Source organism: Trichomycterus rosablanca, chromosome 3 (assembly GCF_030014385.1).
Source record: "Trichomycterus rosablanca isolate fTriRos1 chromosome 3, fTriRos1.hap1, whole genome shotgun sequence".
In the NCBI taxonomy this organism is placed as follows: Eukaryota; Metazoa; Chordata; class Actinopteri; order Siluriformes; family Trichomycteridae; genus Trichomycterus; species Trichomycterus rosablanca.
The window spans coordinates 40,533,825-40,605,913 of record NC_085990.1 but is presented as its reverse complement, the minus strand read 5'-3'; the positions used below and the strand labels follow the sequence as shown (position 1 = coordinate 40,605,913).

At 38.8% G+C, this 72,089-nt stretch overlaps 3 protein-coding genes across 4 annotated transcripts; 2 read left to right on the top strand and 1 right to left on the bottom strand.

Annotated features, from left to right (window-relative positions):
• Nucleotides 1-10,721: 10,721 nt before the first annotated feature.
• tpbgb (trophoblast glycoprotein b) lies at nt 10,722-12,439 on the bottom strand. The gene has a single exon (XM_062992113.1). The coding sequence runs from the start codon at nt 12,317-12,319 to the stop codon at nt 11,183-11,185; it is 1,137 nt and encodes a 378-aa protein (XP_062848183.1). The 5' UTR covers nt 12,320-12,439; the 3' UTR covers nt 10,722-11,182.
• A 7,235-nt stretch (nt 12,440-19,674) lies between these two features.
• Nucleotides 19,675-49,334, top strand: ibtk (inhibitor of Bruton agammaglobulinemia tyrosine kinase). Of its 2 annotated transcripts, XM_062991307.1 has the most exons (29): nt 19,675-19,886; nt 22,350-23,204; nt 23,354-23,450; nt 24,072-24,196; nt 28,017-28,127; nt 28,923-29,090; nt 29,408-29,525; nt 33,282-33,462; nt 34,053-34,176; nt 34,453-34,630; nt 34,735-34,876; nt 35,749-36,369; nt 37,370-37,456; nt 37,563-37,645; nt 39,065-39,102; nt 39,218-39,314; nt 39,405-39,506; nt 40,379-40,496; nt 40,916-40,976; nt 41,074-41,201; nt 41,279-41,415; nt 42,175-42,296; nt 42,394-42,509; nt 42,673-42,786; nt 44,152-44,304; nt 44,413-44,598; nt 47,358-47,490; nt 47,585-47,616; nt 48,608-48,734. In XM_062991307.1, the coding sequence occupies exons 2-29, from the start codon at nt 22,881-22,883 to the stop codon at nt 48,636-48,638; spliced, it is 3,927 nt and encodes a 1,308-aa protein (XP_062847377.1). In that variant the 5' UTR covers nt 19,675-19,886; nt 22,350-22,880; the 3' UTR covers nt 48,639-48,734. The 2 variants fall into 2 exon arrangements, with proteins under 2 accessions (XP_062847377.1, XP_062847375.1); XM_062991305.1 differs by lacking the exon at nt 47,585-47,616 and having other exon boundaries at nt 48,608-49,334.
• Nucleotides 49,335-62,081: 12,747 nt separating this feature from the next.
• On the top strand, nt 62,082-65,054 carry tent5aa (terminal nucleotidyltransferase 5Aa). The gene is made up of 2 exons (XM_062992112.1): nt 62,082-62,511; nt 63,989-65,054. The coding sequence occupies exons 1-2, from the start codon at nt 62,083-62,085 to the stop codon at nt 64,766-64,768; spliced, it is 1,209 nt and encodes a 402-aa protein (XP_062848182.1). The 5' UTR covers nt 62,082; the 3' UTR covers nt 64,769-65,054.
• Nucleotides 65,055-72,089: the final 7,035 nt, after the last annotated feature.

Below are 72,089 nucleotides of genomic sequence, written 5' to 3'. Positions count from 1 at the left end.
GACAATCGCTCATCTGTTGCTGCTGTTTGAGTTGGTCATCTTCTAGACCTTCAACAGTGGTCACAGGACACTGTCCACGGGGCGCTGTTGGCTGGATATATTTGGTTGGTGGACTATTCTCAGTCCAGCAGTGACAGTGAGGTGTTTAAAAACTCCATCAGTGCCGCTGTGTCTGATCCACTCATACCAGCACAACACACACTAACACACCACCACCATGTCAGTGTCACTGCAGTGCTGAGAATGATCCACCACCCAAATAATACCTATTCTGTAGTGGTCCTGTGGGGGTCCTGACCATTAAAGAACAGGGTGAAAGCAGGCTAAAAAAATGTATGTAGAGAAACTGATGAACTACAGTCAGTCATAATGTTATGCCTGATCGGTGTATATGCGACCTCTCCTGTAGTAATATACAATGGGGTCTAAAAGTCTGAGACCACTAATACCACTAAATACTAACTTTGTTTTGCATTTTTCTTAAACATATTTAATGTGTTTCATTACAGGTCATTTACCAAGCATAACAATTAAGGTGAAAAGTCATTTTTGTATTGAATTAAATGAATTTCAGACTTTTATGGCCATTTTTATGATAGATAGAAATGGCTGCAAAATGATTAATTGAAGTGGATCAAGTGCTGTAATGAAAACGCATTAGGGGCTTTAGGGTGCAGTGGTTTACTAATTAATATTTAATCAAGTAATGAAGTTCTTGTGAATTAATGGGTTAACTGGAGTTGACTGTGTGTGATGTCATATGATTTGATCACTGTTTGTGTCAGTTCCAGAAATTTGTTGATAGACAAGCTGCCATTATAACAAATCCATAATCGTAAACTTTCATAGTAGAGTAGCACCCTAATGTGCAAACCAACCACCATAAGGACTTAAGTTTAATTGACCATGTCTGAGAGAGAAATGTCCGTTTGGGAATTTATTTTCTTGCTGCTGCATCATCGTCTCAGTCTGTCAAATGCAATAAAAACAAGTATCTGTAATTTTGTTTTTATTGCATCTTAAACATTTTAGTACAAATAAATTACTTTTGATGTTTTGGCTGACTAAACCGAGTGTATTTTTATATATAAACTAATAAACTAAGTTGGGACAGGGACAAAATAAGAGTGTGAAGTGCTCAGCAGATAAACTGAGAACAGGTGAGGGTATCATGATTGGGTAAAGATTCAGGTAATCATGAAAAATCTCAGTCTGCAAAGACAAGGCAGGAAATCACTGTTGAAGGTGCATGACCGTCAAGCCCTCTGACAGCAATGAATGAAAAACTGTCATGCCACTGTGGTAAATATAGCCACTTGGGCTCAGGAGTATTTCAGAAAACCATTGTCACTTAATACAGTCCGCTGCATGTATGAGGTTACCACTGACACAAAGGCATATGGTTGGATATTTAAGAAATACATTGTAAAAGTGGTGGGGAAAGGCTGTATGCCAACTCAACTCCAAGCTGGTTCTAAACCCAAGTGCAGCGGCTGAATAGAATCAAACAAAGAGAGCCAACATAGAATCACAAAGGGACTGTAAACAATCACCCGGGATGGGATTTAATGCAATGCTGAATCGAACATGCTACAGATAGACTAAAGCAGGGAGTAGATCGAGTGCAGTCAGGATACTGTCACACCAATTGGTTCACGACAACAACAAAAAAGATAACCTAACTGGATACTACACAAACGGCACGGCAGCTACTTGATCCACCAATGTGTTGCAGCAAGATTACAGACAATACTTCTCCCTTTGCCCTAACTATGTAATGGGAAATTTTAATCTAATGTACTAACCCATCAGTGCTGAGATCTCAAGCTTCCTAATTCAAATTCCAGGTAGTGCTATTGATCTAGCTGGGTACCCTAACAGGTACAGTTGGCTGTGTCTAAGGAAGAGAGGTTAACATGCTAAATTGCTATGGACGAATTGGCAAAAACTTGATTGGGAGAAAAATAGGAGGCGTTTGCACTTTTGTTAGTTAAATAAAGGATTAAGAATAATAAATTCCCAACTTTACTGAAAGGTGGTTTGTAAAATAAAAAAATTGTGTCTATAAAGGATTTACATGGACAGCTACAATATTCAGTGTTCAATTAAATCCATGAGAGAGTGCTCACTGTAGCTTTGGTTAACGGTTAATGGATGACAGGAATTGTTTCCAGTGTTGTTGTAGCACATCTGTTTTAGGGACTGACATGTCGTGCATTTTTGAATGCAGTTGTGAAAATTACCTACTTGAAATATCATAGTTGGCACCCAGTTGGCGCAGCAGGATATTCCGCTAGCACTCCAGCGCCGAGATCCTGAACTCCTCGGTTCGAAACTCGGAAGCAGAAGACTATTTGACTATGCTAAATTGGGGAGAAAATGGAAGAAAATGCATGAATAAAATAGAAAATATCATAGTTGTTCTGTCAGAACCAGTCTTGTCATTTTTCTTAGACTTCTTCAGCGTGGCGTTTCCACCTGCAGACCTGCCACTCAGTGAATTTCTGAAACTGTTCATGAAAATCCCAGATTAGCATTTTTGACATACTAAGACCAGCACATCTAGAACTAACAACCATGCTTTGATGAAATGCACTGCATTTTTACCCATTCTAATGTTTGTGAAGTAAACAGAAACTAAAGCTCCTCACCACTGGCTGACAATTTTATGCAATGTGCCACACGACGGACTGATTGGATAAATACTGTATATAAATGAGCAGATGTACAGATGTTCGTAATAAGAAGGGCAGTGGGACTAGAAATGTTGTCTGTAAATGTTCTGTTCTCTCTTGTCATCAACATATGCACTTAATGAACAAACCACTAAATAGAAAAGGAATATTGTGGACAACCAATCCATTGCATTTCTGTGGTTCTTGAACCTCCTCCAGTTAGTCTTTTTCCTTTTTCTGTCACTTCTATAAAACAATTTTCCCATTGTGGCTGTTTTTGCAGTGTTGCTTTTCAGATTATTCTAATAATAACTCTTGTATGTGGAATTGAGCCCTCTCTCACAATTTCCGCTGCCAATAATTTGTGATGCATGTGCCCTCGCCAGTCTACACAGGCTACACAATGTGCAGTTCTGTCAAATCCAATCCAACTATTCTAATCACGTTCATATATGAGGGCATTGGTAGCTCAGCAGTTAGTGGTACTGGACTAGTGATCAGAAGGTTATTTGTTCAAGCCCCACCACTGCCTATTTGCCCAGTTGGGTCCCTGAGCAGAACCTTTAATCCTCAGTTGGTCACAATTGTAAAATGCTTGGGATATGAAGGTAGGCTCAATGCTGTAAATGTAAATGTAAACTAATTAGGAGATCTGACATACATCATGTGATTAGTATATGAAGAATGGACCCCGGGTAGAGATATTAATGAACCGGTTAAGTGATAACCTATAAAAAAGACTAATTAATTGAAAATGTTGTTCAGATTCATTTCCAACAGCTGATGATTGATTTGAACTGAGACGTGAAGAGACAGACAGAGAGAAATGAACATCATGGTCTAATAGCACACCAGTTCATGCTCTAATCCCTTGACACCAGAAACGATTGAAGTTGAAAAATTAAGACCAAAAAACATGTACAGTATGTATTTGAGATACTTACTGTATAGGTTCTGAAAAAATTCAATAGTCTCAGTGTTGCAATAAATTTTCTGGATATCATCCTGGTTATGAGTATTGGTGAAAGAAAATGAAAATGAGGTTAATAAGGAAGGAGGCTATGAGAATATTATAAGATAAGATGGATATCCTTTATTTGTCATATATACATATACATGTGTACAGTACAATGAAATTCTTTCTTCGCATATCCCAGCTTGTTTGAAAGCTGGGGTCAGAGCGCAGGGTCAGCCATCGTATGGCGCCCCTGGAGCAGAGAGGGTTAAGGCCTTGTTAAAGGACCCAACAGTGGCTGCATAGCAGAACCTGGATTTGAACCCCCAATCTTCCGGTTGATAGCCCAAATCTCTACCCACTAGGCTACCACTGTCTCACATAGCTTAAGTTCCCTGACCGGGAATCGAACCTGGGCCGTGGCGGTGAGAGCGCCGAATCCCAGCCACTAGACCACCAGGGAGATTAAATATTGACTGCATTATTAAAATTGAAGGGAAATATACATTAATTAACTTAATTTCAACTGAAAGATGAGTGTCTATATGCAAACACAATTGGCTGTGCCTTCGCGGTATGGATTGGTGTCCTCTCTGGGGTGCATTACTGTATTGTGCTCAGTTATTCTGAGGAAAACCGGATCCACTGTGACCCTAAAAATGTAAAAAATAAATAATTATCTTAACAAAACCATTCGTGCCACAATTTTGTATAACGTTGTATAACCTTCCTCTACCAGTAAAACAGCTATTAGTCTTCTCTTATAACATCTTGCATGGAGAATACAGACCAAATTGTCCAAATTAATTTCAAATAGTTTAATCATGTTGTAACTCAACTTAAGGTCATACAGACTATCAGTAGGTTTTAAGTTAAGAAATATTATCTAATATGTAGATGAACAAGAACTTTTTTTTTTAATTGCTGCGTCATTCAACTGATAAAGACTTAATATTAAAATCTAGCTCTGCAGAAGTTTAGAGTTATACATTCTTATTTTTTTGTGGGTTGTTTGTTTATTAGGATTTTAACGCCATGTTTTACACTTTGGTTACATTTATAGTTATTCATTACACAAGGTTCATCAGTTCACAAGGTTAAATCAAACAGTCATGGACAATTTATTGTCTCCAGTTCACCTCAATTGCATGTCTTTGGACTGTGGGTGGAAACCGGAGCACCCGGAGGAAACCCACACAGACAAGAGGAGAACATGCAAACCACACAGAAAGGACACAGACCGCCCCACCTGGGGATCGAACCCAGGATCTTCTTGCTGTGAGGTGACAGTGCTACCCACTTAGCCACCATGTCACCCTTTTGTGGTTTGAATTTTTCTGATTGCAGCTGTACACTTTTTTATGTGAATATTAAAAAGACAAGTGCAATGTGCCACAAGGGGTGGCTCAGTGGGTAGCACTGTCGCCTCACAGCAAGGAGGTACTGGGTTTGATTCCCGTGTCCTTTCTGTGTGGAGTTTGCATGTGCTCCCTGTGTCAGCGTGGGTTTCCTTTGGGAGCTACGATTTCCTCCCACAGTCCAAAGACATGCAAGTGAGGAGAATTGGAGATACAAAATTGTCCATCACTGTGTTTGACATTGAACTTGTGAACTGATGAGTCTTGTGTAATGAGTAACTACCTCTCCTGTCAGTGATGTAACCAAAAGTGTTAAACATGATGTTAAAATCCTAATACATAAATAAATAAGCCACAAATTTGTCAATTTAATTAATCATTTAAAACTGTTTTCACTAGAAAGAGCGTAAAGTCTCTAGTGCATCTATCTTCCTTTATCCACAGCTCTCCTTACTCTCCCGTACAAAGCTTTAATGTTCACCCTCTAATTACACCTGCTTAAGCAGGCATGGCTGAGGTATGCTGCTCCGACTCATTATTAAAACTCTACTGTGGGCCTCCTTCTGTGCTGAGTGCAGCAAGGTTCAAATGGTCGCGGTGGAAACGAGAGATAGTGAGTGCGTGTAGGGCCCCAAGAGAGGGAAGCCCATGTTCTTACCTCTGGGGAATGAGCAATCCGTCCTCGAGAGGTCATCAATCGCTCTGTTACACTCAACACAATGAGCCATTGTTTAATAGTAGCTTCAGCCTCTCTGCTTGGCTACCTGCCTTTGATTTCACTTGGCAAATCAGACAGAAATATAGATTAAAAAAATATAGAGATCAAAATAGAAGGGGAATCAAAGTTAGCGTTAGAAACGAAACAATTTTGTATTGTATTTTAATGTATTTATAGAGTAATTTCTTTATAACCCTTAAAACCCTTTTAACATCCATGTTTTCCCTCCACATTAAAAATTGACAGCTTCGATAACAGAATGTAAATTTTGGGGACAAAATACAAGACATACAAGCCCTAAAAACTGTCAAATGTTTATAAAATGATAAACATGCATTAAGGCATGTCTGATTCCACCAAGTCTGACATGCCTATTGCTAGCTGATGACTGCCATTTCTTAGTTAATATGGCCCATGGGACAAGCTTAAGCAGTGTTTGTCTAAGGCACAAGCATTAGTCTAGATTTTTAGCAAAGAGCCAGGGCTTCACAACAGCATGTTTGGCTGAGGAAAGAAAACTTGGGCAGAGCAGACTGCATTACTTCATCCAATCTTCCTAGTTCTCAAGCCTGACAGGAGTAGGGGAATTACCTGGCAACCACTTAGAACATAAACATGAATAAGAGATCTGACTCCTTGCAAGCAATACCTGAAGAGCAGATCAGGTAAACATCATTACACAGCAGGCTGACGGTAAATCCCAGTGAACAATGTTCAGACAATCCAGTGGACAAGAAGTGGAAAAGGACTCATCAAGAATGAATGATCACTGAACAGAATCAAAGAATGGATAATCCTTAGTTAAACCACATCACTGAACAGATGGCATTGTTTGAACTTCACAGTACGCAGAAAGAGCAATTTAGATTTAAGATCTCTGTGTTACTACCTTTGGGCGGTTTGAACTTTTAAAATAACACTTATTAACAATATACATTACATTTGACCCAGTTTTAATGTTAACATTATTTAATTCTACTGTAGTCAGATTTAATTCAATACATGTATTATTGGCAAACACATGATAGTTATTGAAATTAATAATGCACAGAAACATAATTTATTGATTCATTGATAACAGAAACTTCATTGCCACTAACTGAAATAAAAATTAGAAAAATATTGACTGTATGAATCTAGCATCCATTCCAGTGGTCATACAATGCGCATCAGAGTGTTCATACATTTTTAAAAAACGAATATTAAAAAATCCCCAAAAACCTTAATCTGTCCCCACACCTAAAATTATTAAAACTAAATCTAAAATAATTATAAACTAAATAAAAGTTTATTAGAAAGAACAAATAGAAGAAAACTGCCACAATACAATAAAACTAAATGTATCTATAAAAACAGGATAATACAAGTAACATTAAAACTGTAATAACATATTTTATTTGTACAAATGTACTTAACAGGTAGTGGTAGCTCAGCAGTACTGGTCAGAACTCAGAAGGGCTGCTGGTTCAAGCCCCACCAGGGCCATGTTACCACTATAAGCAAGGCCATTAACTCTTAATAGCTTGGATTCTATTGTTTGCATCCAAATGCTGTAAATTTAAACACATATTAAAATGGTAAAATGCCCTAAACTTTATAACAATTACCAAAAAATATTGCTTCAGAAGCTGGAGCTTTACCAAGTTGTTTAGGATATCTACTCTGTACATGACACACAGAGCATTTCACTTCAGAACAATTCACTGCATCAAAATTCCAGTGGGTCAGAAGTTTATATACACAAATTTAACAGTGCACCATTAAATTGCTTGGAACATTTCAGGAAAAAGATAGCATGGCTTTAGAAGCTTATGATAAGCTAACTGACGTCATTTGAGTAAATTGGAGGTGTACCTGTGTCAGTATTTTATGACCTACTTGCCTCTTTTCATCAAGAGAAAAATCTAAAGAAATCAGGCAAGACATCAAAAAAAAAAAAACTGTGGACCTCCACATTTCTGGTACATCTTTGGGAAGCAATTTATCAGTTCAATCAATATTATTCGAGTTTAAACACCATGGGGCCACGCAGTCATAATATTGTTCTTTCCCTTAGAGATGAACATAATTTGGTGCAAAAAAGAAAATCCAAGAACAGCAGCAAACAACCTTGTGAAGATGCTGAAAGAAAGGCCAGGATACAATTTGCATCTACACATCTTCTGGGCTGATAAAACAAAAATGGAACTTATTGACCATAATGCATCATGTTGTGGGAGTGCTTTGCTGCATGAGAGACTGGAACACTAAATAGATTGCAATATGGGAAAGAAAAAATATGTAGAGACATTAAAGAAACATCCTAAGCCATCAGCCAGGAAGTTAAAGCTTGAGCACAAATGAGTCTTCCAAATGGACACTGACCACAAGCATACTTCCAAAGTTGTGGCAAAGTAGCTTAAGGACAGCAAGCTGAGGGCTATAGAGTGCCCATCACAAAGCGCTGACCTCAATCCATTAGAAAATGTATGGGCAGAACTGATAAAGCATGTGCGAGCAAGAAGGCCCACAAACCTGACTCACTTACACCAGTTCTGTCAGGAGGAATGGGCCAGAAATGTATGACCCAAGTTAAACAGTTTAAAGGCAATACTACCAAATACCAACCACATGTATTTAAACTTCTGAGCCACTGGGAATGTGATGAAGGAAATAAATGCTAAAATAATTTATTGTCTCTAGTATTATTCTGACATTTTACATTTTCGAAATGCAGTAGTGATCCTAACTGATCCATGAGAAGGAATGTGTACTAGGATTCAATGTCAGGAATTGTGATAAAATGTGGCTAAGGTGTATGTAAGCTTGATGTAAGTAACTGGTTAAGCACAATTTGTAAAACATTAATACTTTGACCATTTCACTGGTGCAGTGTTTACGTTTTTCGCTATAAAGATCAGACAGAAAAATTTATCTAAAACTAAAACTGACTGTCAAACAATCCACATTATTTATTTTAATGGTTAAACAATGGACAAAAAATACAGAATAAATATATATATATTTGATTCAATGTGTTATCACTTTGTAAGTAGTCAACAACAACAAAAATGATGCAAAGATTTGGATAAGTACATTATAAATTCAACGAGTGGCTGAAACATGAGGACTGCACAAGTGCATTCTACATCCTCTTCTATTGCATAAACAAAAACTTGGAAATAAGATGAAAATGTCTTGCTTTCCTTACTAAATCAGTCAAAATAGGACTGTTCTTTAAACACTTTACATTGACCCAAAAGCTGTTAAAAAGACAAAATGCTTTAAATTACTGCTGAAAATACATACTGTAATGCACATAAAATGCTAAAAGCCATTAAGTCTACTTTAGAAGGTGTTTCCATTTTCATTGTAACTCTTACCATAATGTTTTATCAGCTCCACTTACAATATAGAAGCACTTTATAGTCCTACAATTACTGACTGTAGTCCATCTGTTTCTCTGCATGCTTTGTTAGCCCCCTTTCATGCTGTTCTTCAATGGTCAGGACTCTCCCAGGACCACCACAGAGCAGGTATTATTTAGGTGGTGGATCATTCTCAGCACTGCAGTGACAATTACACTCCTACCTAGTTGGTCCACCTTGTAGACGTAAAGTCAGAGATGATCGCTCATCTATTGCTGCTGTTTGAGTTGGTCATCTTCTAGACCTTCATCAGTGGTCATAGGACGCTGCCCACGGGATGCTGTTGGCTGGATGTTTTTGGTTGGTGGACTATTCTCAGTCCAGCAGTGACAGTGAGGTGTTTAAAAACTCCATCAGCATTGCTGTGTCTTATCCAATCATACCAGCACAACACACACTAACATACCACCACCATGTCAGTGTCACTGCAGTGCTGAAAATGATCCACCACCTAAATAATACCTGCTCTGTGGTGGTCCTGGGAGAGTCCTGACCATTGAAGAACAGCATGAAAGGGGGCTAACAAAGCATGCAGAGAAACAGATGGACTACAGTCAGTGATTGTAGAACTACAAAGTGCGTCTATATGGTAAGTGGAGCTGATAACATGGACAGTGTGTGTAGAAACAAGTAGTTTTAATGTTATGGCAGATCAGTGTAAATGCCTGTAAGAAGGCATCTCCAAGGCTCTCTAAGTAGAATAAAAATATGGTTGAGTGCAATTACTTACTATTTAAATTGTAATATTAATAACACAACAATTATTTATTGGCTACAGTGTGTAAAATCAACTAATAATAAAAACATATTAATGTTAATATATTACTATAACAACCATTGTATAAAATATTATGATTATGGTCTTCTTTGTTCTCACCTCCGTTATTTCCTTATAATAAAATTGGTTAATGAGCTATTATCTTTTACATAAAACACATTTGGTATGACGCAAAAAAGCCAAAACTTGGTTAACAATAACTGAATGAAATACATCATATTGCTGTACAGTCTCAGTATCTATTTATTGGCTTTTATATTTAAATGCAAAGCATTTCATAGACTTGTAATCACTCACTTAGTTTCGCCCAAAATGAGGTTTAGGCAGTGTAGTATTAACACTGTCCTTATTTTATTAATCATGTCAAAAACCTAAGCTATGACCACTGTAAAATGAACAACACTGTGAGCTTACATTTAATAACCACAGGGATGCAGAATTAACTATCTTTATGTCTATTTGACATACTGCATTGTGTGGCTAAGTACATTTGTGCATATATTACTTCACATTTTAATTTAAAAACAAATATAATGTTCATTCACCCTTAAGAGGCTCAACCTACAGTTTGAACACCACTGACCTAGTTTATGCCTAATACCCTAATAACTAGTGTAGAACCCATAATTGTAGTAAGTAACATGGTTAAAAGGTACAGTTGTCTGTAATGTAATAACATGTCAGAATCCAATTGGCTGTATGTGACTATGCCTAATCCTTGTGTCTGTTCCAGCAGCTTCGGATATCTCTTTGGAGTTCAAAGCACTGGGGTAGAGACGAGGGATCAACACAAGACCTTTTTATTCAGGAGAACATATTCAGAAGAAATGTCATGGAAGCAGTGTGACTATAAAAATGAACTTAGATCATCAATTGCATTACACTAAAACAGACATTAAAAACAATAGAGATGCATGCAAGCTCCTTCTTGAAAAGACAAGCATTAAAACAAGCATTAAATATGGATTATTGTTTTTCGTCATGTTGCAAGAAAGAAATTTTGCATCCAATACAATTTGAAAGGTATTTGCATTATTCTCCACACTGTTCAGACTTAAAAAAAAAAAAAAAAGAAGCTAATAAACCTCTATAATGATTTATTGTTTCATGCAGCATTGCACAACATCGAAACATTACACAACACATCAGCAGACAATGTAGCAGGTGGCATGCACTTCAGAGGGGGCCAATTAATGTATCTAGCATGGCAAACTGCTTGTAAAATATGTGCAAACATAGAGCTGAGTCATAACTGTCTGACAGACTTTTCCCCTCTTTAACAAAAACCCCATTACACATCCGAATTTAGACTGAGGTTTGCCAGCCGTGGATCCGAGTTGATCTCGTACCTGTAATGGTAGCCTTCCATGTGGTCCCTGCATGCATCACGTATATTATACATCCATCTTTTGATGCCTTTTCTGTTCAGATAAAGTACTAACAGGAAAATAACTCCAATAAGAGCCAACACTATACCCAGAAAGACGTAAGAAGTCTCCAGAACACCTTTCATGTTTCCAGATAAGGTACACTGCAATTTAGAGAGATCCAGCAGCAAAAGTTTGGTGTTTCTCAGTTTTAGTGGGTCGGCGCAGGTCATGTTAAGCTTGTCCACGACATCTGACGTCTTTAACCACGTAACCATGTCCTCAATGTTACAGTCACAAACCCAGCCGTTTCCCCCCAGTTGCAAGCGAAGTCCAGAAATCTGGTTTAACTCTAACAATGTTTCATTAGAAAGATTTTTTAAAGAATTTTCCCGTAGGTCCAAGCTATGAAGTGCTTGATATCTGAAAGTACCATTATTAATCAAAACTATTGAATTGTGACTTAGGTCTAAAGTGGTAAGGTCAGACAAGTTGGTAAACATGTCATCTGGTAGGACCACAAGGCCGTTGTTGGCCAAGCCGAGATAGGAAAGTTTAGGAACACTGTGCTTTAAAAGATTAGATACAACATCGACATATGTGAAGTTATACAAAGATCTATTCATGTTCAAGACCTGAAGGTTGTTGTTCTGTGAAAAAGCTTCAGGGCTGAAGTTTATGATTTTGTTGTTGCTCAGGTCAAGCAAGCGCAGCCCTGGCAAATTGTAAAACACCCCTGGGGCCACTTGCTCTATTCGGTTTCCAGAAAGATACAGCTCTTCCAGAAGGTCCAAACGAACTGGGAATGATTCCTTTGTTAGGCTGGATATATCGTTTCCAGTTAGGATAAGGGTGGTTATATTGGCTGGAAGGGGTTGTGGGATGAATGTTAAGTTCTGATTGGTGCATTCTACCGTTGTGCCAGTACAAATGCATTTGTGAGGGCATTCCAAAGAGGTTCCAGTGCCAAAGCACATGAGGAAAAGGAGCACACAATGTGTAGAGACGTACCTCCAGCCCTGTTTCTCTGTCTGCATTTGCAGCGAGGCTCCTGCACGCATTTCTGCACGCGGTTCCAGCAAGATTCAGATCACTCAAGGTAACCAAAAGTGTTAGTGCAGCAGAATAAACGTTTCCAAACCAAAAAGTCTAAAATGCAGAGCTTTCTGTGTTCACTTGGATTTGTGGTAGACACATATCTTCATTTTTTCCACATCTCTGTACACTTTTGTTTTACGTACACAGAGTGAAGCAAAACAAAGGCAACATGCAAATGCCGGTCCACTGACCTGTTTAAACGCGCTCACATTCACATTGCTACACTGACTCCAGTTCTCTCTTCACTTTAACCACTGATTCTGCTCCTTCAGTCCAACCCAAAGTTAAAATGTCCTCCAGCCTTCTTATCTTACACCCAGTTCCTCTTAAATTTCACATCCAGTCTGCAAGCTCAGCTTTTAAACACTGATTATGTATCCAGAAAGTTTGGAACTGTTCATCTCTTTGCTGTAGTCTGCATTCTGTTCGGATTTTCATATCCGCGCGTGGGACGCACAACATCGCGCGCTCGTTCCTTCTGTTTGGATTTCTGTTCGCTCCCTGTGCGCGCGCTCACTAGCTCCAAACCACCCGTTGGACTGTACTACTCCGGCAGCGCGGGGGAGCACGAGGGCAACACCACAACATTCATAAAGCATGCAAACCAGCTAGTGTCCAAGTCAGGTGTACGATTACAGTCTGTGGTTACACCGGTTATGATCCTGTTGACTCGTTTTATTCTTTTCTACAGCTTACTAGCGAGGGGCTTATAAACCAAAAAGCAAATAGTTCAACCCGTCTCTTATACACTGCAAATAGTTCAACCCGTCTCTTATATACAGTACTGCTATTATAGGTTCTGGGAATCACACGTCATGGCACAAACTTTCCTGCTTCTGTTATTATATTATCTTCATTCCATTTAAATGTTACATACAGCGAAGGGAGACTGGGATTTAACATCTATAACATCTATAGTTTTGACATTTAATATGGCAGCTGTATAGCCTATATATTCACTTCAGATTTACACAGTCACAAGCTGGGTCAAGTTGGTCGAGGGAAATATGAGCTAATGGTCCACACAACAAAGTTTTGAATTAGTTGGTGGCAAATTTTACCACAGACAGTCCATAACAATATTAACAGATTCTCTCAGAAATCTCTGTGCATATAAGGTGTCATGGAAAAATGTTTTACCATTAAAAACCAGACCAGTTCATCGTATGCTAGGATTGCCAACTTTCAGAACTGGAAATAAGGAACACCCTGGGCTGGCGGGTTGGCGGAAGGCATGGGGGGGTGTTATGGCGGGTATTTACCTGAGCGGGGTAGGCGGTTATAAAAAATATAATGAGTCTTACACCGTCATAGGAACATTATCAAAATGTGTTATTTAGGCTGTTTAACATATATTATTTTCATTCTTTATAATAATAAATCCATATTTTAGGCAAAACAACATGCATAAAGAACATCATCGTGTTTTTTCTCAATAGTGCAAACAACATTTTTACATAATCCATCTTCACACTGACATGCATCCCCGGTTCTGGACTGCGTTGGTTAGGTGGGCAGTGGGAAAATTTAGGTGGGGACAATGCCCAGTTTTGCCCTAAGCTGTATTCGAACCTAGGGCGGAAAAATAAGCACGATGCGCTCTGCCCACTGTGCTACTCAAACAGCAGAGTAATAAACAGGTTGTTATGCTGATATGCCTGCGCACACACGGCGTTACCAAGACTAAAAATGAATACTACTTAAAATAATAACCAAATGCTTTCTAATTCCCGTGGTAGCAGCAGTTTCCTTCTGTTTCATACATATCGCCCTCTCTCAGTCTAATCTGCAGCATTTCTCTCCCACTGATAAAAATATGGAACAAAGCGCGTCCCGTATCAGGTCAATACGGAACACCACGTTTAGTTTACAAATAAGGAACGATTCCGTATATTACAAGACGGTTGGCGACCCTACCGTATGCCTAGTTCACACTACACGATTTTTGCCCTGATTTTCGCTTGCCGGCTGGGGAGCAACTCAGCGTTTGCTTGGCGATCGAAACTCGGCTCTCAATCACTATGTGTGAACCACTCAACAACCGAGTAGCTCGCCGACCGAAGAGAGATATCTAGCATGTCAAATATCTGGATCTGAGTCGCCCAACTGGCAATGAGTGCTATGTCAAACAGCCACTGAGAACGCAAGATACGGTGTGAGGGGAAACGCAGGGGAGGAGTTGTAAAAAAGGTGGGACAGGGGCATATTATACAGTTTATATCAGAATACATCAGCACACACACAAGTTTTACAGTATTTCTGACCTTATCGTTCTCTACAAAACATAACATTTATTAATATCTGTTAATTAATAACAAATATTTATTAACCTCCAACTCACTATAGAGCAATCCATGCTGTTCGCGTAGCCCAATCCTCTCAGATTCATTTATTTTTTCTTGATTTTACGCTGCACATCAGCGCACAAACTTTGATTGCTCGCTTCTTGTTGACGTGCATTTTTGGACGTGGTATCATTAAACCTTTCGTCACTTCTCATGTGTGTTTTCGTGACAAAACGTAGTTTGGGAGACCAGAGAAGCTCTCTTGCGATTCCAGTTGGTGATAAATCGTGTAGTGTGAAACCCCCTATCGCTGATCAGTCGTGTAGTGTGAAAGCCACACCGACTTGAAAGACTCCCGATTACAAGAGATCCAGTTTGTAGTGTGAACTGTACAGCGACCTGACGACTTGAAAAGTCGTGTAGTGTGAACTTGGTGTGAGGAATGAAGAATACTTTATTCTTAAGAATGTTACACCAGCGGAAAGGCTTTCGAACCGCATCTGACCAAACCTTCCCCAAAATGTTAACACTGTCTCATTTTTTACTCCCAAAAGCCCGTTTCCACATGACTTGCCCCATGGTGTAGTCTCATTGTCCAACCCCAAATATTCATGCGTTGACCATGCAGTGTTAACGTGATTCACGGGACCCCTAGGGTAGGGTGAGTCCTGCTGTAAATTGCCCCCACCTATACACATCACAAAAATACAAAAATAAAATAGTGGATGTTGTGTTCTTTGGGTCAAGGAAGAAAGGACCGCCCCAACTGTTAAGCGCAAAGTTCAAAAACTTTCATCTGTCATGGTACTAGGCTGTATTTGTGCCAATGGCATGGGTAACTTGCACATCTGTGAAGGCACCTCCAGGGTTTAGGTGTATAATTCTAAGCAACAAACACTGACCTTTAGACTATGCTGTTGAGCAACTGAAGTGTTCTATAAAGCCAAAACAGGGACAATTTTACTTAAACATCTTTGACTATTGGTGTTTTTAGTTCCCAAATGATTAGGTGTTGATCAATGAGTTTTGATTAGCTGAAACATTAAATCTCTTTTAATTAAATATACGTCAAAAGGATTTGCAAATTCTAATATTTCTATCCCAACAATTTGACAATTGGGCTTGACTGTGTGTGTGTGTGTTTGCAGTAATACATGAGAAATACATATATTTTAGTAAGTTTTTAAACATGATTAGGTAACAGTAACATAGTTTTTCACAAAAGTAATGAGGTGTATGTGGTTTTAACTATTGATTTATCACTCCCACCCTGCATTTATACTGTTACTAACTCTGGCTCAGCTGACCTAGCCTGATTACCACCCTCATGGCAATAGATTTGCTCTTGCCCTAACGATTGTTTATATTGATTTTATAACTGTGGAATATCACCATCAACACAGAGCACAACTGGCTTAAAGCCTCACTCATATAAGGCTCCAGTAATCCACTGCATATGCAGTAAATGATACAAAAGCAACTATTAATACAACAACTATTGTGTCCTATTAGGGCACAACACAGAATTTATTGGACACAATCTAGGCTGATACATTAACTTATCTTTAGTAACCACTTTACATTGGTCAGGTATTTTCAGGCACACATCCTGAAAAGATGCCTACACATTAGATGATTCACACTCAGCTAGAGGCAATTTAGAGCCATTTTCTTTCAGGATGTAGGAAAAATGTAAGCTTCACAAAGACAACAGTAACTGCAAACCCAATTTGCAGAAGCTGTAATGATATATATGCATATCCTGTCTCATTTGGCTGCATCCTGTCTTGCTTTCACCAATTTTATTATTTACTTGGTATTACTTATGGTATGGTGCCTGTTGAGGTGAGAAGGCTTGCATGCTTCAGCTCCAAGAAAATCCTCCTTAATTTATATGGTGTACAGACCTTTTGTCATCAGCTGTTTAAAGAACTGCTGGTTTTGTAGTGTTTCTACAATTGTAGGTTATTGTTTTGTGTATCATTAATGTCTCCAGGTCCATTATGGCCCATTTTAATTTACAATCATTTTTTGAGTGATCACTTTTTGGGAAGATAAGATCAAATTAGGCAGGATTTGAAATAGGGGCCCATGTAAATGTACAGGTCTCAAGACAGCTTGTTAAAAAGAAAATCAAAACTTGTTGTAGAGCAGCTTATTGAGCTGCAGATTTTTGTTGCGCCAGTGGCCACAATTACTGAGCAGACTGGTAACTGCTTACTCCTTCATTGGGGAAGAACCTGCTGCATTGAATTTCTCAAAGTAAAAAGCCACTATGCCATGGTATGATTTGCTCTCCCTGTCATTATTTGGGTCTAGAGATAAGGCTTGGCTAAGACTGCACATAGAGGACTTGGTTATGGACTAATGCCGTGGGCACTGATGAACCCCCATACTGTCAGCCTTTTGCTGACAACTGGATGATCCTTTTTGTTTTGGCAAAGAAAAATCCAGACCAATATCAGACCAAAGCACTCAGAAGACCACAGAATGTTTCCACTGTGTATTGGTCTATCTGAGATGTGCTTGGTCTTGGACTTGATGTTTGACTTTTTAAAATAGTTTGAGGTTTTATTTCCTGATGCAGTGGTAGACTATGTTAGGTGACAACAGTTTTCTGAAGTAGTCCCCAGCCCATGTGGCTGTATTTATCACAGGGGCATGACAGTTTCTCATGCAATGCCGGCTGACAGCTCAAAGATCATTCACATTCAGCAGTGGTTTCCAGCCTTGTGCTGCATGGACTGAGATTTCTCTGGAATCCCTGAATTTTCAATGTGTGCAACATTGCATTGAGAAATTTTATTTTGGAACTGAAATTGTGAAATTCTCTCACAAGGTTTGGCACAAACTGGTGAGCCACAACCTAGACAACTCCTGAGGTTTAATGCCGGGCACAAGTATACCGTCTGTGTTGAGTTAGGCATGATTTCTAATATCAGTGGGTTTCCTGATTCATTCAAATCATACCAGTAATTGGATTTGCCACTCTAAATTGTGTCTAGGTGTGAATGTAAATTGATGTGAAGCATTGCCCTGCAGATCACAAATTGGGCATGCTGTTTATTTATTTATTATTTATTAGGATTTCAACATCATGTTTTACATTAATTACAGGACAGGTAATTATTGGTTACATAAGGTTCATCTTTCAAACACAGTCATGGACAATTTTGTATCCCCAATTCACCTCACTTGCATGTCTTTGGACTGTGGGCAGAAAGGGTGGCACGGTGGCTAAGTGGGTAGCACTGTTGCCTCACAGCAAGAAGGTCCTGGGTTCGATCCCCAGTTGGGGCGGTCCGGGTCCTTTCTGTGTGGAGTTTGCATGGGTTTACTCCGGGTGCTCCGGGTTCCTCCCACAGTCCAAAGACATGCAAGTGAGGTAAATTGAAGATACTAAATTGTCCATGACTGTGTTCAATCTAACCTTGTGTGAACTAATGAATCTGGTGTAATGAGTAACTACCGTTCCTGTCATGCATGTGGCTGTTAAAATCCTAATAAACTAACAAACTGTGGGAGGAAACCGGAGCTCCCGGAGGAAACCCATGCAGACACGGGGAGAACATGCAAACTCCACACAGAAAGGACCCGGACCGCTTCACCTAGGAATGGAACCCAGGACCTTCTTGCAATGAGGTGACAGTGCTACCCACCGAGCCACCGTGCCGCCCCTGAGAATGTTGAATTCCTACCTTGCATTTATTTATTTATTTATTTATTTTTTATTAACCTTTATTTAACCAGGAAGTTCTCATTGAGATTTAAAATCTCTTTTTAAAGAGAGACCTGGACAAGAATGGCAGCAACACACATCCGTTTCAATACATAAAACAAACAATTTTTAAAATCGGACTTTAGGTATTTTTAATAAAAATAAATCTTCCGAGCGCAGAGAATAGCCCCCTGTGGATTTATTTACAATATAAAACAGGAGATAAGATGGTAGCAAACCCAAAACTGCCTTATACACAAGTGTATACCAATGATAAAGTCTGCGGGAGGACAACGCAGTCTACCCAACGCAGGCATACAGAAAACAATGATGGGTACGAGCTTCAAGATTGGTGATAAAACGTAAGGCCCCATGATAGACAGAATCTAATAAATGCAACACCTGTGAAGATGCATGCATATAAATTACATCCCCAAAATCTAGGATGGACAAAAATGAAGCAGCAACAAGGCGTTTTCTAGCCTCAAAAGACAGACATGATTTAATTCTAAAATAAAAACCCAACTTTAGTTTTAATTTCTTCATCAGCTGATGGATATGGGGAGCAAAGGTCAGCGCATCATCTATTATAAAACCTAAGTATTTATACTGGGACACTACCTCAATCTGAGTGCCGTGAAAAGTAACAATGGACGGAAGGACCTGCGATTTAGACTTAGCATTATAAAATAACATTAGTTTTGATTTCTCAGCATTCAATACAAGTCTTAAGTCACACAGATTGGACTGAACCACATCAAAAGCTGCTTGAAGCTTTTCAAGAGCATTGTGCACTGTCGGAGCAGCACAATATAATACGGTGTCATCAGCATAAAAATGAAATTTAGCATGTGGTACATTCTTATCCAAATTATTTATATATATTATGAATAATTTGGATAAGAATGTACCACATGCTAAATTTCATTTTTATGCTGATGACACTATCCTCTATCTATTGATTTATTATTTTACATATTCAAGATATAAACAGTTACATTGAGGTCAAATATCTGTAAAACAATAAATACGAAGATTTGAAAAACATAGCAGCTGGTGAGCTCTGATCTAAATGTTGTTTAACTGTCTAGTGGTAGAACCCACTCGAGGTTCTTGACGTAATCGAGAGGACACGGGGGCATTATCAGTGACTTACATATGGAAGGAGAGGTCGTTACAGAGAGCATATCAACTTAATGCAACCTAGTCATTCGATTTTGAAAAAAATTCAAGTTTCCCGACTCAGCATATTTCGTAACACGCTCTTAAGCTCTTCGCTGTCAAACAGCCTGCAGTCGTAGCTGTCAATGCGGGATCTGACCAATAGAAATCGGCGTAGCAGAACTCTGACTGCCAATCCGCTCGTTTCATGCTGCTGTGCCCGCTAAGGTCTTTGCCGACTAGCTTACACTAGCTTTAGCTGTGCAGAAAATTGATAAAAACAGAAATATATCTAGTAAAATGTGTCTTTTGAGTTGTTGTGCGGTGTCTAACGCAAAGCATGCTTTCTCATTCGTCTAGCAGCAGGTAAGAAAAAGAAATGTTTGTCTTGTGGGTGTGTTTCGGACAGAAAGTTTACCTGTATGCTATGTTGTGTTGTATACTTTATAAGTCTGACTAAATAGTATGACAAGTGCACTCAGCTATTCATTATATTGTCACTGTTTTGCGTACTATTTAGTTCAGGAATATGCTGTTTGAGACACAGCCTGTTCATACTGGAAAAATAAGAATTAGCTGGTTACTTTGCATAATTTTAGCTGTTAACAGCCGTTTAGATTAAATAGATTTACAAAACCGATTTTAACTTGAAAACCTAATGTTTAAAATACAAAGGCATTAGTCACTTATATGTCCGTTTTAACAAATTAGGCTTAAACCTAGTGTAGCTAATGTCAAGCTAAAAAGAGGCAACACGCCAGGTTAGCGTCAACATATGCAAGAAAGACTGCATATTATTTTACATTCAAACTATGTAATTATGCCAGATTTAAGTGTAATTTGTTCATATTACATATTCCCATTTGCCAGTTTTATCAGGTATACATATTATGATGTGTACTTAAGTCATTGGCCATACAGCAAGGACTTCTGCAGCCAAAGCAGTGTAAATCTTTATGCATTTGTCAGTTTTACATTTTCAGCATTTAGCAGACGCCTTTATCCAAAGCGACTTACAGTAGTGTGACAGTATACAGTCTGAGCAATTGAGGGTTAAGGGCCTTGCTCAAGGGCCCAACAGCAGCAACCTGGCAGTGGTGGGGCTTGAACCAGAGATCTTCTGATTACTAGTCCAGTACCTTAACCTCTAGGCTACAACCTGCCCTGTCAGTTGAATAAAGGTTCAAGAGAATTAATACATCATATTTTTAGCGTTTTACAAAATGTCACAATCTTTTTTGGAAATAAGGTTTGTACAGATATAAAAAGCATGCAGCACATTTAGCTGTAAGTAAAGGGTTACACCGTTGTATGGTGCTAAAGGGTTAAGCTGAAATACCAGTCTGTCCTCTGTCTCAGGCTTTTTGCTTATTTTTACATAAGGTTTTAAATAACCTTGGTAATATACCAGTACTGACTACAAGCTGCTAGTGACACTGGTATGTAACTGTTGGGTTAGTACATCTGGACAGAACAGCTCATTGCAAATTGGAATGTGTTTTCTTTGTAATTTTGTTTGAATTTGTAATCTTGCTTTGGGAACTTTTAGTCTGATCAGAGATGTGTAAGTAACTGCTTGAGGAAATTAAATACTCAAATAAGAAAATAAATGAACAGTGACGTGTAACTTTTTTGTGTTTTTACAGCCAGGAGAGTAAAAAGCAGGTAGCAAACTGTCGCTTGCACTAGTTTAATGTCAATTTTAGAGACATTTTAGAGAAAGTCACTGATTAATAACTAATAGCTGTTTTATAGCTGTTTTGCAGCAATGGCAGTAGATTGAGGTAAACCAAACAATTCCTAGATGAGTCCAACATTTTGTTACTTATAAAATTTGTTTGTTTCTCACTTTGTCTTTTACATGGGCAGTTGTAGTTTAGTGGTTAAGGTATATGCTATACACCTGTAAGTGTATAAACCGCGTCTGTAAAGCAGTGTTAGACCAGGTTGACATAAGTACTTTTTTACACATAAATGCAATATTGCACTGGTGGATATAGAAGATTGAAAGTGGTATATTGGTACTGCAATGGTAAAAAAAAAAAAGGCCGTTTAAAAGTGTAGGTCATTCCTATAGAAAAATTGCACAGAAAGCCAAGGTGTCAGTGAGACATAGTATGAATGAAAATTCATATGGAAACTTTATTTGTTTGTTTGTTTGTTAGGATTTTAACGTCATGTTTTTTTACACTCTTTGGTTACATTCATGACAGGAATGATAGTTACTCACTACACAAGATTCATCAGTTCACAAGGTTATATCGAACACAGTCATGGACAATTTAGTATCTCCAATTCACCTCACTTGCATGTCTTTGGACTGTGGGAGGAACCCGGAGAACCCGGAGCACCCGGAGTAAACCCACACAGACATGGGGAGAACATGCAAACTCCACACAGAAAGGACCCGGACCGCCCCACCTAAGGATCAAACCCAGGACCTTCTTGCTGTGAGGCGACAGTGCTACCCACTTAGCCACCGTGCCGCCCCTGGAAACTTTAGTTAATGGCATTTAGAGTGATGCTTTTATTCAAAGTGACTTACAGTTGTGACTAAATGCAATATATTATCTTCTGATATAAAAAGGTCTGGTAGATAATCAATGTTATTTACTTTACTGATGTTGTGGCTGATTCATTGGGTGTATTCATTTTTATTTTATTTTTATAAGTAGCGTTATTTTGGTTGGGGATGCGGCACATCAGAAACACTGGGTGCAGACCAGGTGTAGCCTGGACAGGGCACCAGTCCAACATAGAGGATTGAAAAGTTAAAACTTGTTATCAGATTAATTTATTTGTATGTTAATTGATTGTTTCTTTTTGCAGGTAACATTTACAATTATGGAGGCTTAAGAGATCACACGTTTCTGGGGGGAAGGGGTGTTTCCCCTCAAACTGGATGGACTGTTTGAATGGATTGTATTTTGGAGGTTGCCAAATTTGTTATATTTTGCACAATAAGACACTAAACTACACCACAAAAGTATTTTTGATAAACGTAATATATTTGTAAAATATTGTACAGAAAAGAAAGAGATAAATTTTTATTATTTTTTGATGGAATTAATAGTTCTTCCAACACTGTGTAGCATGTGTCACATTGTTGAGATGGTGGACTGAGGCTAGGTTTTCATTCACCTTGGGGATGCTAGGGTGCTGTGGAACATCAACACATGCACAATTCTAGCACCCCATAATTCAGACAGAGGGTACTTTTTATTTTACATAACACTTTTTTGGCGATTTCAAGCTTTCATTCAGGGCTTGTGGCTTGACTCATAATTTTGGAATTTATTTAAGGTTGGGGTAAAGCAGTTGCTTGGGGCTGTGCTTAGGATTTGTGTTAAAGGGTGTACGATGAGTGTGATGATCCCAGAATGTACTCCAAAATGCCGCTCGTCACGCCACGCGGAGGAGATTGTGGCTGCTCTCACGGGTGGCTCCGAAAGACAACTGAAGGCCTTCCTATCTGTTTACTGCCACAATGCTGCCTCTTTGAGGGACGAGTTCGGTCGTACAGCACTCCATCTTGCTGCTTCGCTGGGGAAACGAGCCCTGCTTGAGTGGCTTTTGGACAGCAAGAGTGCAGACCTGCTTTTGAAAGACAAGGAGTCAGGCTGGACAGCTCTACACCGTAGTGCTTTTTATGGGCAAATTCATTGTCTCATTGCCCTCATCAAGGTAAGTTTAGATTGGTGTCCTAAGACACTAAGACAAATGGAACATAAATCTGTTGAAGACTGATTTTATCTTACATTTTAACAAATTGGGATGGCATCAACTTGGTGCACTAAATATATTCAATGCCTATTGTGTTGTTGCTGTTTTAGCATGGTGGTTCACTAGCTGTTCCTGACAAAGAGGGCCTGTCTGTTCTGGATCTTACTATGAAGGACCGTCCAGCTCATGTTGCCTTTCGAAACAGTGGTAAGAGAAATGTATACCATAATTTGTTAGTTGTATTTTTTGTCTTAGTAGATACACCATACACCATAGCATCCCAGAGAGCCCCAACGTCATATTCAGGGTTATGCTATGCCCTGACAGTAAAAGTTACTGTTTCATCCAGTTGTCTGTTGAGTGCCCAACCAGACTGGTGGCACAGCAGAGACTCCAACTTAATTGTCAGGAGTGAGAGGCTAACGTATTAGACTGCTGCATCACCTAAGCACCACAATTAGATGTTCCAAAGTTAATACTGCAAAAACATAACTTACAAAAATACACTTGCTGCAGTGCAGTAACACACTCCAAACTGGACACCAATCCATCGCAGTGCCTCGCGACATAGCCAGTCATGTCTGTATGTAGGTGCCCGTCTGGCCAGTAGTACCACTGGAGATTTAAACCCTGAATCCCAGTGGTAGTGAACTAGCATAATTCACCCCTCTGCCACCCAAGTGACCACTTATGGAATACAATTTCTGCATTTATGCACAATTATGTTTATTGATTAATATTAATTGACTTTATTAACTTTAACTTTATTATATTTAACTTTTAATATTTGGTGGTGTTGTTTAATCTTTTTTTGCTCTCATTTATCAGACCCTACTGAAGTATACACCTGGGGTAACAATACAAACTTTAGTCTTGGACATGGAAATCAGGAGAGTAGACACCATCCTGAGATTGTGGATTTGTTTGCCAGAACTGGGGTCTATATTAAACAGGTAATATTTTTTGCTGCTTTTTTTTTTTTTACCCTCTTGCCCCATCTGTCTGCTGCATAACACCCACGCTGGGCAAGCATGAGTCCAATACTGACATATGCCTCCTTCAACATGTGTAAAGACAGATTCATACACATAGACTGAGCACACTATTTTCTGTCACTTCGCTCAGTTAGTAAGAGTTGCTGAAGTACTGGCAAGGAGATGAATCCCCATCCGGTCTCAGGTCCCGGTCAGGCCAGTGACACTTCTGAGAATCAAACTTGGATGTCAAGTCTTGACAGGCTTGACATTTTTAAGAAACTAGGAGCATGCAAATAAATTCATGAGCGCATACAAAAAACTGGTTAAGCCTTCAATTATCAAATATAAACTTCAACTAGCAAACTTGATCAATGTTTAACAGTATCAGTCTTTGCTTGTTTATTAACTATTCATCCCTTAGGTTAATAGCACAGCTGAGATTCAAATTCAAGAGCTCAAGATCTCTGCAGTGGTGGTGCAGTGGTGTAGCACATTACACCACTGCACCACCTAATTGCCCAATACCCTGCTTTCTTAAAAGGCATCCAATATTGTGCGTATTATATGAGCTTAGGCCTTTAAATTGTAGTTAAAACATTTTAAATAGCTATAAACTGGCTTTTTCAGCTGTGTGGAGACATTTGCTTTGGCTATAGATATGTGCGTTTATATGCAATGTGTTATAGTAATACAGAAATTGTTCATAACCATTGATTTTTAACACACATCTGTAATCTCATTTAGATTAGAAGCCTCATTCTTTTCTAAATCCCTTAAAGCTAGCTATCCAGGGCAGTTGTAGCCTAGTGGTTAATGTACAGAACTAGTAATTGAAAAGTTGCTGGTTCAAGCCCCACCACTACCAGTTTGCCATTGTTGGGCCCTTAAGCAAGGCCCTTAACCCTCAATTGCTTGGACTGTATAGTGTAAGTTACTTTGGATAAAAGCATCTGCTAAATGTCGAAAATGTAAATGTAAATTCAGTAATGTATTGCTTGCATTAATTCTAGAGATGTGCCGATCGGGGTTTTTGGCACCGATTCCGATTTGCGATCTCCTTTCAGGGACATCGGCCGATAGCCGATTGCGATCGGGGGTTGGGGGGGTTTAGCAGTAAATAAAATAAATAAACTTAAAAAGAGCCTCACAGTGAAGATAAACCGGAGCAGCGCGCGTGTGTGTGTGTGTGTTTGTGTGTGTGTTTGTGTGTGTGTGCCCTTAGAAGATACGCTTTGTTCACAGTATCGCTATAAGTGATTCATGAGTCGATTCATTTTTCGCGAAGCGTAAGTTTCTCTTCTCAGTTATCTCTCCGTGTTTACTGTTATTAATTAAATGTCGTGGTTTTAAATAAACACCAACTACTACAGAACATTCTGTGTGACTCTCTTACATTAAAAAGCTTAATTAAAAAGCTTAATTAAACTGCTATTACCACAGATCTGTAACCGACCGTCAGACTCGTTCCGTCTAAGGAGCTAAAAGTTCAGCAGATGATCCTGAACTAACGAATTTGCTAATGAATAAACTTTTGCCTCTGATTGGCTCTAACATTTTCTGTTCTCATCTACATCACAAGTAAGAACCGCATACGATTTACCAAAGTGAACCAGGAGTTTATATAACGTGCTGATAGAATCGACTCAGATGTGACCGGGTTGAATTATCTTTTTAAAGTAAATATTACAATCAGCAAAATTACATCGTATGTATGATGCACAAAGTTAATGATGTTATTTTAGGTCATGAAGAGCTTTCACTGTGGTTTCTGTACGATGGTTGATGAATGGTGATGTGATGGTTGGCGTCTGGATCAATGCACTGAGCTGTTAACTTAACATGATCTTTATATATCACACGATCGGATCGGCTACTTTAGGAGATATCGGCCGATCGCCGATAGCATATTTTGATTAAAAATCGGCCGATACCGATTCATAGCCGATCGATCGTCCCATCTCTAATTAATTCTAATAAGTGCTTACAAATATTTCACTGCCACTTGTTTTCCAACTTTCAAATCTTCTATTTACTTATTACCTTCTAAAAGTCAATGACCCAGTGTTTTGTGAGCATTCATTTTCCAATACTAAGTGTGTAGGAGATCACGTTCCCCAAACTTTTATCAGACCTCAGATGCCCCATACATGGCAAGACCGGTCACTGTGACCAAGCTTTCTGTTCTGCAGGTGCGTAGAGTTAAATATTAATTCATGATTAACATGCCTAAATTCAATAAACCCAGCGTGTGTGACGAGAGCCTGTACGTGCGTATGGAGCACTTTTACCCTGTGCATGGGTTGCTTTACGGAACATCTCTTTGCTTGTTTTGCTTTTGAAGAGCGTCTTGCATTAATTATGAGGTTGGCATTGGTTCCTTTCCTCTACTGTACTCTGAACCGCAGCAGGCAAGCATAACCTTGTGGGGACAGTGCCATGTCTTTCCATACCCAAAGTCCAGCAAGCATACATATTAAATAAGACCACAGCTGCTACATGCTGCCTTACAAAGTGTCTGTCTGGATGCCTCTTAAGAGTTCATGCTCTTAAACTAGAACTCGCAGCCACGGTAATAAAATAGAGCATTGTTTAGTGCAAGATTTGGCAGATAGTGTACTTGGGAGAATGTATTGTTCTGATGACATTATGAAGATGGACAGAATCATAATACTATTAAGGAGCAGGGCCTTTAGACCAAGTGTTGAGACCACATGGTGCACCTGGTTCTGTGATATTTTTCTTCCTTTGTTGCATGATTTACACCATGCACCATACATTTTACATAAGGTAATTCTCTGTGTCCCCAATTTATTAACAGTTTGAAGCACACATGGGTTCTTTGGCTTCCCGAAAATCATCCAAAAGTTGTAAAATTGTCACTTATTGGACCATATTACTTCTTATCATTTCTTAGAGGTCCAGGTTTTCTAAACTTCAAATTAAGTTGTGCCGTCAATACAATTGATTTCTAAATGGCACTTCTGTCATGAATTCCAATGTTGTAAAGGTCAAAACACAGCTCTTGTGAAGACACTTTAAAGGTGCTCGATTGATTCCATGGTTATTTTCAGGGCTGTAATTTGGAACAACTATTCTGTAAAATGCTGTATAACCTAAAACAAAATGAAAATCACTGTGCCTCTTTGCTGAAGTTTTCAACCAATTCCCTATTGCAATTGCTTTGCCACTTGGTGCAAACACACCTGCGTGCTTTTAACTGGCAATCTGTACAGCTACAGTATGTGGCTAAAAGTATTGGGACACCTGACCATGAGCTTGTTGGCAATCCACTTTCAAAAACTGCTTTACAGACACTCCAGAAAAGGCTTCTCACATAACTTTGTAGTAGTCGGTGTGAATTTGTGCCCATTCAGGCAAAGAAGCATTTGTATGGCTGGGCACTGATGTTGGTAAAAAAAATACTCAACTGATGTTCCAGTTCATTTCAGAGCTGTTTAGTGGGGCTGAGGTAAGTGTAGGCCACTTGAGTTTTTTTTGTTTTGTTTTTTAAACCTAGCTTTTCTTCATGTCTTTATAGACCTTGCTTTGTGCACAGGGGCACAGTCATGCTGGAACAGGAAATGTCCTTCCCTAAACTGTTGCTGCAAAATTGGAAGCATTTAATCTCCATTATATAATTGACTTATTAGACATGTTAGCAATAGTTGTGGCTAAAACATGTAAGTTCAATAATTTGAAGGGTTGCCCCAGTACTTTTGTCTATATAGTGTATGTCATCTAATGTCAGTTTCTTTCTGTATATGTATAATTTATGTGTTTGTGTCTTTTTTTACAGGTGGTTGTGTGCAAATTTCACTCAGTTTTCCTTTCTCAGAAGGGCCAGGTTTACACTTGTGGCCATGGACAGGGAGGACGTCTTGGACATGGGGATGAACAGACATATTTGGTGAGACTCTCTTGATTTTAGTGTCTAATAATCCTGCAAATCTTTCATTTCTAATTTGAAATACATACTTTTAATACAAAAGGTTATAAAGAAAATAAGGAGGCCATTACATAGTTAATGTTATGCCTCATAAATGCACGGCTTGCTTTGGTTATTGTTTACCCATGTCAGGGATTGACTTCATCTAAATGCTACGCAGCCACTTGCAGAATTTTGCGTATTATAATATTAATTTATAATTATGCTGGCATAATGTAAAACCAAGTGGCCATTTTATTAGGTACACCTGCCTTTTTTTTTTACATTTAGTTACCATTTTATGGATTACTCCTACCATATTGATGCCATGTTAATGTGGCGAGACAATTACTGACTGTACAGACTTACTGTTCTCTTTATTAGGAACACATGCTTATTGTAGGTGTACAGTTGGAGAGTAAAACAATTTTAGTTTTTTATGCACACTTATGTTAAAACTGGTATTTCATTAGTGGGCAATGTCTGATCAAAGGGTGCTGCTGCCATAATATTTAGATTAAATCACTATTCTTCTCCTAGCATTAACATCAAGGTGATTAAAAATCCCAGTAACACTCCTGCACCTGCTACACTTCAGTGTAAAAACCTACAGAACGACAAATAGACATACAAGTGGTGTAATCCATAAAATGGCCAGTGAATCCTGTAGATACATAGTTGAACCTGTGAGCAAATTGTGTAGTGTGCAAATAAAAGTATTTACATTGTTTTACTGCTATTGTCTGGTTATCTAGTATGATTGATTTTGTGTTTTAGGTTCCTCGGGTAGTAGAGGGTCTCCTTTCTCATCACTGCACCCAGGTTGCTGCAGCCAGAGATCACACTGTGGTTTTGACTGAAGAGGGCTACGTGTACACTTTTGGGCTCAACACCTACCATCAGCTGGGCCTAACACCACCTACTTCCAGCCAAGTACCCAAACAGGTTAGCAAACCTCTTACCTGGCACACAAGAGCAAGTGGTGTTGAATAGTTTGAAATCGTTGTTTGAAGCTCCTTCACTCTGTGACACCTGCCATATATTCGTTTTAATCAATTAAAAACTAACTGTTTTAAATACTTACAAAATTGGAAAAAATTAGTCTGAAAGAGTGCATTTAAAGAATAACACTTGACAAGGACTATAAACTGAAATATGAGAATGACCTACCTTTCCTGCTGTGACTATAACCACTGTGTAAGCACAGCAAAAAAAAAACATCTGAATAAATAAATAGCTGTTTGACTCATTTCATGATGCAGGTGACTTCTAAGTGTTTAAAAGGAAGAAGCGTGATTGGAGTCGCTGCTGCAAGGTTCCACACTGTTCTCTGGACCAGAGATGCAGTTTACACTGTGGGACTGAATGGAGGCCAGCTAGGTAGGAAAGGAATGAGAACAATGAGACATTATAGTGTAAATACATTTAACATTTGCAGCACAACCTGTTTATACATGTGTGTTTACATTTGTTTTATGAATCAGTACTTTAACTGATAGTTAACTGATAATCTTATCTGCATATACATTTACATTTAAATTTTCAGCATTTAGCAGACGCTCTTATCCAGAGCGACTTACAGAAGTGCTTCTATAGTGAACATTTCATTTCTCAAGTTTAGGAAAACAACAGTCAAAGAACACAAATCTGCTAAAACCTGTTAGAACCAAAGTGCTGTTTTTTTTTTTTGTTTGTTTTTTTTTTAAAATGGAAAAGAATGGAACAAAATGTTAGTAAATAAGTACAAGTCAGCCTAAGTGTTTAGTAAAAAGGTGGGTTTTTAATCGTTTTTTTTTCAAGACAGCAAGAGACTCAGATGTTCGGACAGACAGAGGAAGTTCATTCCACCACTTCGGCGCTAGAACAGAGAACAGCCTTGATGCTTGTCTTCCTTTAGTCCTGGATGGGGGCTCAAGTCGAGCGAGACTAGAGGCTCGGAGGTTGCGTGGTACAGAGCGGGGTTTGATAAGGCCACGAAGGTAGCTTGGGGCTGGTCCATTTTTGGCTTTGTAGGCGAGCGTCAGTGTTTTAAACTGAATGCGTGCAGCTACAGGAAGCCAGTGAAGAGAACGCAGAAGTGGGGTGATGTGGCAGTGTTTAGGTTGGTTAAAAACCAGACGGGCAGCTGCATTTTGAATGAGCTGTAAGGGTTTAATCGTGGACATGGGAGCTCCAGCCAGGAGGGAGTTGCAGTAGTCCAACCGTGAGATTACAAGTGATTGCACCAGAATCTGGGTAGCTTCCCTGGAGAGAAATGGACGAATCTTCCTGATGTTGTACAGGAGGAACCGGCATGATCTTGTCATGTTGGCTATATGAGGAGAGAATGTCAGCTGGTTATCAAGGACAACACCAAGACTTCTTACCTTATCAGATGGTCTGATCTGGGAGTCATCCAGAGAAATTACTAGGTCCTGGGTTGGAGACTGATCTCCAGGAATGAGCAACATCTCTGTCTTACTGGGATTAAGTTTCAGATGATGAGCTGACATCCATTGTGAGATATCTCGCAGACATGCTGAGATGCGAGCTGAGACTTGCGTGTCTGAAGGAGGAAATGACAGAATGAGCTGAGTGTCATCTGCATAGGAGTGGTAGGAGAAGCCATGGGAGGCTATGACCTTGCCCAGAGAGCGGGTGTAGATAGAGAAAAGAAGTGGGCCAAGTACAGAGCCCTGAGGAACACCGGTTGAGAGAGTGCATGGGGGAGATATGGATCCCCTCCATGACACTTGGTAGGAGCGCCCTTCCAGGTAGGAGGCCATCCATTGCCATGCTGAACCTGTTACTCCAAGGTTGGAGAGAGTGGTCAGGAGAATGCTGTGATTCACTGTGTCGAAGGCTGCAGAGAGGTCAAGAAGAATAAGGACAGATGACAGTTTGGCTGCTTTGGCTGCATGAAGCTTCTCAGTAACCGCTACAAGAGCTGTTTCCGTAGAATGCGCTGCCTTGAAGCCAGACTGGTACGGATCGTAGAGGTCATTCTGAGTGAGAAAGGCAGATAGTTGGTTATAGACAGCACGTTCAAGAATTTTGGATAGAAAAGAGAGGAGTGAGACAGGTCTGTAGTTGTTGATGTCTGTAGTGTCTAGTGTAGGTTTCTTAAGAAGGGGAATGACCTGAGCCTTCTTAAATGCAGTAGGGACAACACCTGATGTCAGGGAGTTGTTGATGATGGGTGTGATGAAGGGGATTAGGTCCTGTGAGATGTCTTTGAGGATGGTGGATGGTATAGGGTCAAGTGCGCATGTAGTGGGATTGCTGGATGAGAGGAGCTGTGTAACCTCATCCATGGTGAGTGGGGTGAAGCTGGTGAGTGTGTTGGTGGGTTGAGGGTCAGTTGAAAGTGGGTCAGTCGGAGAGAAGGATTGATTGATTTTGTCGATCTTGTCCTGAAAGAATGTTGAAAAGTCAGTAGCAGTGAGAGAGGCAGAAGGGGGAGGAGGAGGAGGGTTTAAAAGAGAGGAAAATATAGCATGAAGCTTACGTGGGTCAGCAGCAGATTGTTCAAGCTTGGCTTTGTAAAAAGATGTTTTTGCAGCAGTCACGTCAGATGAGAACCTGGACAGCAGATCGTGGTAGGAGTGGAGATCACCACTGAGCTTAGATTTCCTCCACTTTCTCTCAGCTGCCCTTAATTCTCTTCTGTTGCTGCGCAGTGCATCTGAAAGCCAAGGAGCAGGGTGAGAAGGTTTACCTCGTTTGAGGGTAGGAGGACAGAGCTGATCGAGGGATGTTAAAAGAGAAGAGAGTAGAGTATTGGTTGCGGAGTTGAGTGGAAGGGTAGCAAGCATGTCAGGGTTAGGTAGTGAAGTTAGGATGTTGGAGATTAGCAGGGAGGAAGATAAAGAGTGAAGATTGGGGCGTGTTGTAAGGGTGAAAGTGTGGTTGGAGGTAGGAAGAGTTGGGAGACAGAGAGAGAAGGACACAAAGTGATGGTCAGAGAGGTGGAGTGGGGTGACAGTGAGGTCCAGAACAGAAGCTGGACGGCTGAAGACCAGGTCCAGAAGATTGCCTCCTTTGTGTGTCGGAGGGCTGTGGTTAAAGAGGAGGTCGAAAGATGAAAGAAGAGGAAGAAGGCAGGAGGACTGAAGTGTAGGGAGATTAAAGTCACCAAGAAGAGTTAGAGGAGTTCCATCTGAAGGGAAGAAACTCAGAAGAACATCCAGCTCTTCTATGAAGTCTCCCAGTGTGCCAGGTGGTCTGTAAATGACAATGATATGAAGAGTAATCGGAAAAGTAACAGTAATAGCATGAAATTCAAAAGATGAAATGTTAAGGTGAGAAACATTCACAGTAGTGAATTGCCATTTCCTGGTCAGGAGCAAACCTGTACCACCACCCCTACCAGATCCTCTCGGTGTATGAGAGAAGGTGTAGGCAGAGGATAAGGCTGCTGGTGTTGCTGAGTTCTCGGTGGTGATCCAGGTCTCAGTCAGTGCCAGGAAGTCAAGGCTGTGAGAAAGTGCAAAAGCTGAGATAAAGTCAGCTTTCTGGACGGCTGATTGACAGTTCCAGACCCCACCTACCACCACTGTTTGAGACTGTTGCAACAGTTGGGGGTAGATGAGGTTGCTGGCGTTGCTGTTCCTATAATGTGCCCTCTGATGTCTGCAGGGTCTGTGAGATATAAGCACAGGAATAATTGAGTAGCACATGCTGAGAAAAAGTTTGATAGATTAAACAATGTCAGAGACTGATAGTACTTACCCAAGTTAGTTTAGATTAGTAGAAAAAACCTAGTGATAGAGAAGACCAGCCGCTACAGACGGTACCGTCTGTAGCGGAGATTTAATTTTATACTAAGCTTAGCCCTGCCCCTCAATTCACACCTAGGCCTCTAACAAAAGGCACCTGAAGCCACTTTAACCAATCAGCAAAACACAGATTAATGCATCAACAGACTATTTAACAATAGTTAAATGCTACTTAAATGCTACTTCAATTCTAGCAATGTTAATAATCAAAGTTACAAAGATAGAGTCTAGAACAAGTTACAGCAAAAAATATACACTTTAACCAGAAGCTTACCTTACCCAGGAATACAAATGAACACTATAAAAGTTACAAGCATATAGTGACAGACTGCTGTGCTTTCTCAATTGAGTTTTGCTTTGAATTTGTGCACACACACAGGTTACCTGCTGGACCCAAATGGGGAAAAGTGCGTGACTGCACCCCGACAGGTGTCTGCTTTACACCACAAGGATGTGACTATCGCCATGGCTGCTGCCAGTAATGGGGCTACTGTGTGTTTGACAGAGAAGGGTGACATTTATTTGCTTGCTGACTACCAGTGCAAGAAGATGGCCTCCAAGTAAGTACACTTTCTCACTCACTCACTCACTCACTCACTCACTCACTCACTCACTCACTCACTCATGCACACACTCATTCTCTTGACCACTTATCCAGTTAAGGTCGGGTAGAAAGGGGGGTGCTGGAGCCTATCCTAGGCACACAGTAACATCCTGGACGGGGCACCAGTCCATCGAAGGGCAGACACACATACACATACCCATTCACCTATCGAGTAATTTAGTGTCTCCAGTTAACTTGACTGCATGTTTTTGGATTGTGGGAGGAAACCGGAGCTCCCGGAGGAAACCCACGCAGACACAGGGAGAACATGCAAACTCTGCACACAAAGGACCCGGAACGCCCCGCCTGGGGATCAAACCCAGGTCCAGGTCCTTCTTGCTGTGAGGCGACAGTGCTACCCACTGAGCCACCGTGCCGCCCCAAGTAAGTACAGTATCCGGAAAAAGAAAACTTAAGTGTTGTTAGATTTCTCTCAGACTTAAGTGTGGGTGATGTGTTTCTCTCAGAGTACTTTAGCAATACCTTGTGAATTTAAAAAACTCTGGTTGATGTAACATTTGGTTCTTAAAATCCTTTATTTTATAGGCAGCTGAATTTTAAAAAGGTTCTTGTGAGTGGAGGCTGCTTGGACCATCGTGTTGACCCTCAACTCCTAAATGAAAGTGGGGGTGAGAAGATAACCATTCTAGCTCTGGATGAAGCTGGAAGGGTGAGTGTCAGTTTGTAATGAGGTGTACTCCCCAAAAAGCCACAAACAAGCATATGTGTTAAAATCCACATATAGATAAAATTATTCCACATGTGGTCAGTCAGCTAAGACATATTGTGTGTTTCCTCAGATTTGCTAACAAGTAATACAACTCAGTTGCATGCAGTTTATTTCAATTCCAATTTTTAATGAACATGCATTTAAATTTGAAATTAGCAAAAATACTGGGTGTAAGAATTCATATTTATCTCTCTCCCTCACCCCCATCAACTCTAGGTGTTTTGCTGGCGCTCTGGTGGCACCTTTTTGAGGCAGTGTAGGTGGGCTTATGGACGACAGGTCTTCATGTCTGACATTGCTCTTAGCAAGAGCAAAATGTTATTTGCTACACAGGATGGTGAGGGCTTCAGTGGGCAGTGGCTAGATCAGTACAAGAAGGGTACAGAGAAAAAAGGTAAGTCATAAATACATTTTATACATGTTATGTGCAGATTTTACAAAACGTAACCTGCAGGTCTTTTAAAATTATTTTGTTTGTACTTGATGTGCTGTTGCCAGAGATATGTGGGCATTCTGAGAGTGGAGGTGCGTATGAACGTATTCGTCTGGAAAAGCTCCCATACATCCACCGAGCTGTCAGCATCACCATGGACTCCAAGGGTCGTAACTTTGGGGTGCTGCAATCTGATCCCAAAACCAGGTACCTTTGCAAAAAACTAATAATATTCATACTTCTTTAACTAGACCAGTGTGATCATGTGCTCATCCAGGAATCTCAGATTATTTTGACCAATCATTTATCACTAGACAGTAGGGATGCAGAGTATTTTATTCGTTTGAAAAAGTCAATACAACCTAAAAGAGCAAGCAGTGATAAAATGTGCAAAAGTGTCAGAGAAAACAAAGGAGGCTAGCTACCTAATTATTCTTAGAGTTTTCCGAGCATAACTTGCATTTAGAACAAGTACAGGAAGCAACTGAGGGCTGTGGACCCAGAGCTCCATGTCTGCCTCTAATCAATCCCAACCAGAATAGGGTGGAGATATGCATTGTCTCAGGCTCAGGTTTCCAATTGATAGTAAGTCACATTTACCCCACCCCTTCTTTTAAAGACTGTGTGTGTATACAGTTCTGGTTAACATGACTGGCATCCCTGAATGTTTAGTACATCATGTAAAATATCTCCTGTAATAAAGTGTTTAGTAAAACTGCTTGGACCTATATAAACATTCCAGTGTTTCTTGTTCACAATGGCAAGGACGAGAGAGTTGTCTAAGCAGACCAGAAATGCTATAATCACCAAGTAGTCTAAAGGGTGACTCGAAAGTTTACATCATTTTAAAGGATTCTGTGATTGGTAAAGGATGAGAAACGCTATTCTAGATAGCTAGCAATGGACTCAAATGATAAGATTTACCTACCTGTTTAAATTAACATTATTTATTATTCCGCCTTGGTAAAGATTTATAAAATAATGCATTTTGTAGTTCATTAGCTAGTTAAAACTCATTTTTATGACATACTTTGTAATACATAAAAATTTAAAATAACTTTTGGCCATTTTGTCCACAGCATATATGAAGTGCCCAGTGTTTCAGCCTCTTCATTCACACAGCATTTCAAGCAGATTCTGGCTGAAGCCGATGAGACGGACAACATCCATGATGTGACTCTTCAGGCTGGTGATCGTGTCTTTCCCGTTCACAAATACATCTTGTCAATGCGTTCTGAATTCTTCCGCAAGCTTTTACAGCCAGGAGTAGAACAAGGGGACAAAGTAGATATTGAGGTACAGAGGAGTGTGGATGCTGTGGGCTGCGATCTCCTGGTTTTGGAGAAAGTCGCTCCTGAGATGCTGGAGCAGGCACTACAATTCATCTACACAGACTCATGTGAGCTGCTGGTGCACGGTGCCAGACCAGCTATCCCACGCCTCAGCAACCGCCCTGATCAGGAGCAACAGCAGCAGCTAATGCACAGCCTACAGGAGCTAAACCTTAACAGCCGCTCTGCTCTGGAGATTTACCGCTCCCTGCCTGCTGCAGTTCACAGTAAGGTGGACAAGTCAATGAGCAAAAATGCCAAGTCTGGAAAGAAGGGCAAGGGTGGCAGTGCTAGCGAGCCTAACTACAATCCAGTGAAGATGTTGCAAGTAGTGGCCAAGAAGTTGGGCTTGGGTAGTCTTTCTGCAAGGTAGGTTTTTAAAGCTTTGTAATTAGCATATTTTTAGACCAAACTTAAGTCAAACTTCATATTTTTAGACCTTAAGTCAAACTTTTGTATTTTTTCTTGCATTCGCTGCAACACTAATGCCGCATTAGCAATTTTTTGCATAGGCTGACCTTTTTCTTTTTTTTTTAACAATAGGCTGCATCCAGCATTAATGGTATTATAATTCCATAGCTGCAGAAAACATAATATTGATCCAGGCCAAATATAAGTATGAGTCTAAGACACTTTTCTTTAGACCATCTGATATTTACATTTAAATTTGCAGCATTAAGCAGACGCCTTTAACCCAAATCGAGGTACAATTATGACCGAATACAATTTGAGCAATTGAGGGCCGTGCTCAGGAGCCCAACAGTGGCCTCTTATTGGCGTTTGGGCTTGAACCGGCAACCTTAACCAGTGCCTTAACCGCTGAGCTACCACTGCCCTATATATACAATAAGCTAGTCACAGGCATGCTATTGTATTGCTTGTCCACATTTTCATAATGTTGCAAAATCTACAACCTATAGTAATGCCAGAAAAATGATATTTGTTTAAGTAGGTTGTTAAATATTAAAACAGAACACTCAGTACGAACATTATATATTCATGTATCATTTATTTTTATTAACCACTTAATATTGGTCAGGGTTATTAAATCTGGTGCAGCTGAAAACGCCGGGCATTTTATTTAAATAGTTTAATAAAAGAAAGTTACGGTGTCAAGCAGTCTTGCTAACTATGTTTTATTTAAAGTTCGCAGTTAGACATAGCAAGCTAGCTGGCTGAAGCAAATTTACTAGTTAATTTAATTTTTTAAAAAGTATGTATTTGGGGCGGCAAAGTGGTGCAGGAAGTATAGTTGCTAGTGGGTGGATTGGCTAAAATGCCGATCAGGCAAAAGAGTTTAATGAGGATTAATATATGCATTAAATTTGTATTGTATTTAATAGGTTGCATTTGTTTTATTGACTCACAGGCTTGATGGAGTGAAGTATGAAAATGGGCAGATTTGTGTTGTGCAAAAAAAGACTGGCAACAGACTAAGATTCTCCCAAAAGAAGTGGTAAATGATTTTATGCAAAATGATTCAATAATTGTAATGATATTTTACCTTCTGCTAGTGTGCACTTTTTGCATTTTGGTTATGGCTGTGCTCTTTTATCTCTCAGCCCCTACCTGTGTGACGTCACTCTAAGATCTGATGATGGAAAGGACTTCCCTTGTCACAAATGTGTTCTGTGTGCACGACTTGGTAAGTTATTTTATTGTTCTAGTATTCAGTATGTTTCCTTTGTTTTGGGGAAATTGGTCAAAATTGGGAAACGAATATTGAACAATGTTTCAGTGTTGTTCAACATTTGTTTCTCAATGTTCATCTCTTCATATGAGAGGAGTGGGCGACACGGTGGCTAAGTGGGTATCACTGTCACCTCACAGCAAGAAGGTCCTGGGTTCGATCCCCAGGTGGGGCGGTCCGGGTCCTTTCTGGGTGGAGTTTGCATGTTCTCTCATGTCTGCGTGGGTTTCCTCCGGGTGCTCCGGTTTCCTCCCACAGTCCAAAGACATGCAAGTAAAATTGGAGATACTAAATTGTCCATGACTGTGTTCGATATAACCTTGTGTGAACTGATGAATCTTGTGTAGTGAGTAACTACCGTTCCTGTCATGAATGTAACCAAAGTGTAAAACGACGTTAAAATCCTAAAAAACAAACAAAACATGAGAGGAGCTGTAAATGTGAGAAATAACCGAAGCTAAACGTAGCTCCACATAAGAAGAGCTACGAATGTGATAAATAATGTAAGCTAATGAGGCTATGATGTGCTAATGACCATGTTTGAAAACCTCTGGCTTACGATTAGGCCAGATTTCATGTTTACTTTTTATTGTAGGGGTTGTTTATTGGTGGTTATGGTTATTGTTGATTGGCCAATCACAGAATGGAAGACTTACTAATTTGCATTATGCTGAATGCAAATTGCTTTGCTGAAGGGCAGGCCACTGAAGTTTTTTGGATTGCCACCATGAATCATGCTGGTCCTCATATCTGAGTTATTTTATTCAGACCTGGCACTGGCACTAACATTTTTTTGGAAGATGCCAGCATTTTTATTTTTATTTTTTTAATAGCCTAAAGCCATTCATGTTCCTTTGCAAAGTGGGCATGTTTAGGCTGATGCTGGAGGTTTTCAGGTAGACATGTACATCCTGATCTATCTGATTTAGCCTCCTAAACAATTGGCAGTCATGTTGCTACATTTTTTCTTTCAGGGGTAAATACAGCAAAAAAGCTGCACTTTTGGTCGTTGCCTCAAATTTGTGGGTTGATTGCATTAGTGCCACAAATCCTACTGAAATAACTAAATGCACTGAGTTTTGCATATAAACACAAGCTTGTGTGACTGGACATTTAGCATATTAGGTCTTTCATAGGAAAAGGAAGTAGATCTGACTGCCTGAGTGCTGTGTGCATTTTGTGCTCCTATAAAAATTATTTTTATGTTGTGTGAAATCTGTTTAGCAGTATACTCTTGTTTATTTTTACTGTCCATTTTTACTGTCTTTATTTCTTTAACCTTACCATCTTCAAAAATGTCGAAAACTGGTATAACATTTAGGTAAACAACACATTGTGCCATATTTTTATCAGTACATTTCTTTTGTCTTGCAGAGTATTTTAACAGCATGTTGGGGAATCCTTGGATAGAGGTATGAACACAGGCAATAGTTATAGTAGAACATATTCTCTATAAAACATCTAACTGAATATTTTAGTTCAGTGCCTCGGCTTCTAATTCATGTAAATATATTCTGCTTATTACAGTCCACCAGCTGTACTGCCCTGGAGATGCCCACTAGTGCCAAAGTCTTGCAGGTCATCTTGGAGTACATCTACACAGATGAGTCTCCCACGGTCAGAGGTATGTTTTTGTACTGCAATTAGGTGTGATGAACCATTGACATGGTGATGTGTATAACAGTAAATAAATATGCCACTGTATCTGTGACAGAGTCTCTCAGCGTAGAATTTATGTGCAATGTGCTGGTCGTGGCTGATCAGCTGCTCATTACTCGACTAAAGGAGATGTGTGAGGTAATCATCACTGAAAATCGTGAGTATTCAGTTGGTTTTGCTTGTTTCATTTTTACTGTACTTAGGGTTAATCACTGACTGATATGCAACAAAAAAGTAACTTACTGATTAATATTGTCAGTTACAAATGTCATTTCAATTTATTTCTAACAGCTGACCATTAATTTAAATTGAGAAGGAAGTTCCAGATCTTTTTCTTACCCGTGCAGTACAAAGCGAGAGTGATGAATGGAAACTCGCTCTCACTACCCTCAGTGACAGTGCAACAGTTTTGTTTACCAGTGTAGAGAACACTGCAGTTTTAACAGGAACATTTTCTACACATTTATATTACCATGAGTAACAGGCCTATTACGTATTACATTCACAAACGAAGAGGCTGCTGCGTCAGTATGAATTTAGATGACTCACTTAGATGGCACACTTAATATTTGTGTTATGTTATTTGGATATTTAGTACCATGTTCTAGTATGAGTAAGACTGCTTATAATGATTACAATATCAGGAACAGCTTTAAAATACTAACCATATATTCATTTCATTGTTTTAGTATGTTTGGTTAGCTCTTGTAATAAGTTGTTTTTTTACTGACTGTTACCAACTTTATGTGGAATTATTATTCATGAGGCTGAACTGGTTCTGCTCACTCTGTTCATGTTCTAACTGTCCTACATTAATGCCACATTTGCTATATTCTGCTGTCAGTAAAGCATCAATACTATTTGACCTGAAGCTCAGTTCTGTGTTTTGATTGGACGCTATATGTTTGTTGGTTATCGCTTTTTATATAATTATTACTTCGCCTTTGTGATGCACAGCTCTCTTGTAACAGTAATAATTAAGATACTGTATGTGTAAAGCTGATATCAATGCTCTTGTTTTTTGCGCAGTGACTCTGAAGAACGCTGCAGAGCTGCTGGAGTTTGCCGTGATGTACAGTGCTGAGCAGCTTAAACTTTCCTGCTTACAGTTTATTGGGCTTAACATGGCTGCTATGCTGGAATCCAAGTGAGTTATTCAGTTATTCCCCCTGTGGATTTGAAATAAGGCCTGACCTAGAAGAGACTTGGGTCATCGCACTACGTCGTATTGTGGATTTGATTTTGAATGCTTAGAATTGTCATTATTAGAGATTAAGTGCAGATTGATGGTAAAATTTTATCTTTTGTTTTGTATTCTACAATATAATATAGTGTGATGCAGTCATCAAATTTAGAATGAGCATGCTATACATAAAACAAAATGTAGTTGTTGGAACATTAAATGTTCTTTGTACTGTTTTTAAATGAACATTGGTCAAAATTTGCAAGTCTGTTTCTATTTATTTATTTTGTTCTACTGCTCCAACTTTTTAAAAAATCCAAATGAACTTAATGGACTAAGTTAATGGTAATTAAATAGATTCAATGTTTGTATATTTAAAACAGAGCCTTGGAGATCTTAAGTGATGATGTGTTACTGGAGCTATCTGAAGCTTACAGAAACATGGTAAGTTAATATCAACAAGACTATCTCTGTGCTCTGCAAAGCCCTTCGTTGTTCAAGGTTTTTGTCATGCAATCAAGTCATGTTATGGTTTGTGTAGATTCCAGCTATGCAGAGGCGACACATCACCCCCTACCCCAATGCCCCTGATCTGAGTGCCTACAAGGATATAAGTTTAGATTCATCCACCATCTCTAAAACCAGCAATGAGCAGGAACAGTCCTTCAAGTATGTCACTTTTCGATCACTTTAACGTACAGGATCACACAATCAGTGTTGTGAATATTTTGTAACTTTCTGTTTAGTGATAGCCTGTTTAAGAAAGCCAAGATGAAGGCTAAGAAGAAACCACGCCGTCGATTAGACAGCTCAGGAGGGTACAACCTATCTGATATCATCCACAGCTCACCCACCGATGCCATCTCGCGCACGCCATCTATAGGTGAGCCTGCTTATTACAAATATTCAATTTGTATGACACTAATGAAATAATAAAAACATTTGTAGGGTCTGTGAACCACGAGCATGGCAAACTTAATTCCCAGCCGTTCCTCGTGCAGTTGATTTGACCAGTCAGCAGTTTCACTTTCTGATGCAAATAGTTGCTTGACAAGTGTAATCTAAAAGAACATTATATATACCACTAATTTATCACAGGCACCATTTAAAATACAACATTCTTAGTTACAAAATGTAGTTACTTTGTCTACTGCAGTTGTGTTTTTCGGCGTCTTGACATAGGATAGCATGAACGTAAACTATCAGGATTCTTATAATAACTGTGAAAATGTATTTATTAGCTACTGTGATTATATATTTTTGATTATTAGAAAAGTGCTCTGAGAAAAAAACCTGACTGACAGGTACTGAGTGCTTGAGGTAGGAGCTTGTTTTTAGCTTGTGTATTAACTTAACTCAGCTGGTGTGTTTTTATTAGCTAGATGCAAAGAAGGGGTTTTAAAAAAAAAAAAAAAGCTGCTTTGTTTAAACTGTTTACTGTAAAGGATGCAGCAGTGAGGTTTGGTTGACTGGTATCAGATTCAGCAGGTCACACAGGACTGAAACAGGGAAAATGGTTTTGTCTTTATCTGATCTTGGTGTGGTGTTGGTGCAGGATCATGGTTTGAATTGATTAAATTGGTTGTATATGCTTTGTGAATAGTAACTCAGACTAACTATAAATGTTATGAATTACTTTTAGACTTGATCGACTCGGGGAAGGCTTGTTCAGTAGAATCTCTTCATGAGCTAATCACATCTGATTCTGAGGGCAGTTATATTGGAGTGGGCAGCCCTCGAGATGTTCAGTCTCCAATATTTCAGGTAAGGTCTTCGGCTTAAGTAATGCCGCTCCACTATGTATTAAACTCTCAATTCATGGTTGTTAGTTTATGATTGTATAAAACTATTTGCAATTTAGGAAGAGAAGTCTGGTCTTGCTGGACGGAAGATGTCTACCAGCACTCCAACCTCGAAAAATGGATCTCTGCCTGTTAGTTACTGCACAGATGAACCAATCCCTAAGGTTAAGCCAAGGTGAGCGCCATATACTACACTGGCCAAAAAATAGGCAACATTTTTCCCAGTGATTATCGAACGTTGGCTCTATTTCTACCAATAGTTGGACAGAACTATTGAGTTTACACTTTCCTTAAGTTTGCTTTTAACATGATTTATTATTTTTAAATGTGCCAAACAGCCTCCCAGTTGCCAACAATTCATCTTGCCCGACACCTGTTCTGGACCTAAGAGCCATTATGGAAATGGAGGCCAACTCTCTAAACCTTGGAGCTACTCCCAAAAGCCCTGGCTTGTAAGTGTTGCTATATAGGAATTGTTTTTATTTAAAAGGGACTGGGGTTTTATTTGCTGTTTAGAAAGTAGCGGCAGCACATACAGTTCACTATGTAATGCTACTCATCACACACTTTAATAACTTTAAACTCTATTCTCTTTATTTTTTCAGTTAATTTGATTGATTTTAGACAAAGGCAATCAGAACCTTTGCAGTTAAAGTTTTAAAGAGGAACATTTGTGTATTATTATGCACCCTCATGTTGCTACACACAGAGATATGCTTTCCTGACTACTTACTAAATACTGTATGTTTACTTCATTTGACTGCTGTTTAGGAACAACTGTAGACCTCCATAGACTTTGGCACTAATCTGCCCTCTAGTGTATGTCTCTTAATCTTTCAATTCACTCTATAGGCTTACACTGATCAGCCATAACATTAAAACCACCTCCTTGTTTCTACAATCACTGTCCATTTCATCAGCTCCACTTACCATATAGAAGCACTTTAAAGTTCTACAATTACTGACTGTAGTCCATCTGTTTCTCTACATACCTTTATAGTAGTAATTCTTCTGTAAAAGTAGTATTCTTCAATGGTCAGGACTACCACTAGTTTTACATCTATATTTACATTTTCAGCATTTAGCAGACGCTTTTTATCCAAAGCGACTTACACAATGAGGGGAACACGATGAGCAAAGGGTTAAGGGCCTTGCTCAGGGACCCAACAGTGGCAACTTGGTGGTGGCGGGGCTTGAACCGGCAACCTTCTGTTTACTAGTCCAGTACCTTAACCACTAAGCTATCACTGGCCCATCAGTTGGTCCACCTTGTAGATGTAAAGTCAGAGACTTTGCTGTTCGAGTTGGTCATCTTTTAGACCTTCATCAGTGGTCACAGGACGCTACTTACGAGGCGCTGTTGGCTGGATTTATTTTTGGTTGGTGGTCTATTCTCAGTCCAGCCTGGACAGTGAGGTGTTTAAAAACTCCATCAGCATTGCTGTGTCTGATCCACTCATACCAGCACAACACACACTAACACACCACCACCATGTCATTGTCACTGCAGTGCTGAGAATGATCCACCACCCAAATAATACTTACTCTGTAGTGGTCCTGGGAGAGTCCTGACCATTGAAGAACAGCATGAAAGGGGGCTAACAAAGCATGCTTAGAAACAGATGGACTACAGTCAGTGATTGTAGAACTACAAAGTGCTTCTATATGGTAAGTGGAGCTGATAAAATGAACAGTGAGTGTAGAAACAAGGAGGTGGTTCAAATCAAATCTGCTTGTGCACACATGAGACTGACATGTACTGACATTTCATGGTTTTCTCCCTACATGCTACACCACTTTTTTTGTGTGATTTTAAGGTCTGGGAGCAGCACTAAGCCATCAGCCACCCCCACTAAACTGTCTCAGAAGCAGAGGAAGATGATGACCATGGCCACCAAAGAGAGCAGTGTCGATGGAGCATTGGCTAAATCACCTCCTAGTGTTGCACCTGTAAAACCTATTAAAGGCTGGTGTGTATATATCTAGTTTGTGATTTATCATTTTCTCTGTATTGTTTTCTGCTATCTCAGACAGTCACCTTTGCACAGTGTGAGTTATGTACCTGTGTGTTTATTCAGGGCATCAGCAGTGCAGTCTCCCCCCTCTTCACTTTCCTTTCGGGATCTGTTAATGGAGGAGGAGAAGCGTGATAAATCTTCCACAGCAGCTGTCATGGGTGCTGGTAGTCCAGCAGGTACAGCGGCCTGTGCCAGACGAGTGACCTTCCAGTGTGCAGAGACTGGCAGTCCTGGAAAACCGGCTGGGTGAGAATAACAATGCTCCTTAAAGCGTTAGACACACAAACTCATAAGTTATGCGAATACAGGGGGTAAGTCATTAGTTGGGTTGACTGCTGTTTTCCTCTAGGTGGCACTGTTGGATCTTTATAGAGATAGTGAACTGCATTACCGGTAGTAGCAAAAGAAATAATAAAAAGATGTTTTAGATTCACCTTAGATAAACATTTAGCAACCATGAATTTAGTTTAAACCAATCATACATTTAAATACCCTAAAATTTTCAGTTTACTGGAACCTTCTGTTAAAGAAAGTCTTTACAATTTTATTTGTTAGGTGTCATTAGTTAATGTATAAAACAAAGATATGCTTTTTGACTACTAAATAGAGTAGTAAAATTAATGTATTAATTTAAGACATTTTTACTTTTAAACATAAAACTGATGTGATGTCTAAAAATATATGCAGTTAAAGTATAGTATAAACTGTTTAGAATTTTGTATGATCATATCTATCTATCTATCTATCTATCTATCTATCTATCTATCTATCTATCTATCTAATCTATCTATCTATCTGCAGTGGCATGCAAAAGTTTGGGCACCCCATGTCAAAATTACTGTTACTGTGAACAGTTAAGCAAGTTGAAGATGAAATGATATCCAAAAGGCAAAAAGTTAAAGATGAAACACACTTTTCAACATTTTAAGCAATGTCAGTGTATTATTTTGGTTTTGTACAATTTTAGATAAAAAAAAAAAAAAAGGAAAGGAGTACCTTGCAAAAGTATGGGAACCCTCGGAGATTTGAGCACTCGGATAACTTTGACCGATGTCTCAGACCTTAATTAGCCTGTTAGAGTTATGGCTTGTTCACAATCATTGTTAGGAAAGGCCAGGTGATGCAAATTTCAAAGCTTTCTAAATACCCAGACTCCTCTAACCTTGTCCCAAAAAACAGCAGCCATGGGTTCTTCTAAGCTGCTGCCTAGCACTTTGAAAATGAAAATGGTTGAGGCCCACAAAGCAGGAGAAGGCTATAAGAAGATAGCAAAGCGTTTTCAGGTTGCCATTTCCTCAGTTCGAAATGTAATTAAGAAATGGCAGCTAACAAGAACAGTGGAGGTCAAGATAAGGTGTGGAAGACCAAGAAAAATTTCAGAGAGAGCTGCTCATAGGATTGCTAGAAAGGCAAATCAGAGCCCCTGATCCACAATAGACTACTTCAAAAGGTACCTTCAACTTGCTTAACTGTTCACACTAACTAATTTTGACCAGGGGTGCCCAAACTTTTAAATGCCACTCTATCTATCTATCTATCTATCTATCTATCTATCTATCTATCTATCTATCTATCTATCTATCTACCTACCTACCTAACTGTATATCTATTGAGCACAAATACAGCATTGTTTAGATGTAAATGTCTTCAGTCTGTGTTTTTACACTTACAATAACCTGCTGCATGCATCACAAGATTTAATAATGCAATGCAAGTAATGCAATAATATTAGCATGTTAATATACAGCAGAGTGATTATATTCTAGAGCCAGGCACTCAGGTGGTACAGTGCTCTATTATGCTAGCCTACTACCTCGAAGATCCGGGTTTAAATCTCAGTTTGCTATCATTCAGTTGGGTGTCTACACATACGTGATTGGCTATAGCTGAGGGGGTTATGGCCAAAGACCTGTCCCTGTGTACAGTCTTTTCCAGTGGAACAAGCTGTTAAAAATGAAATATTCCACAGTTAGGAACACTTTGTCATTCACATCAAGCTGAAAATCTTTTGACCAAGAGTAATAATAATAAATAATTCAACAGCACTGAAGCATTAAAATTTTCAAATATTGTCAGGTGTATAAAAAGATGAGAAAATCTTAAGTACAAAAAAAGCACAGTCAGATGGAATGTAGTATCTTATGTAACTTTTATGAAACTGTGTCAGCAGAATTAAGACAAATAGGAATGTAGAGATTTACAATGTTGTGATACATTTGTTTGGAACTATCTTGCTAATTAATCATTATGTGAATGTTGAACATAAAAAATGTGACAAAAGAGCGGTCTGAGTTTAATTTAAAGCTAGATTGTAAGAAAAATCAAGCATTTTGTCAGTGTATCTGATATCAAACTACAGATGTGCAGCTTTGGCAACCTGTGCCCTTTTCCTTCCCTTTTTGTGGCGAGTGGTTTAGCGCCTGCAGCTTCAGCACAAGTATTTTTCCCTACAACATATTCCCTGTGATTGGTTTTGACACTGGCTCTGCCCTTTTCAATACAGTTTACAATCTTTCACTCTACTCTGCACTGTGAGTGCTTGAGCACCTGTTTAGTGTGGATCTGGAGAGCACACAGGAGTTACGGATCACTGCAGGAAAGCAGTATTCTACCATGCAGCTGTAGCCTATATCCTGAAGTCTGCTTAAATTATCATAATTTGATATTACCCAAATATGAATATTACTCACACAAAAAGTAATTTAGGTAATGTAGTCATTTTTCCTGAACTCAAAACAGCCTGATATTTTCCATGCCTGTAGTTTTCTAAATGTGTAAATCTTTAAACTAAGTGAATTCATTAATATGCCACCACAGTGTGTACCCAAATGGTAAAGGGGTGTGTAAAGTGTTTGTGTAATAATGTTAACCACTGTAGTAACGTTTAACTCACCAACACTTGATTGTTATTCAAGAATGAATTGATGTTCAGCCCAAGTTAACCGTGAGCTTTAGCAAAACCTGGAAATCTAATTACCGCTGATGCACACATTTTTTTCCACCAGGCCGTGGGTTTTGGGGCCAGTGCGCAGCCCACCAGCTGCTTCTGCAGTCACTTTTGCCTCCATCATTGAGCAAGAGAAGCAACAGGAAGCGGCACTCATGCGCAGTCGAGAGAAGCCTCTGGCACTTATACAGGTAAGTGCTGGTACAAAGGACATTGCAAATTTAAAAAATACACACAGGAAAAATAGCACAAAGAGTCCAAATATCTTTTTTTCTTTTGTCATAGATCCGCTATCTTGGAAATTACAGCTGTTACCTGTTAGTCTGGATATATTTTTTACACGTAGCAATTTTACATAGTGGGTACATAGTCAAGCACCTCTCAATTATTTTTTAACCTCTATCTGTATTTTAAGGGATTAAAACACCACCATTCATATGGTGCTATTTTTTCACTGCTGTGCTATAACTGGGTGCATATTTACATATCTAGAATGATATCTAGGTTTTTCCCCATTTCAAATTGAAGAGTTAATCCTCCTGTTCATGTAACTGCAGCTTTTATGACCTTGAAATAGCCTTAGCTATTTCACACCCACTTCATGCCCTGGAGGTGTTTCGACAGAGCACGTTCAGTCACAGACTGATTCCTTCCAAATGCAGGACCGAACGCTACAGGAAATCTTTCCTTACAACTGCAATCAGACTGTTCAACAATACAATTCATAATAATTCCGAATAATTTATAATAAATACCTACATTTTTGTATGCTATGCATTCACCATAAGACTAATGTTTACATGTGTATAGAATCTTACTGTGAATTTCTATTGCTTGTTTTTATAGTTAGTGAATGTTGTATGTATGTAAGAAGTTGTCTATCTATCTGTCTATCCATCCATCCATCCATCCATCCATCCATCCATCCATCCATCCATCCATCCATCCATCCATCCATCCATCCATCCATCCATCCATCCATCCATCTATCTATCTATCTATCTATCTATCTATCTATCTATCTATCTTACAACTCCATATGTTTCACAGGAGACTTTGCATGAGCACTATTGACCCAAGTTTTGGCTTTTAAAAGGCCTTGAGTTAGTTTTTTTTCTCTCATGTTTGTTTGGTTTTTGTGTTCATGTGTCACTAATTAAAAGTTGATGTAGAGTTGTTGCCCAAATTGTTCACACAACAGATTGATTTTTTTAACATGTCGAGTGTGCACTAGCTTAAATTTTTTTTGTGTGTGCGCTGTTATCTTTACAACGTGTTCCCTCTGTGTGTGTGTGTGTGTTGTTGTAGATTGAGGAGCGAGCAATTCAGGACCTGCTGATTCATTATAAAGCCTTGAACAACCCTGATGAGTTTATTGTGGTGGAGAGATCTCCTCAAGGTCCTATTGCTACCCCGACATGGAACAAACATTCAAACTAGCACAACTTTAACCTGTGTGTTGCAGTTAGAATTAATGTACCTAAACACTCTCATTCATTCTGTGTAACTGGATCAAACTTTTTCCCCTTTCTGGTTTTAATTATGAGACAATTTCTAATGCTTTGAAAATATGTAACCTGCCGAAGTAGCTGTGGTAAATGCTCCTTGTGTTGAGTAACTGGATTTTGGATCTGTTATACGATACACACCCTATACAGTCTATCACAACAGTGGCAAAAAGTTCTGCCCAATAGTTCCCTGTTTAAAAAAGCAACTACTGTTAACCACATCACTTGTTAAGTAAAATGATTTGAGATAAGAGTATTGACGAACTACAGTTCTTCTAAGTACATGGTTTAAATATGCAGTTTTGTGCTCTTTGTGGATTAAACTGGTGATTTGATTTGTTAAGACTAGCAGTTAGCAGACATGGTCCCATTCCTGAACATACTTACAGCTTTAACTCCAAGGTGGAATGTACATGGTAAGGTGAATGTTAACCGAAGCCTTTCTAGCGTTTATGTTTAAGTTTTTGAATGGATTGTCATGGGAAAATAAATTCAGTGTCATGCAATAAATATCTGCAGCAGAAGAAGCCTATTTTGCACTGTTTTTATTCCTTTTTTAAGCATGCTGATTTTAATCTGGGCAGCACAGTGGGTAGCAATGTTGCCTCACAGCAAGAAGGACCTGGGTTCAGTTCCCCAGTCAGACAGCCAGGGTCCTTTCTGTGTGGAGCTAAAATGTTCTCCATGTCCCTGTGGGTTTGTCCAAAGACCTGCAGTCAGGCCAGTTGGAGCTACTAAAATTGTTTCCTGTGTGTGTTTGTGTCTTAATTTGTAATAGACTGGGAAGAGGGTCACAGAAGAGGGTCACAGACATTGAGTTTCAGTTTCAGCATTGAATGTTGTTTAGTTAATCTAAGGTTAAATTAAATCATACTAAAGAGCTATGAAGCCATGACAAGTGATTCCAGAAGAGGAAACTTACTATTTGAAATGCAAACCCTTCACAACGGTCTTCACAGCTCACTAGTCACCATGCTGTACTTTTTTTAATTTGGTAGTGGTAGAGAACACTTTAGGCTTTGGTAAAACGCCACGTTTGTCTGTCATATAAAGAGTTTGTCTCATTGCCAGCACTTTGAAAAGTTTCAATCAAATTGAACTTTGAGCACATCAACAAGCAGTATAATTCAAGCATCAAAAGCTGCAAACATGCACAATGCAGCACAGCAGCAAGGTAGGCAGTGCCTCCTTATTCCATAAACAGGACACAGTGCAAAAACAGTTTTGTCTCATGTCATGTGAATGCAGTCTAAATCTTTCAATAATGCTTCTTTTATATACAGTTTTGAACCTTTATTTAACTAACCAAACTGATTTGGTTTTTTTATATGAACATGCTCAAATAGTTGGGACAGGGGCAAAATAAAAGTGAAAAGTGTATTGAATATAGAATTCACCTAAGGCTCTGTCTTTTGAGGCAAAAATGGTTCATAGCTCACCACTTTGTGCCAAACTTTGTAAGAGTAAAAAAAGAATCTGTCAATGCAAGACTGCAAATATTTTAGGTCTTTTACCATTTACTGCACATAATATTGTGAAAGAATTTAAGGTATACAGAAACATTTCAGTCTTTGGTAGTACATGGTCTGAAGCAACTTTTAAATGTACATTAATAGCCACATTTTAGGACTACTTTGAACAATCATTGTTATAACCCAGTTATGCAATGCATCAATAAATTAAACCTAATTTACTTTGGAAACCTTTAATTTCCGTCAGGATCAATAAAGTATCCATCCATCCATCCATCCCTCCCTCCCTCCCTCCCTCCATATATACATCAACTCTAGGCAAAAATGCTGACGTCTTTTTTAGGTCCAATGTCATCTCAGATGGACCGAAGGACAGTGGAAATGTGTGCTGTGGTCATATAATTCTACACACATCTTATATTTGGTTTTTAGAGAAACATATACAGGTTCCTTTTTTGTAAAGTTCATCATTTCGAAAAGATGTTGCCAGTCCTTAGTCTGCACTTGCTACAACAGTGTGGCTTCATAGAGTGTGTGTGTGTGTGTGTGTGTGTGTGTGTGTGCGTGTGCGTGTGCGTGTGCGTGTGTGCGTGCGTGCGTGCGTGCGTGCGTGTTAGACTGGTCTGTCTGCAGTCCATGTCTGCCTCCTATTTAAAAAGTATAGTTCATCACAAAGATGAAAATCCATCAGTGACAACCATCTATCAATGTTGGTCAGCTAAAGTCTTGTATCAAGCAAGAATGGGCAAAAAATTCACTTGCAAAACTACAACAATCAGTGTAAAAAAAGACCACCATTATTGTTTTATGTCTAATAAATTTGTAGCCAAGTTGTACAGCATGACTTGTTTCCAGAATTACAGGTAAACAGGAAGGGTAAAACAGAAATTAGGCAAAATGGTGTACTTTTGGTAATAAAATGTGTTTCCAAATAAATGGTGTTTTCAAGTATTCCCACAAAAGGCAGAATAATTTGGCACTGTATTGTTAGCAGCCTGAAGTAAATTATTTCACAAGCATGTTAGGACCTCAAGCTGATATTAAAAGCTTAAATGTTTTCCAAAGATGTTCATAAAACATTAAGTTAAATGCTATAAATACCTGTAAATACAGGTCTGTGCATTTTAGCCTAGGCAGTATCTCTATTTTAGGGATGTAGATTGGACTCAGATAAGACCACTATCAAGGACTTATTCCTGTTACATATTCAACCATGCGCTAATGTGACTGATACAATCCTGATGCATTTGCTGCTTGAATTAAATTAGTCCGATGACTTGTTTCTAAAAGAGCTCTAACATTGCATCCTAATCTTTTTATCATGGCAATTAGAAGGTGTGATTTTGAGTACAGACTGAATGACATCCTCATCAAAAAAGTGCATTTTGATTATGAGCAGTAATTACTGACATAGTGCCATTTAGTCCTCTAACATGAGCCCTACGGACAGAATAGTAATTATCTATTTGAATCACTTAGTTGTAGAGCCAATGTGCTATGGGGCAGGCAAAAAAACATTAATAGGTCACCGAGGCATCTTGACGTCCATGCACATCAAAGCCTAATACTTCATTACAAGAGTTATATCCTATAAAGTGTAATAAACTGCTCACCTAAAACAACCCCTCTCACATTCGTTTCATTCTGAAATGTGCAAAGCTTTATACGTAAAATCATACTGACCATGATGTGCACTAGAGAGGTTTAGTTACACAACATAGAAGAAACATGGGTAGAAAACATTTCAAATTTTTGTCCTATCATGTACAATGTAGCCTATAGCAATTCAACTTCTCTATATCTATATGTATTGACAAGAATGGGTCATAAGAAAAAGCTCAGTGACATAAAAACTCTCCTAAGTTGCACCTTACTTAAGTGAGATACAAACTGCTGCTTGATTCAAAATTGGCAAATGATTTGTTCTAAGATAACCATGTACACCGATCAGCCATAACATTAAAACCACCTCCTTGTTTCTACACTCACTGTCCATTTTATTAACTCCACTTACCATATAGGAGCACTTTCTAGTTCTACAATTACTGACTGTAGTCCATCTGTTTCTCTACATATCTTTTTAGCCTGCTTTCACCCTGTTTTTCAATGGTCAGGACCCCCACAGGGCCACCACAGAGCAGGTATTATTTGGGTGGTGGATCATTCTCAGCACTGCAGTGACACTGACATGGTGGTGGTGTGTTAGTGTGTGTTGTGCTGGTATAAGTGGATCAGACACAGCAGCGCTGCTGGAGTTTTTAAATACGTGTCCACTCACTGTCCACTCTATTAGACACTCCTACCTAGTGGGTCCACCTCGTAGATGTAAAGTCAGAGACGATTGCTCATCTATTGCTGCTGTTTGAGTTGGTCATCTTCTAGACCTTCATCAGTGGTCATAGGACGCTGCCCACGGGGCTCTGTTGGCTGGATAGTTTTGGTTGGTGGACTATTCTCAGTCCAGCAGTGACAGTGAGGTGTTTAAAAACTCCATCAGTGCTGCTGTGTCTTATCCACTCATACCAGCACAACACACACCAACATACCACCATGTCAATGTCACTGCAGTGCTGAGATCCACCACCTAAATAATACCTGCTCTTTGGGGGTCCTGTGGGGGTCCTGGTCATTGAAGAACAGGGTGAAAGCAGGCTAAAAAGTATGTAGAGAAACAGATGGACTACAGTCAGTAATCGTAGAACTACAAAGTGCTTCTATATGGTAAGTGGAGCTGATAAAATGGACAGTGAGTAGAAACAAGGAGGTGGTTTTAATGTTATGGCTGATCAGTGTATACTTTATTGGTTAAAATATGTTGTTGTACTTTTTCAGTTGAATAAGGGTGAAAAGTGATATGCAAATCATTGCTTGGTTTCTAACATTTTTCCTACTGTCCAAACTTCTTTGGAACTATGTTTGTACTATGTTTTGCATTCTGCAATTGTTGGAAAATACTGTACTGTAGATCAGCTTGAGGCAGTAAAATTATTTAAGAGTAATCTACACTCTTTTTGAAAAGTAGAGCTGCTGCTTGCTACATGACACTCATGCAATGAATCATTCTTATAATTGCCTATGTTATTAATGTTTGCAGTAAAATGTTTGCAGTAAAACTTCAACTTTAGCACATTGCATATTTTCTAGTAATTGGTTACTAGTTTGCTTCTTTTTGAAAGAAGAACATTTCTCTATTAACCAACAGTTTAAGTTGTTTCATGGGAAGTTGCCTAATGAAGTGGCTTAAAGTCAGTTACCTAATCAGTAGTGGCAAGGTTTTTCACAATGTTAGTTTTGGGTGTCCTCAGTGAGGATTAAGGTTTACAAATAAAACTGTAAACATATACATATAAATATATATATATATAAATTGTATTAAGCACAAAATGAATGATGTGGTGACATTATTATCATCCTTTTAATTTTTAGAGAAGACAGAGAGATGTATGATTCTTTACCTACTTTCTACCTCCATTTATTTGGCTGTTCGTCAACCTCACAGATACACAGTATAGCTTAGAATCTGTGTGCTTGTTGCTAGAAAGGGAAGATTGTACTCAATACAGTTTATTTTTCACACTAGCCCAGATTAAAAAAACACATAAAAAAACGTTGAAATTTTAGTCCACATTATAATACACATTGTTTGTAAGGTTTTATTTATGCCATAAATTACAATTAATTACCAAAACCTACAGCTTTTGGATAGTTGTCTTAGAATATTTATAGCTGAAGCCTGAGTAGCTCCATGACTGCATGTCTTTGGACTGTGGGAGAAAACTACGGACCCATACGGACACAGGGAAAACATGCAAACTCCACACAGAAAGGACCTGGACCGCTCCACCTGGAAATTAAACCCAGGACCTTGTTGCTGTGAGGTGACAATGCTACCCACCATACCACCCCCTCAGATATTTAATTTGATAAAATAGGTTGAGATGTGGGTGGCAGAGGAGGGTAAGGGTAGAGGGATTGTGTAGTATTGTGTAGATTTTGCAAACTTTTGTACCGCTGTAATATGTTTTAAAAACACAGAAGTACAAAAATGCTTATATTTAGTGTCCCATATCTTATTTTCTCTGCTTGCCAGTCAAATACAAAAAAACATCTTTGTTAAATGTATCTTCAGAAACAACTAAGCAAACAGTAGAGACAACGTATGACAGAACAAAGCAGTATTTATTTATTTATTAGGATTTTAACGTCATGTTTTACACTTTGGTTACATTCATGACAGAAACGGTAGTTACTCGTTACACAAGATTCATCAGTTCACAAGTTTAATGTCAAACACAGTCATGGACAATTTAGCCTCTCCAATTCACCTCACTTGCATGTTTTTGGATTGTGGGAGGAAACCGGAGCTCCCGGAGGAAACCCACACAGACACGGGGAGAACATGCAAACTCCACACAGAAAGGACCCAGACTGCCCCACCTTGGGATCAAACCCAGGACCTCCTTGCTGTGAGGTAACAGTGCTACCCACTTAGCCACCGTGCCGCCTGAACAAAGCAGTAAACACACCAGAAGAGTTCATGTGTGTGGGTCATAACAAACCCCCTCTCACATTACACATTTCAGCACCAAATAAGCTAGAACAGATGATGCACTACACAATTTGGACCACTTGATTTTTAAGAGAATTGAGGACCAGAGAATTAAGATGTTGTAATATGTGACTTCCTTTCTGAGGTCCTTAAAAGTCCTCTCTAGCTGTTTAGTCTTTCTCCCTCTGTAGCTAAGAACTCAACTGAGCCAGCCTTCCTGATCCTATTTGGCTGTCATGGAGGTATTAAGCTTGGATTATGGACATGGTCCTTATTAACACCCAGCGTTAAATGATTAATACTACAAGTTGGAAAGTATCCTGAGCATGCCTGATAGGTCTTGTGACGTCAGTGATCTTCTATTCGTGAGAAGTAGTAAACTCCTCGTTTTTTAGGCCCACTGCCAGAGAGGTCATTGTGAAGATGGTTTCTTGGGACAGCGACTTACACAGTTGTACCTGGAAGGATAAGAGTAGCAGTAGCCAGATAGATTTGATAAATAATAAGCTCAAACACAGCAGGTTAATTGGTAATCTTTTCTTAGTGGGTTGGAACAATAACTAAGGAATGTAACAGTTCAGCATGTCTGAAGTTCTGTTTAAAGCACTGGATTGGTGGATTTATTTATTAATTAGGATTTTAATGTCATGTTTACACACTTTGGTTACATTAATGACTGAAACGGTAGTTACACAAGATTCATCAGTTCAGCAAGTTTAATGTCAAACACAGTCATGAACAATTTCGTATCTCCAATTCACCTCACTAGCATGTCTTTGGATTGTGGGAGGAAATCAAAGCTCCTGAAGGAAACCCACGCAGACATGGGGAGAACATGCAAACTCCACACAGAAAGGACCCAGACCGCCCCACCTGGGGATCAAACCCAGCACCTTCCTGCTGTGAGGTGACAATGCTACCCACTGAGCCGTGCCGCCCCTGTATTGGTGAAAGTTTGTTATACTTAATAAAGAACAGATCTGGTCTGCACGTGATCATCTACAGCTCTTTACTATCAATGTGCTCTGCTTTTTATTTAGTGCCTGGAAAATACATTGCAAACCTGAAATGGCCAAATGAATTAAAATACCTCAGATCAGGTTCCTCATTTTATCCACCCCAGATAAAATGCCACCTCAGAGCAAAAAATACCTGTAATAATGCCATGAGCCACCTCAGAGCTAAAAAAAAATACCTGTGACGCACAACGTTATAGTTCCTTAAACATTAAGACAGGCTTGATCAGTTAGACTGAATATTTGGGTCTGAATATTTCCCACATTCACTGTATATCTTTGTGTATACTGTATATTTGTTGACTGGTTTAGCACTGCTTTGCATCACTGTAACACTGAGAGGAAACATGCTTAGCTGAATTTCATCACTGCTTCACAGTGGGTTACCAACACTGTTGCAATCCAGCTTACATACAGTGTATTCAACTAACAGTATAAGTTGTATTTTAAGGAGAATATGACACAATGTTAGTATGTATGCACTGACAGTAAAATAATCTCTAGAGACATATGTGCAGCAAAATATAATTGATTTCTGACTTACACAAACCAACTATGATGCCACAATCTAGTGTTTCATGTAAACCTTAACTAAAGTTCTTGACCTGTGTCTGTATGAGTTTATGTACTCTGCTGCTGTCACATGACTGGGTGATAAAAGAGTTATGAGCACAGTATCTAATACAGTGTATATTACAGGATCAATAAGTGTATATTACAGGAGGAAGAAAATATTAACACAATTTGGTTGTTTGTGGATTAATAATTACGGTTATTTCAGCATAATCTGGTGACCTTATTGCACAGCTAAATAATAATTATTATATTTTATTATCCAACACAATATAACACTGATTTAACTTGATTATAGGCCACATTAACTAAAAAATGACCTGTGATAGTCTCTAACCCTCCAGGACCTGATTCTAGTGTAAGTGGCCCTTGTGAGTAGACTCTGTTAAACTAAATGGGATAAGCTGGATTTAAGTGATGCAGGTTTGGTAGCTTAATGGATCCTGACAGCTGCTCCACCCTGACATTGCAGTCTACCTCAGACTCTTTCAGGTCTGGAAAGCACCTGCATAGCAGCTTATCTCCTGCCGTCACTATCTGACGTACACGTCCATGGGTGTACTTATCAAGCGGTGTCAGACACTCTAATACAATGTGGCAGAAGAGATGTTTAAAGAAAATGTTCAATTCTATAAATAAGAAAGTTCTCTAAAAGATCAATCTTTAAAGTTTTAATATACAAGGTATTAGTGTCCTGAGTGAGCTATGGTGGGCTATGGTGAGCTATGGTAAGTTATGGTGAGCTGTAGTGAGCTATAGTGAGCTGTGGTGAGCTATAGATCTCTTTTCCTAAGAAAGTTTGGCTGAGGTAACAACAAAATCATAAAATAATTAATATAATAATTAATATAATATGTAAATTAAAAAATATAGTGGTTTTTCACCTGAAGCTCAGTACAATTTCACTTATTAAAAATTGCAATGAATTAAAATACATAAGTTCAGGCATAATGTACTTATTATTGAAACTTGAAAAAAGATAAGACCACAGTTTATGATTAATTTATGCAAAAAGTGATTTTAGAAGAGCCACAATGTTTTTTGATGCAACTGCACAAGCAAACAAAAAATGATCTCTTTTAAAATAAAATATTATATATTTATATTATTATTTATATTATATATATATATATATATATATATATATATATATATATATATATATATATATATATATATATATATATATATATACAGTGTATCACAAAAGTGAGTACACCCCTCACATTTCTGCAAATATTTTATTATATCTTTTCATGGGACAACACTATAGAAATAAAACTTGGATATAACTTAGAGTAGTCAGTGTACAACTTGTATAGCAGTGTAGATTTACTGTCTTCTGAAAATAACTCAACACACAGCCATTAATGTCTAAATGGCTGGCAACATAAGTGAGTACACCCCACAGTGAACATGTCCAAATTGTGCCCAAAGTGTCAATATTTTGTGTGACCACCATTATTATCCAGCACTGCCTTAACCCTCCTGGGCATGGAATTCACCAGAGCTGCACAGGTTGCTACTGGAATCCTCTTCCACTCCTCCATGATGACATCACGGAGCTGGTGGATGTTAGACACCTTGAACTCCTCCACCTTCCACTTGAGGATGCGCCACAGGTGCTCAATTGGGTTTAGTCCATCACCTTTACCTTCAGCTTCCTCAGCAAGGCAGTTGTCATCTTGGAGGTTGTGTTTGGGGTCGTTATCCTGTTGGAAAACTGCCATGAGGCCCAGTTTTCGAAGGGAGGGGATCATGCTCTGTTTCAGAATGTCACAGTACATGTTGAAATTCATGTTTCCCTCAATGACCTGCAGCTCCCCAGTGCCAGCAACACTCATGCAGCCCAAGACCATGATGCTACCACCACCATGCTTGACTGTAGGCAAGATACAGTTGTCTTGGTACTTCTCACCAGGGCGCCGCCACACATGCTGGACACCATCTGAGCCAAACAAGTTTATCTTGGTCTCGTCAGACCACAGGGCATTCCAGTAATCCATGTTCTTGGACTGCTTGTCTTCAGCAAACTGTTTGCTGGCTTTCTTGTGCGTCAGCTTCCTTCTGGGATGACGACCATGCAGACCGAGTTGATGCAGTGTGCGGCGTATGGTCTGAGCACTGATAGGCTGACCTCCCACGTCTTCAACCTCTGCAGCAATGCTGGCTGCACTCATGTGTCTATTTTTTAAAGCCAACCTCTGGATATGACGCCGAACACGTGGACTCAACTTCTTTGGTCGACCCTGGCGAAGCCTGTTCCGAGTGGAACCTGTCCTGGAAAACCGCTGTATGACCTTGGCCACCATGCTGTAGCTCAGTTTCAGGGTGTTAGCAATCTTCTTATAGCCCAGGCCATCTTTGTGGAGAGCAATAATTCTATTTCTCACATCCTCAGAGAGTTCTTTGCCATGAAGTGCCATGTTGAATATCCAGTGGCCAGTATGAGAGAATTGTACCCAAAACACCAAATTTAACAGCCCTGCTCCCCATTTACACCTGGGACCTTGACACATGACACCAGGGAGGGACAACGACACATTTGGGCACAATTTGTTCACTGTGGGGTGTACTCACTTATGTTGCCAGCTATTTAGACATTAATGGCTGTGTGTTGAGTTATTTTCAGAAGACAGTAAATCTACACTGCTATACAAGCTGTACACTGACTACTCTAAGTTATATCCAAGTTTTATTTCTATAGTGTTGTCCCATGAAAAGATATAATGAAATATTTGCAGAAATGTGAGGGGTGTACTCACTTTTGTGATACACTGTATATATATATATATATATTTACTTTTACTCATGTATGTCATGGCAATCTTAAAATTTCATTCATTTCTGCAACTGTTCTTTTTTCTGTCATTTCTGTAATTTTTTTATCTGTCGGGTCAAAAATATACATACAGCAGCTTAGATTATTTATTTGGTGGCATAAAAATGTAATGTCATTTAACTTTGCTGCATGACTATCAATTTGCATATATGGCTTTCACTCGAAAGTATGTAGACACCAGCTTGTTAAACATCCTTTTCCAAAAGCACAGGCACTAAAATGCCCCGCTTCTTGTGGCTGTAACAACCTCTCTCATCTGAAAAGACTTTTCTTGAGATTTTAAAGTGTGGCATCAGATCAGGCACTGATCTTGGATGGAATTATTTTCCAGTTCATCCCAAAGAGGTTAACTGTGGTTGGAATCAAAGATCTGTGCAGGCCACTTGATTTTCTCCACACTAAACAAGTCAAAAGACAGTGGAGCAGAGTTATTCTGAAAGAGAAAATCATGCCTTTTGTAAACTGTCACCACAATGTTATATATTTTTTAGATTATATACAACTGTTAGCAATTCTTGTAATTAAAATATCTAAACTCAATAATTAGGATAGGTGTTGCATGTGTGCACTGGTCCATGCATATAGTGTGCATGGACCAGTGGATCCAACCCAAAACCCAGGTTGCTGATAGTTGCGGTATAAAAGCATTAATTAGAAGCTGCAAAAACATAGTTCACACTGTTGACAAGCAAGCAAGCTTTACATGACATTGGGTTTGGGGTCTGTTATGCAAGGAAATATCATTTGCTGCCAAACCAGCACCCTAAAGTTTGTTGCTTATCACATAGATGCTGCAGCCTCTAAACCCATGGCAGTGGGAAGCTTGCTTGACTGTAGATGATGCTGCAGTGAGTACGTGATGCTTTTCGTTACAAAAAAATGACAAGTTGTAGAAGTCATTGAATTGTATATTTTTAACATCAGCTGTACGTTGAATAATCCAGTACCTCAGTCCTCCTAAAGGGGGCAATATACAAACATCAAATTGTTGTATAAGACCTAACATACAGTATAAGAAATATGAATTTTGGATGTATATATATATAAATATATATAATATAGAAAAATATGCATATAGGCATAATATAATATAAAATGCATTTTCATGTTTGAAATTTGTATTATATATTCGTTTTAAAATGACAAGTTGTAGAAGTCATTGAAGTGTATATTTTTAACATCAGCTGTATGTTGAATAATCCAGTACCTCAGTCCTCCTAAAGGGGGCAATATACAAACATCAAATTGTTGTATAAGACCTAACATACAGTATAAGAAATATGAATTTTGGATTAAAAGTTAATATAATAATATATATATATATATATATATATAATATAGAAAAATATGCATATAGGCATAATATAATATAAAATGCATTTTCATGTTTGAAATTTGTATTATATATTCGTTTTTAAACAGAATATTCAATTTCACCGCTCAAATTTTTTTGTGTGGAAACACTACAGATCTTGTCACAGCATCACAAATGTGTTCTTTATAATAAAAATACTCAGTCGACACTTTCCTGAAAAGAATAACAAAATAAAAGTAATTTTGCTAGTTAGGTGAATTCAGAATTTAAGGGCAAAACTATATTAAACCTGATCTATTTAGTAACATGTTTAGTTAAGAGCTTTCAGAACAAACAGACTTTCTAAGAACTGTTTGTGCTGCCAGTTATTTGATTATTATTATAATTTTTTACTGTTGTCATTATAATATTAGTATTAGTAGTAGTATTATTATTGTTATAATTACTTTATTATTTATTTATTTCATTCATTTATTTACATATATGTCTCTAAAATCTAAAATCAGACCTAAAACTCTATTCATCTAAAATAGTCTAAAATCTATTTCATTTTTATGTGCAAATAAGGTTTTGTAGAATAATGAACAACAGAGAAACTTTTAGATGAGCACTAGTCATTTCACATAAAGAAGAAACAATACAACAGTAACATTAAATAGGCTTAGGTTTGCCAGTAGCATTATTTTACACCCCCTTTACCTACTAATAACCATGATGCACCGGTGTGATTGACAGTACTCATTAAGACTAGGATGCTAGTGGTGAACAGATGTGTCAGTCTGAAACCTCAGCACCAGGTCAGTAAGGAGAATGAGTTCATTTGGCAGACGTGATGCTGAAGCAGCAAGAGGATTCGAATATTCATTGTATTTAGACTATAATTAGCCTATTCACTAGAGAAAAGTGCTTGTGTATGTAGTTTTTAGAGGACTGAAATGCTGAACATTGTAAAATAAAAAAAGGAATTTCACACAAATGACGGTGGAATAACTGTGCGCCTGTGCTGAGTGTTATTAGAATATTCATGTAAGGTGAGAGGCGTTCCCTGCAGCCATGGCGGAACTGGACTGGGAGCTGCGCTATACAAACACACAGCGCACTGGCAGCAGTAAGACTGCGCTCACACTCTAGAAAGCAGCGGATCGACAGCACACGCTCCAGTTTTCACCGGGATACAGACCAGGAGACCAGGAGAGTTTGGGAGGAAGAAAAGAGAGAAAGTGGAGAGTCGAGTGAAGCGACACAAGTTCTTTCTCTGGCGCACTGAAACTGTGAGGAACCGAACTGAAGTGAATTAAAAAATGCAGCTTAAGAAGTTTAGATGAATATAAGAGTTAGTGATATTTAGGTTTGTGTGCATGCAGATGAAATCAGGTGCTGTGATAGAGTAACTTGTATTAAAAGAGAGAGAGAGAGAGAGAAAGAGAGAGAAGTACTGGTGGTGGGTGGTGAATCGGTTCAGTTGTGCGCGCTTAGTGCTGAGCGCGATGGCTGAGGAGGAGGGTGGCATGGCGGGGTGGACCGAGAGCGGCGAAGCGGGCAACAGCAGTGCCACTACCAGCAGTAGCAATTTCAGTGTGCTCAGCTGGGAGCAGGTGCAACGGCTGGATAACATACTAACAGAGACTATTCCGATCCACGGCCGAGGAAACTTCCCCACGCTGCAGATGCAGCCGCGCCAGATCGTGAAGGCGGTAAGGAGTCGACTGGAGCAGAGTGAGATCCGAGTGCGCGATGTGCGCCTCAACGGCTCCGCAGCCAGCCATGTACTGCATGAAGATAGCGGCCTGGGCTACAAAGACCTGGACCTGATCTTCTGCGCCGAGCTCAGGGGGGAGAGCGAGTTCCAAACGGTCAAGGACATAGTGCTGGATTGTCTGCTGGACTTTCTGCCCGAAGGAGTAAACAAGGAGAAAATCTCACCCTTGACCTTAAAGGTAAATAACTACTACTTCTACTTCTACATCTACATCTCATACAAAAATGTGACACAGTGGATTAATAGTTTCCACCTACCCTGTCTGAAAATAGGGATCAAACACAGGAGGTTACCCACTCTCTTAAATAGGTGCCAGAAAGAGTTCTTTTTACAGTGATGGCAAAAGTGTGGTCTGCAAATCAGCACCTTGGATTCAATTCTAATCCTGGATTTTTCAATATCTGGCAAACTGTTTCGCACTTTGTCATCACAGCTTACCCCTTGTTAAAAAGAAAATCTAGACCTTAATGACTATGATTTTCCATAGACTTAATGGTGCCTCAAAATTGATGAATCATTTCTCGCTGTAAATTGGTTTATTGGTTTGCACCAATAAAAATGGACTATGAACCAGAATCTTTCTTTTAGGTTTTAGGGTTTAGGGAAATAAACATGCTTATTATATGGCAGGCTTTTCAGGCACCTTACCTTAAAAAAAAAAAAAAATCAGTAAATATGTATGTGCTGATTAGATTATTATTTTCATAATCAATTTACTTCTAATTAAAGTTCTGAGTATTGATTAATTCTGGCTCTAATCTGATATTAATGTCCTCACCAAAGCCAAGCCCACACTCTGCAAGCTATACTAACGCCAAAGATGTAATAATTGTCTGGTTTGAGATTTAAGGTGATCATATAAATCATATTTTACTTCAATGATATGTGATTAATCAGGATAACATGTCACAGCATAAAATATGCCACTGGATTACATTATGTCAAATCTAACTCAATACAGTTTAACATTTAGTATTACCCTTGATACAAATACTTGGTATTGGATTAAGATATACATTTTTTATTCTTAGTTAAAAGTTGTGGATCATACTTATGATGAAATACTGTACACATTTAAATGAAATATATTCAGGGTAACATGTTCTAGTGTACCTTTGTGAGTGGTTTTCCAAGCCAAAACATTTCCACCCTAAATTAAACAGTCTGGCATTTTTTTACAGAAGCATCTGTTTTCCCTGCATTTTATTTTTAGTAATAAGAAGCAGCAACATAAGTTTACTCACTAAAGTGGTGACTAACCTGCTTGCCTTTAGGTAGTAATTTAGGGAGTACATTTTTAAAGTCAATATGTTTTGTACAAAACTGTTTCAGCAAACTGTTTAATTTAGTTTGAACAATTACAGGGTTAAAATGACAAACATACTGCTAGGTTAGCGCTTGGTTTTCTATTGCTAATAGGATTGAGCTAAACCAATTTGAACTCGATTCTGCATTCTAAACTTCTTAGATCTTCCAAGTATTGAGTTCTATGAATTCTCTGTGCACTTTTAAAAGTGTAGTACCCAGTGCAAAATGCACCCACTTAATTTGTGGGTCAGTTTCAACTAAAAATACTTTTATCTTTATGATGTTTGTAAATTTGTTTAGTAAAAGAATGAATCAGTAAGTTTTTTCTAATTCCCTCCACAACACAGGAAGCATATGTTCAGAAGATGGTGAAAGTATGCAATGACTCGGACCGCTGGAGCCTCATCTCACTATCCAACAACCGAGGCAAGAATGTGGAGCTCAAGTTTGTTGACTCTTTACGACGGCAGTTTGAGTTCAGTGTGGATTCATTTCAGATAAAGCTGGACTCTCTGCTCCTGTTTTATGAATGTTCTGAGAACCCAATGGCCAAAACCTTCCACCCGAGCATCATCGGAGAAAGCGTGTATGGTGACTTTGGTGTGGCATTAGAGCACTTACGCAACAAGCTGATCTGCACGAGAAACCCGGAGGAGATCCGAGGTGGTGGCCTGCTCAAATACTGCCATCTACTGGTAAGGGGGTTCCGAGCTGCCTCTGAAAGTGAGATGAAGTCTCTTCAGCGTTACATGTGTTCTCGCTTCTTCATTGACTTCCCTGACATTAACGAGCAGCAACGTAAACTGGAGTCCTACCTCCAGAACCACTTTGTGGGCTTGGAGGATCGCAAGTATGACTATCTGATGACGCTGCACGGGGTAGTAAATGAAAGCACAGTGTGCCTGATGGGACATGAGAGGAGACAGACATTAGGGCTTATTGCGATGCTGGCTGTGCGTGTACTGGCTGAGCAGAACGTGATACCCAATGTAGCTAACGTGACCTGCTACTACCAGCCTGCACCTTATGTAGCAGACGGCAACTTCAGCAATTACTACATTGCTCAGGTGCAACCAGTATTTGCTTGCCAGCAGCACGCGTACTCCACCTGGTTACCCTGTAACTGAGCACATGGAAGATAGAGAAAGAAAAAAATGCATTTTCATACCTATTTTGAAACAAATGTAATCATTTGTCATGAGCATTTTAAAAACCAGAGTAAATGAGTGATTTTACACTCTGAATTGAAAGCCCTATGCTCCAGAGAATGCATATTTAAACATAATATACAGGTGAATTAATAAATATAAGTTGGCAGGATTTTACCTCTGTGAAATCCCTGTAATGCCCAGTACAAGAAGGATATATTTGGGGCAAAATAAATTAGCATCTTAAAACAATGCCAGCAAATAGACATCAGGTAAGTCCAATGCTGTTATAAACATTAAAACAGTTTTCACATGGACCAAATACTAGCTGTATTAGTTCTGTGTTTGGAAAGATCCCACCGTCTTACAGGTGCTCTGTATCCGACGGTACAAAGTACAAAAAAAAGTCTTTTTTTTTTACTTTTTACCTGTAACAAAAGGTAAAGGGGAAACCCTATTTGTAAATGACAAAAAATAGAAAAAGATTATGTTAATTACTAAGTGTTTACAAACCAAAGATTTTATGATTGTTTTTTTATTGCCCAGATTTGAAGGTAGTGTTGTGGATGTTTGTATATGTGAAATGCATTCTAAGTGCCTAATACCTACAAGGAATCTTCACAGACCATTTTTTTTGTTGTGAATAAATTGAAAAGGTCATTATAGACAACAAAGTGACTCAAAGCTTGTGAATGTATGGGATGTACACCGATTAACAATGTGTAATTCTGATAGGTGGTCGATATTGTGGTGTCAGTTTGCAGAATTTTATTCCATTTAGTAGAGAGAGATTAAATCGGGTCTTCTCAAAATTTGTGGTGCTCTATTTTTAAAACACTGCGTCAAACAAGAAAATTAGTTAGCCACATTATCTATCTTTTAATTTATTGTTGCTTGTATTGAGCGGAATTACGAGTCAAACTGAAACGACTCCTTTTACAGACTTGTTACTGTATGTATAATTAACAAGATGGATTTTCATCGCTTACGCTTTGTATGTTAGGCAAAAACGCAATCCTGCAGCAGGACCTGAGCTTTTACATTTTGGCTATAGTTCTCATTGACTGTTGCTCTGGCCTTAGAACAGACAAGTCAGGGTGTAATAGAAAACAAAGAGCTGTCTTATTTAACAGAGAGCGGGGAGTGTGTTTCCACATTGCCCTGAGGGACGATATTTGTTGAGGCACTTCTGAAGGTGGGACACTATTTGATGTAACACCCTAGCAGGGAATTCCTCAGCCAGCGCTGAAGCGCTAAGACTAAAACTGGCTGTGTTCATAGTTCCTCACTTGAGCTCACCATTCTGTGTGCTTAGTGCTAGTGCAACATTCAGCTTGTGCTAGCAAAGTGATAGCCTGCTCATGATTAATAGTGGCAAGAGGAAGCATGTCTGGATGCCTGGGATAGGTAAACTTGAGATCTTGAGATAGAGAAAGCAGGGAATGAGAGAACGTGTGAAAGACTGCATGGGAAAGCCAATGAGGCCCAGGATAGGGATAAAAACTGGGGAGATGGGTGCAGCTGGTGAAGGGGTTCATCTCCTTCTGCATATAGCTTTTTTATTTAAACACACATCTGATCCAGCTCTATGATGCAAAGATTTAAAGAAATTTAATTAATAATGAAATTGTATATTATGAGCCAAGGGTTTAAAATAAAAATGATCACCAGCATTTAATACACTAAAGAATAATATATCAGGGTCAGCAAAGTCAAGTTTTTCATTCTGCTGAGTTTTGGTTAGCTGTGTAAATACTGGCACAGTGATGCTCTGATGAACCTTTGTGTGTCCTGTTCTTTCAATCATTTTCACATTTTATATTCCTGTGTGTCCATTCAAATAGATCAGATTGTGATTGACATGCAGCTTTGCTGTTCGGTAAGGTAACATTTTCATAACTCTTGTTTTTGGTGTGCTGAAAATGATTCTCACAGTGGGAATTTACTGACACCCAATAAAGGATGTTTAATGTCACTGAACTGGGCAAAAGCTAAAAAGCATAAAGCATCTTGTTTTCTGTTTTTATTTTCATGCTTGTTTTGAGATGATGTATTACATACTTAATGTCAATTCGCTTTAAAATCTGTGATCAAGCTGCTATATGTTTGACTTATGAACTGCTTTTTTGCAAATATTGTTGATGTGTCCGATGAGTCGACATTTTAAAGGATTTTTCCTAAATAAAAAGATTAAAAACGTCATTCATCTTCTTTTCTTTTGTAAGTAGATCAATTTTAGTGTACTTGAATTTATTTATCGAGGTAACTGTCAAAAGAGGAATGCCACTGGATAAATAAAATTTTGTTGCATTACACTATATAAAAGGCATAAAGACTATTTCTATTGTTAAAAAAAAAAAATTATACCTCTGCAGTATTTGCAGAAACAAACGTTAAATGTGAAGTGACATTTTTCACATGGAATTACTTCTGATATACACTGACCAGCCATAACATTAAAACCACCTCCTTGTTTCTACACTCACTGTCCATTTTATCAGCTCCACTTACCATATAGAAGCACTTTGTAGTTCTACAATTACTGACTGTAGTCCATCTGTTTCTCTACATACTGTTTTAACCTCCTTTTACTCTGTTCTTCAATGGTCAGGACCCCCACAGGACCATCACAGAGCAGGTATTATTTAGGTGGTGGATCATTCTAAGCACTGCAGTGACAATGACATGGTGGTGGTGTGTTAGTGTGTGTTGTGCTGGTATGAGTGGATCAGACACAGCAGCGCTGCTGCAGTTTTTTAAATACTGTGTCCATTCACTGTCCACTCTATTAGACACTCCTACCTAGCTGGTCCACCTTGTAGATGTAAAGTCAGAGATGATCGCTCATCTATTGCTGCTGTTTGAGTTGGTCATCTTCTAGACCTTCGTCAGTGGTCACAGGACGCTGCCCACGTGGCGCTGTTGGCTGGATATTTTTGGTTGGTGGACTATTCTCAGTCCAGCAGTGACAGTGAGGTGTTTAAAAACTCCATCAGCATTGCTGTGTCTGATCCACTCATACCAGCACAACACACACTAACACACCACCACCATGTCAGTGTCACTGCAGGGCTGAAAATGATCCACCACCTAAATAATACCTACTCTGTAGTGGTCCTTGGAGTTCTGACCATTGAAGAACAGGATGAAAGCAGGCTAAAAAAGCATGCAAAGAAACAGATGGATTACAGTCACTTATTGTACTGTAGAACTACAAAGTGCTTCTATATGGTAAGTGGAGCTGATAAAATGGACAGTGAGTGTAAAAACAAGGAGGTAGTTTTTATGTTATGGCTGATCGGTGTATCTGATATATGTCTAAAAATTTAATAATAATAATAAATCAATAGTTTTGGTCCGAAAGGGCCATTATTATTATTATATTTTATTCTATTATTATAGAGTTTTTAGTTTAAGAAAAATTAAATAAAAATGTTATTTAATAATAATTAACAACTTAATAATTGTTGTTAAATGACATTACAGCCAAATCTTAACAAAATGATTAGATACTCTTGTACTGACTAGCTTAGAAACATCAGATTATCCCTTATTGCACAACAGATATTTAACATTTTTCTTATGTGCTTTGCTTGCAACAATGTATTTCTGTTCCAGAGGTCTCCAAATCCTTAATTGCACAAATTTAAATAACCAAATTTACCATATATTTATATACCTTGTATATAATACCATAGCATTATACACATACTCTATCTTTAAAGAAATAAACAAAATAGTGGAATATTTGTGGTGGATGTTTCCCCAGGAAACCTTTTTCTTAGTAAATATGCTTGCTAAAGTAAAATTATTACATTTATTGCCACAAAAAGCTGCACCACATTTAAGTATCACATATACCCATAAACAACCTTTTTATACTTTACATTTTCAGCATTTAGCAGACGCTTTTATCTAAAGCGACTTACAGTTGTGACAGTACACAGTCTAAGCAATTGAGGGTTAAGGACCTTGCTCAAGGGCCCAACAGTTGCAACCTGGCAGAGGTGAGGCTTGAACCGACAACCTTCTGATTACTAGTCCAGTACCTTAACCACTAGGCTACAGCTTGCCACTTTATTTGTGTTTCGGTTCAAATACTATGTCAGACGTGTACCGGCCGAACAATATATATATATAAATACATGTATCATGCTTTTTAAAATGTCATCTTTTAATACCATAATTTTATATGAAGATTATTCTCTGTCTGATTCAGGTTTTAAATATTATATAAAGCATACTTTTCTGTTTTGACCTTACTCTCTGCAGACAAAAGGAAAATCCTGGTCTGGGACTGCAAAAGCAAAGAACAAACCAGAGAAAGAGCAAGCTAAAAAAAAAAGAGAAATTAGCATGTTATTACTCCTGCCAGAAATAACCACTGGGTGAATGGGAGGGATTTGCCTCCATAGTTTTTGAGCTGTGAATATCTCTGCCTACTCATCAAATTTTCCTAGCCAGGGCTCAAACCATGGCCACTTTCACTCTGTACTGTGTACCTAATAAGAGCCACAGTCATTGGGTTAGCAGAGACAGTCTGATACTGTAGACAAAGTGCAGAAAAGTTACTGAATAAAGCAACAGGAAAACTAAGATACAGATAGATTTTCCACATCTTTCCAATGCTCCCATATTTAGAGCTTACCACAGAGCAACAATCTGGTCTGCGTACTTGATTTTCACACTTCCTCACACATTCCTTCTTATTCTTTGTCTGGGCTTGGGACCCACACTGAGAGCACACTGACAAGTGCACCTCCTAATAGCTATGCTGTTTGGCCATTTCTCACAATCATGGCTGTGTAGACTCCCAACTGCCTAATAGCACCGGTAAGATTTGAACCCTGGATCTCAGTGGTAATGGGCTGACATATTTTACAGCGGTACTACCCACGCCCTAAGATCCAGACAGATAACAAGAATAAAATATAAACATACTTATTTTGTTTACATACATTTGGCAGTAAGCAAAGGTTCTAAAATTTTAGTGTTACAGTTTGGTTTTACAGTCATTGAAAGATCAGTGCTCACATAGTTCAACATAAATATATTTAATATGTACTGTTTTATTATTGTTTTATTGCTATTTATATATTACAGTATTATATTATGTAAAATACTAAAAGTACAACATTTTATAATAATTATAGTGTATAAGGAAAATTTTTAAACCCTTTACTTGGTGACTAGCCAAATAATGCTTACAGTTACAGGCCATAAAATGGCATATTCAAAATAAAGATGTGAGATGTTTCATTTATAGGGTTTCATTTATGTGGGTTTGGACTCTTTAACCGTAGGTGAAGTTCATGTACACATTAAAATTCTGTGTAGTGAGATGATGAGTGACAGGTATAAGAACCCTTTAATTTACACTGCACACATATAAACACCCTTACAAAAGACCTCTCAAACCACTATTTGTTCAAGGTACAGCAAATGAAAGCTTGTTTGTATTGTGCAGTGGTGGTCTGATAAGACAGGATAGGAAACGGGTGCTGGCTGACATTACTGCTGAAGCATCTCTTCTTGAAATGCTCTGCACATTGGCAGGGATTCAGCATATGCACAGGGATGGTGAAACCTGCAGTAAACTGACAGTAAAAGACTAATAATCTGTATTGCAAAGTCAGGAATCAGGCTAACTGTATGATCAGCTTGACATAATTGACATATTCAGGACATATTCAGAACATCTCTACCTCACTGATCCTACACAAATTTGCACTTCTAGACTGAAGTGACATGTGGAATTATCATGTTTTAAGGTGTTGCATTAATGTATCTACAACTGTTAGACAAAATATGAGTAAAAACAATCTTAGACATACAGTGTCTTGGAAAAATATTCATCCTCCAACATTTTCACTCAAACAACTTAGGATTTGCCTTAATGTAAATGTTAATTTTATGTTAATTTAGTATTTTAAACAACATTTGGCAGCAGTTAGAGCTAATAGTTTTTTTTCTGTATGTGTCTCATTTTAATTTCTCCATAGAGATTTTGTCTCCACTTATCTCTCTCTTGATTTCTTAAGTTCTGCCAGGTAAGCTGGGAGCAGTAGTGTTCAGCATTAAAATGAGGTTAAAATCATTCTTGGTCCACTGAACAACATCAATTTTCATTTTCTTCTTAAATCATTACCGCATTTCTTTTGCAGTGTGCTCCGGGTCATTGTTTTGATGAAAGACACTATTTCTTTCTAGTTAGAGCTTTCTGGCAAAGGGGAACAAGTTTTTTCAGTCTTGATGATCCCTCTGTACAGTGTATCCTTCATTTTCCCATCAGTCCTGAGCAGATTGCTAGCCCAAGAATTTCTACTCTTTGCGTGGGGAGTTTTACAAGTGATGTTTTGTTTTTATTCTTAGTAATCATGACTTTTTATAAAGGTCATTTTGGGATAACACTGTGAAAATGGTTGATGTATGGACATCTTCAGTCAAAGTCACAAACTCAGTTGATCTTACAGTAGCCATTGTTTAAATTTGTTGACTTAAAGATTAAATGAGCAGCCTTGGCAGTGTGTCTGTAGACACCTTAATCACTACAATAAACCTAACAAATAAATGGGCTGTTTATCCTAAAAACAGCTAATCCACAATTTGTTTACACCTGTTGCTTGAGATGAGACTGCAAATTTAACACAATTCTAGGCTGTTTTGATTGCAACAGCCCCTTTAAACCATTGTCCACCAAAACACTCAATAAGCAACAAATGCACTCTTTTGTGACGTCAAATTTCTATAAAGACCTATAAAGTGTTGTGTCTCTGACATCAGCAGTTGTCAATGGCAACCAGTCATTTAGGCAAAGTTAATTCATTTTAATCAACACTGTAATGACAATGCAGCTGCCGTATGTTTGGCTGCCCCATAACAAATTACTGACTCATTCAAAAGTCTGTTAAATTACAATGTAAATGATTCACCACTTACTAAATCACATGTGTGTGCAGCAGAGACCTTCTATGCCTCGCCTCAAAATACTCATCAACACCAATAACAGCCGATATTCGAGCTTTTTTATGAACCTGGGCTGCTGCCAGAATACGCCATATGTAGGGAATGGCAGCATTACAGGAACACAACGGCTTCAGCCAGCTTCCCCGTTTTTTTTTTAAAGCTTTTTTTAAAGCTAGCTTCAAAGAAAACATTGGAAGGCTCAGAGTAAAGAAAGCCATTTTCTCTGTAATTGCTGGTGGGGTGATGATATTGGCTGAGAGGTATTTAGCACATATCCTCAAAACTATTAATTTTGCTAAGGATAATGTGTTCTTCAACCATAAAGAGGAATTTA

Bases quoted from the DNA above. Each gene is read 5' to 3' on its own strand.
- tent5aa (XM_062992112.1), top strand. From the start codon at position 62,083: ATGGCGGGGTGGACCGAGAGCGGCGAAGCGGGCAACAGCAGTGCCACT. The intron at 62,512-63,988 runs GTAAATAACTAC...TCCACAACACAG, and splicing joins TCTCACCCTTGACCTTAAAG to GAAGCATATGTTCAGAAGAT.
- ibtk (XM_062991305.1), top strand. From the start codon at position 22,881: ATGAGTGTGATGATCCCAGAATGTACTCCAAAATGCCGCTCGTCACGC. The intron at 29,091-29,407 runs GTTAGCAAACCT...TTCATGATGCAG, and splicing joins CCAGCCAAGTACCCAAACAG to GTGACTTCTAAGTGTTTAAA. The intron at 44,305-44,412 runs GTGTGTATATAT...GTGTTTATTCAG, and splicing joins GTAAAACCTATTAAAGGCTG to GGCATCAGCAGTGCAGTCTC.
- tpbgb (XM_062992113.1), bottom strand. From the start codon at position 12,319: ATGCGTGCAGGAGCCTCGCTGCAAATGCAGACAGAGAAACAGGGCTGG.